General features: G+C 54.4%; 1 protein-coding gene across 1 annotated transcript; it reads right to left on the reverse strand.

Moving 5' to 3' along the window:
- Positions 1-7,990: 7,990 nt before the first annotated feature.
- On the reverse strand, positions 7,991-55,102 carry MN1 (MN1 proto-oncogene, transcriptional regulator). The gene is made up of 3 exons (XM_035017261.1): positions 54,422-55,102; positions 50,257-54,346; positions 7,991-11,008 (listed from the first exon to the last, which is right to left on the reverse strand). The coding sequence occupies exons 2-3, from the start codon at positions 54,032-54,034 to the stop codon at positions 10,827-10,829; spliced, it is 3,960 nt and encodes a 1,319-aa protein (XP_034873152.1). The 5' UTR covers positions 54,035-54,346; positions 54,422-55,102; the 3' UTR covers positions 7,991-10,826.
- Positions 55,103-70,574: the final 15,472 nt, after the last annotated feature.

Here is a 70,574-nt window from a genome sequence, read left to right on the forward strand (position 1 = left end):
CTCGAATCCTAATGAGAGTATTCCAGTGCTTTCTTATATTTGATTGCAGCCCCGCGGAGGTGTCACTGAGCGCAGAGGAGAAATCCTACCTTGCTCACCTTTTTAAGTTCTCCCAAAGTCTAGATTTGCGAAGACAGCTGGCCTCAGGGATTCCAGGCAAGGTGGTGGCCTCGGTATCTCAGTTAACAACATTCAACTCTGTACATTATACACATGGCGGTTACAGGCAATCTCCAGCCACTGCGAACCCTCACGTCCCCCCGTCACCCCATCTCACAGATGGGTAAATGGAGGACCTCAGAAGCAAGTCCTCAGGGTCATACGGGGTGTGTGGGGCAGAAGCAGCCTTGCCTACTCTTGTCAGTTGCTCCTCCCTATACCCTTCCCCTCCCCCTCTGCTTGGCCTTGGCGCCTCAATGAGCCCTTTGTCCTCTTAGGGGCTCAGAACTCCTGAGCGTTCCTCCTTGGGACAAAGGCTAGAGGAGTAGAGGCTGCTTGGGGTGGCTGGCAGGGGTGGGGGGGTGGGCTCCAGAGGCAGGGCCAGGAAGAATGTGCTCCTGCACTGAGAGTCCCATGGGGTCAGGCTCCTCCCACCCTTGAGGAAGGGCTAGAATGGTGGGGACAAAGGTTCCAGCCACGGCGCACACTGTCCGGGAGGTCCCCGCAGCCCCCAAAACCCCCACTCCAGGCTTCATGTCACTGGCCAGACCTGCAGGGCCCTAGCTCCAAGCAAGAGGAGAGGCCAGAGAAGCAGGAGTTCCTACCTCCCACTGGAGGTAGCCCATACCTGCCCTGCCAGGAGGAGGGGGCGCCAAAGTCAGGGGCCTCTTCCTCCCAGTCTCTCCTCCCCACCTCCTTAGTGAACAACAGCCAAAAGGAAGAGAAATTTGGCCAGGTCCCACCCTGGGCAGGCCACAGAGCATTTATCCAGTGATTACTGTATGCAGGACACAGAGTGGGGCAGGAAAAACAAAATGAACCTGCCCCCTTGAACCTGGCAGGCTGTGTGGCCTCAGCCAAGTGGCTTAACCTCTCTGTGCCTCTGTTCTATTCCCTCCTGGGGCCCCACCTTCCCTAGAAAAACAAGGTGGCCACAGGAGGGGAGAGTTTACCGCTGTTGGCTCAAATCTGTATAGAAAGTACAAGTCGAAGAAGGTGACCCCTTGCTAGCCCACAAGCTGGGAGCTCAGATCTTCCCAAATGGGCATCCGGCCCATCACGCACCTCCTGGGTGACCTTGGCCCACAGGTGACACATCCCTGAGCCCTGCTTTCTTCATCTTTAAAGGAGGAAGGATCCTGAGGCCCTCACCTCCCGTGGCTGTCTGAGCACTGAGTGTGTGGGGTGAGCCCCCTGCCAGCATTTGGGGTACAGGAGGTGATCAGTAACCTTTGGCTGGACGGGTTCTGATAACAGGCAAGGGTGTCCCCTCAGAGCCCACAGGAGTTCACCATTTTCAACTTCCCCCTTCTGTCTTTCAGAGAAATCTTGCCTTGGGAGGTATCCGAGGCTGATACTGGTTTAAGCCCATTTTTCCGATGGGGAAACTAAAGCCCAGAGTGGGGACTCTTGGCTGGTTAGTGGGAACTCGGCACTGGCCCCCTCACACCACATGTTCAAGCCCCACCCTGTGCCCAACCCTGGGGCTTCCTGGTGGCCGCAGAGCACAGACTTTTGGATGGGGACTCACGCGGGCAGGGATTCGAATCCCAGAAACTGAGGACAAGAAGCCTGAGCTTACGGTTGGTGCATGGGAAGTCCCTGGGCACATGCAAGGTGAGAGGGAGGCGGTACCAGCAGCAACAGCTATATTTCCAATCTCCTTCCTGCCCCCAGAAAGCTAGAAATGGAGCTGGGAACCCCAAACCACTAAGAGACAAAAGTAGAGCTTCTAACTCCAGTAGGGGAGCATCACGGCTATTCCCCGGTGCCTCCAGGTCTCCCTGCATCCCCAGAGCCTGACACCGTCACCTCCAGCCTGGCAGCCTCTGCACACACAGAGATCCTTGTGTCACCTCCCTCGGCAAAATAAAGTGAGATGAATAACTGATACCCAGGGAGCTTCGGTGGGAGCCAGAGAGGCAGAAACCTGGGAAGACAGGCCAGGCCCAGGGAGCAAGGTAGCAGGTGGATCGGAATAAAAACAGAGAAACTCGGGCGCCTGGGTGGCTCAGTCGTTAAGCGTCTGCCTTCAGCTCGGGTCGTGATCCCAGGGTCCTGGGATCGAGTCCCACATCAGGCTCCCTGCTCGGTGGGGAGTCTGCTTCTCCCTCTCTCTCTGCCTCTGCTTGTGTGCTCTCTCTCTCCTTCTCTGTCAAATAAATAAATAAAATCTTTAAAAAAAAAAAATTTTTTTAAATAAAAAAAATTAAAAAAAAACAAACAAACAGAGAAACTCAAGAAAACACTGTGGGATCCCAGGAGAGAGTCATGAGACAGAGAGGATGCTGGGAGCTTACTTTGGTTTTTGTCTTTAAATGTGTCAGAGTAAGAGGTTCAGAGGATGGGGACTGGATTCTTGAAGCCCCTCGCTGTTGTGCTTCTCTACCAACCCTGGGCCCAGTGCAGGGTTATCACAACCACCTCACTATTCCTCCAACATGCCGAAGATGCCCCTACCACAGGGCCTTTGCACACGCTGTTTCTGCTCTCCATATATCTGCTTGGCTCACTCCCCTACTTTCTCCGTCTCTACTCCAGGCCCTCTTTGATGAAGCATCCCTGGGCAGTCTCTTGTCCCCCTCTATTGCTATTAGTCTTCATACCAAGGTTCACTCGTGACTTGTTGTCTGTTTTGGGAGCACAGCCATCGGCAGCCCCAGGAGTGTACATCAGCCGGAGTCAAAGTCTGAGCAATCAGCTCTCACCCCCAGATACAAGCTTCATCCTCCACCCATTAACCTCAACAGCAGCCGGAGCTAAAGAGCCCATCAAGCAGGAAAGAGGAACCAGCAACAGCCCCTTTTATTCAACCCCTATCTTGTGACGTCCTACTGTGTGCCAGGCCCTGAGCCAGCTGCTGTGGATACAGAACACACCTCCCCCTGACAGGAGCTGCCCTCCCTCCCAGTTACCCTGGAGCCAGATCTCAGGACAAGGGACAATGGGAGATGGCAGGGAGACAGGGCATTTGGTTCTGGCTCCGTTGCTGACTGCTGCATGACCTTGAGCCAGACACTGGATGTTCTGAGCGTCTGTTTCTTCACATGTAAGATGGAGAGATTGAGTAACATTTCTGGGAAGTCAGACATGGTGACATATGAGGTGTGCAGAGGCAGCCTTGAGTAATTCCCAATCTCCCCAGCAATGAAGGCACTTGTTTTCCAACCCCACAAAGCTCTCTACTGCTACAAGGAGAAAGCGTCTGCTCAGCGCTACTAGGTCTTTAACACTTCTCTCAAGCGTGTCAGCCTCGGTTTTCAACAGACGTAAGGTCTTAGACTGGGAGCTTTCATCAGGCAATGGCGACATTGCCATGATTTCAAGGGGTTTATTTCAGGATCAGGGTAGGATAAATCGGTACCTTTCCACTAGACTCCCTCTGTTTTCTTCCATTCTTCGGAGGGAACACAACAAAATTTCCATGTGACCCCAGCTTAAAATGCATCCAAGTGGCAAAAGAGAGTGCAAAACTAGACCCCCACGTGCACAGGCAAATGATTGCCACCAAGGATGTCTAAGCCATCTCCCATCTAACAAAGGAATGGAAAATGTCTTGAACCGATGCTAAGGGACACCTGGACATTCTGGAAACAAGGAACCCTTACCTTCACCTCAAACCTAACCCAAAATGTACCATCGAAAGCTAAACATAAAACCATCAAGCTACGAGGAACAAGCATGACCCTAGGGAGGACGCAGCTCTTGCCATCAAAGAAACTTGATAAAATGGACCATATGAAGCTTGTGAAATTTTAGAACCTTTGCATTTCAAAAGACTGACAAAAAGCCACAGTCTGGGAGAAAATATTTGCAACACACAGAGAAGGGGCTTGTATTAGGCGATGATAAAAAGACACACAACCAAATTTTAAAAAAAAATTGGGCAAAAGATTTTAACAGACACTCCACAAGAGAAGACATACAGAGAGCAAACAAATACATGAAGATACACGCAACATCATTAGGGAAATAAACATGACAACCACAGTGAGATGTCGCTATACCCACTCTAGAACGGCGAGAGTTAAGAAGACAGATAATATCGAGTGTTGGCAAGGATATTAGGAGGAACTAGAACTCCCATACATTGCCACTGGGAATGCAAAGTAGTACAATTTTAAACAAATGGTTTGGGGGTTTCTTTTTTTTTTTTTTTCCTTTTTTTTTAGAGGGAGGGAGAAGGAGAGAGAATCTTAAGCAGGCTCCGCACCCATCACGGAGCCCAATGCAGGGCTCCATCTCACAGCCCTGAGATCATGACCTGAGCCGACATCAAGAGTCAGACGCTTAATTTGACTGAGCCACCCAGGTGCCCTGGTTTGGCAGTTTCTTAAGAAGGGAAACGTGCACCTGCTATACAACCCAGCCATTCCAAAAAATGAAAGCCTACGTCCACACAAAAGTTTGTACACAGATGTTCATGGTACTTTTATTCCTAGTAACCAAAACTGGAAATTAATGCATATCAACAGGTAAATGATTAAACAGACTGTGGTATGTCCACAGGAGGAAATGCTATTCAGCAATACAGAGGGAGGGACTCCTGACTCACACTTCATTTATAGGACATCAAGATGCAAGAACGGGCAAAGCTAATCAATGGTAAGAGAAGTCCGATGGGTTGTTCTTTGAGGAATGGGCTGTTGACTGGAAAGGGCAGGAGGGAACCTTCTGGGAAGTTTGTCCTGTTGTATAATCTTGCTTTGGGTTACACAGGTGCAGACGTATGTGAAAATGCACCACACTGAACACTTAAGATCCATGGGTTTCACTGTGTCTAGATCATGCCTCAGTTTTTTAAATGTGATAAAGCGGAGTGGGGAACAATGGGTTAAATAAACAAACGAAAATCCCTTTCCAAGATGTAAAATGGTACAGCTGCTCGGGAAACAGTCTCGTGGTCCCTCAAAAAGTTAAACATTGGGTTACCATACGACCGGGTGATTCTGCTCCCAGGTATACACCCAAGAGATTTGAAAACATGTTCACAGAGAAACGTGCCCCTGAATGTTCATAGCAATATTATGTATAATAGCCCAAAAATGTGAACAGCCCTAATGTCCATCAACCGGCAACTAGATAAAAATGTGGTATATTCATAGAGCAGAATAGTATTTAGTCATTAAAAAGGAACAAACCCCAAAACTTCAGGCTAAGTGGAAGAAGCCAGCCATAAAAGACCACATATTGTACGATTCCATTTATATGAAATGTCCAGAATAGGCGAAGCCAAAGAGACAGCAAGTAAATTAGTGGTTGTCAGGGGCTGGAAGGAGGGGGTAATTGGAATTTAATGATCATGAGTACAGGATTTCTTTTTTGGGTGATAAGAATGTTCTAGAAATGGATAGCAAGGATGGTCGCACAACATTGTAAATACACCAAAAGCCACTGGATTCTACACTTTAAAATCATTTAAATGGTGAGTTTTATGTGAGGTAAATTGTATCTCAATAAAAAACTTTTTTCCAAGGTTCCTGGGGCACCTGGTTAGACCACGGGATATTTGCAGAATTTGGTACTCATCCGCAATCACGTCCCCCTCAGGCCAGCCCAGTCCGGGGGCCAAAGCTTGGCACCTCCCACACCCTCTATGTCTGCTACAACTCAATTGCAGTGCTCTGGGTGGGGTGCTTCCTGCCTATCCCCTTGTCAGTGAAGGAAATCCATGGTTCTCTCTGCTCTTGGAATCTTTTTCTAATTTTTTTTTAAAGGGAAAGGGGGATGGGACGTCCTTCTTTGCACTTCCTCCTAGCTCTGGAAGAGCAGAGGGTCCACCCAACTCCTCCACCATCCCCTCGTCAGAGCAGGGTGAAGGAGGTATGTGCTGGAACATTCAGGTAAGATGACGCTTCTCCGTCAATTCGGAAAGGTCAACCTGCAACCTGTACCCTACCCTAGAGCCCTAACCGGGGCCCTCCCTGAGGCCAACATGCACCCTCATGTTGCAGCACCCAAGTCACAAGTCCCCACCTACCCCCAACGACGTGCCAGTCCATGGCTCTCTGGTTCTTGGGCCCTCCTTGACACTCCCTCATTCATTTCACACCGACCTGAAGTCTCCCAAATGCCTGCACCCAGTGCTCATCATTCTGTCATTTCTCTTCCCTTCCCTGGGTACTGAAAGGGATCATATACCACTGTCACTTTGAGCAGGAGACCTTTAAAGGTTAGAGAGATTTTTAAGCTTCTCCAAATTAAAGTGGATATACAGGCCTTGTCCTTAAAACTTTATACTCTGACAAATATGCGTTTGCATATATAAAGAAACCCTTAAATGCTGAAGGAAAGAAACACAACAAAATTTCTGTCAAATCAGGGTCAATTTATATGCTGGGACAAATAAGATGAACTTCTACTCATCCTTCAAAACCCTAGTGGACATAACCTGCTGAAGGAAACCTGCCCTAAGCCCCCTACATGGGATTCATGAATCTCACAGAGTGACATTCATCCTCTGTACTGGCCATGGGTTATGGGGCATAGTCTCCCTCACTTTTAACTGTCAATTTACTTGTCTATCTCTTCACCCTCAAACCCCCTTTTGTAAATTAATGTCTTGCATGACCTTGAGTCTGAGGCTGCAGGTACTAGAACGAAGCTGATGCCAAAGGGTGGCAGAGTTTTATAGGGTCTGGAACAGGGTTGGTGCTCATAGTAACCTATAAGCTAGATGTTATTTGCTCCATTTAAAAAAAAAATTTATTTATTGGGCAGGGGGAAGGGCAGAGAAAGAATCACAAGCAGACTCCCCACTGAGCGGGGAGCCCCATGCAGAGCTAGATCCCACGACCCTGAGATCCTGGCCTGAGCTGAAGTCAAGAGTCTGACGCTTAACCAACTGAGCCACCCAGGTGCCCCTATTTGCTCCATTTTTGAGACAAGAAAATGGAGACCAGGTTTTTCTCTTTTTTTTTTTTTTAAGATTTTATTTATTTGCGAGACAGAGAGAATGAGAGACAGAGAGTGTGAGAGGGAGGAGGGTCAGAGGGAGAAGCAGACTCCCTGCTGAGCAGGGAGCCCGATGTGGGACTCCATCCTGGGACTCTAGGATCATGACCTGAGCCGAAGGCAGTCGCTTAACCAACTGAGCCACCCAGGTGCCCCCTGGAGACCAGGTTTAAACCACTTGCCCAGAGCGCATGGTTGTAAGCAGAGGAAGCAGCACCCAACCCAGAACAGCCCGACCCCAAAACACTGTCAGCTGTGCCATGCTCAGAGAATGACACCCTGCTAGCAATTTATGCACGTGGAGCCCTCCTACCTGCTGGGTCCACCCGCGTTGCCTCCTGTAACTTCACAAGTTCGACCCATTTCACAGATGAGGGAAAGGAGGAAGGGAGAGGCTACACACATTAACTTGCTGGAGGTTACAAAGCTTACTGGGATCTGAACTCAGCGCTGGGATCCAAAAGCAGCACCATAGTATGGCCACCTGGGTGGTCTCTCCTTGCCCCCTCCCTCCCACACCAATCAGATACCAGTGGTTCTCAGTCCCAGGAGGGTCATGCCTCCCAGGGGATAGAGGGAAAGGAGAGGTGCCCCTGGCATCTAGTGGGTAGAGGCCAGGGATGCTGCTCAACATCCTACAGGACAGGGTCAGACCCCTCCACAACGAATTATCCAGCCCAAATGTCAATAGTGCCCAGGTTGAGAAACGGATGACCCAACTTAGAACAGCATGGAAGCATGCAGGCGCACGCACACACATGCGCACTGCAGCGTCCAGACCTGCACTCCCATCCCCCATGGGATTCTGAACAGACCTACCGGAAAAGAGGGGATGGGGAAAAAAATAAAGCAAGCCCCACCCACAAATGTACCACAGTCACCATTAACGTCATATTTATTGTTATTTAGCTGCTCAGGAAAACATATACAGGTATATACAATATGCATGAATACAGAAGACTGCACTTTACATATTTTTTTAAAAAAAGAAAGAAAAAAATAACACTCAATTTCATGAGCTATTGTCACAGTCTTCCAACCAAGCATTTCAGAAATGAATTTCTTTTAAGAGTCAAAAAAGATTACAGGATTGCCTAACACACAGCAGAGTTAAGATTTTATATTTTACATGTGCAATAACGTTTTCGTTTTCTTTCCCAAAAAAAGTTTGCTATGCAGTACCGATTACCAGTGTTTGGAGTCTCGTGGGTTGGGTGTGTTTTTATTTTGCTTTTATTCTTTCCATTAAACCAAATTTAATGAAATAACATCCTTTTGCTTAAGGCTATTTTTAAAGCTGTTCCATTCTGGGGTCGTGGGGAGCGAGAAAGTTTAAAACTTCAGGGGCTTCCGACGTTGCTAGGACCACGAGCTGATGGCCAGGTGCTAATGAACTCAACGCAGGGAAAGTCAAAAGAAGTCAAGACGCTTGGCTCCCCGGCCTTAAGCAATGAAGGAGAAATCATTCCTGTTTAAAAAATAAAGTGATAAAGCTCTCAAACAGCTGTACATTGCAGAATCGGAGGGGGCGTGGAGTTTTGCTCAGACTATGGCTGATTTCTCCTGCGGCCCCTGGCAGGAGGGACATTCTCTTTCTCTTTCCTCTGGTGGCAGAACTCAGGGACTGAGTCAGTTCACACCTTCCCACTGCTGATCAGTTCACACCACCTGCTCTTCTGCCTGCCTTCTGCGGGCCCCCGGGGGGCTGGGCCCCCTGTCCGATGGCCCCAGCAAGGACCATCCAGACGCGGACCTGAGCCAAAAGGGCCCCCGCGGGAAAGAAGAGGGAGGGGAAAGAGCGAGATTTTTCTGGACTCTTACCCCTTCGCTGAAAAGTTCTTTGAAATAAACAATGTGGGTGTTGTATGGTGAACCCAAAGTCACTTGCTTAAAAAAAAATCAAAAAAGCCAGAAACTCTGGGTACCTGGGGACAGAGGGGAGGGGACGCCAGGCTCAAAATAGAGCATTTAGTAAGACTTGCTCTTTAACAAAAATAGAAGGAAAATGGGGGAGTTACTGATTTGGGTGAAGGGCTATCAGTCACTTCTTATCTGACCCATCCTGGAATCTGTGTGCCCCTCACGAACCCCCTGAGTCATATGAGCCTTTTGTAGGCATGCACAGCACCCAAAGGTGCCCGCCCCGCCAACACTGGTCCTCTGACACCTGCCACTCTGGGTCCTCGACGGGGCTCCAGGTGCCCTGCTCGCTGCTGCCTATTCACCTGGCTGCCCCCCATCTCTGCTCAAAGAGATTATTCCTTGGTGAGGCGCATGACACATGGCTCTAGTTTTGCAAGAGGGTGAGATTAAATCAAAAGTGGGGGGGGTGTTCTGGGGTTAAAGAAAAAGGCCCAAGCATCAAAGTCAATGATTATGTTCCTTGTTTCCTTCCCATAGCCCCCAGGAGCCTGCCAACCTCTGCAGAGAAATACACCCAGGTGCAGCGAAGGGGAGCTTGGCAGGCTGAGCCTGGGGGCTCCTTCCCTGAGCCCCTGGAAAAGTGCTTGGCAAAAGCCTCGTCCCTCCCAGGGATGGGGGGTTGCCCAGGTTGGAGGGGGAGAATAGATGGGCAGCGGGGACAGAATGGGAGTGGTCGGGAAGATGCCCACAGTTCCACCTCCTTCCTCCCGCAAGGCCTGGCTGGGACCGGCTGTGGGCAAAGGTCAAGGGCTGAGAACCAGATCCTCCCCCAACTTGGGCACCCAAGACCCAGCCAGCCCGGCCGCAGCAGGGTGGGAGCCAGGAGCCCCCAGAGACTGCAAGCTGGAAGGGCACCATCCCCCATGCACACCAGGGCTGTTTAGCATAGCGTGAAAATTCAGAGCCTGGGCGCTTGCACAGAGGCCCAGAAAAGGAGAGAAAACACCACTGTCGAACATTCCGACTCCTTCCCACTGAGCAGGCTGGACACGTCATCGCCTCCATTGCAGAGAGAACAGCTTCCAGCAGAAGACAGAACGGAGCTGAAGGCTGAGCGTGTGTTTGTAGGAACGAAAATATATATCTGTCTATTTTCTTAGGAAACAGACAAAACAAAATCCCAGGCGGAATACCTAAGGGGGGTATTAATTGTTTGGCTCCTGCCTGACTGATGACAGTTGGGTATCAATATATAATATCGTGATGACAATTTGACTTTTGCCCGGCAATATTCCAGAACTACTATTCTCCAGGATTTCCATTTTAATAAGCAGTGAACAAAGCAAAAAGGAAAAAAAAAAAAAAAAAAAAGGCTGGGGGGGGGAGGGGGGAGAGGAATGAGAATAAAAGAGAATAAAAAAGAAAGTAACTCTTGTCTTATTACGAAATAACAATGCTTGGACATACAGCAGCATGAAAATAAAACAAGGAAAGAGGTCATCTAAAAAAACGTATGCCAAGATTACAGAAAAACGGGAATTCTCTAGCAGGAAAAAGGCTGAAGCAAAAGTTTGCTAACTGCAGAAGGGTTAACACTGGTAACATACTGTGGCAGACGAGTTTTCTTTTTTAAAAAAATTTTTTGAGGTTTTTTTTCTTCCCCTTTAAATTAACCCTTTCCGGTCCATATGCCACTAAGCAGGTACCAACCTAGAAAAAAAAATCATCCACTCAGCAATAGTGGCCCTTTCAAATTAAGGGTGGGGGAGGAGGAGGAGGGGTTTGGGAGCACGGGGTAGGGGGTGGGGGAGAAAGAAGGGCCTGATGGGGGAGGGGCATTTCTTGTCAATTCAAGTTAGGGCGGCCACGAATGTCCCAAATCTGTTGGAAATGTCGGAGTGCAGGGACCGCCAGGTGGGTACGGAGGCTCGGGCCTTGGCATCGCCCACGTCATCTGTGCAGTGGACGGACAGGCACTGCAAGTGGCTCCCCGGCTGGGTTGCTGAGGCCTTATTTGCAGGGAGGTCGTGGGCTGCGGAGAAAAAAAGGAAGAAATGTTAGCGGCAGGCTCAGCTCTGCAGGAGGCCCTAAGAGGGGGCAGAGTGAGAGAGGTAAGGAAAGAGAGGCACCGTCCACTCCCTGTTTTCATGGCTGAAGACGATGTGAGGAGATCGAGAGATGATTGGTTCAAATGCCCCTGCTGCTACTCTGATGTGGCTGTGAGACCTCAGCCAAGGGTAGGACTCGATGTCAGATTCTCCCCACTCAGGAATGGGAGAATTGGGCAGGGTTGGCCCATCTCTGATGGACTAGAGTTCCCAAAAGATTGACTGGACATGAAATAAGTTGGGAAGGCTTCCTGGAGGAGGGGCATCTAAATTGGGCTTTGAGGCATATGTAGGAGTTTGCCAGAAGCAGTTAAAGGTAGAGGGGAGGATTGTCTGGATCTAGAACACAGCCCTTTCTCTTGTCATGCTCTGGACATTTGCTAGAGGCCTACTGTGTGCTGGGGACTTCCTGAAACAGTACCACACTGCTCAGACCAGTAATGATGAAGAGTCCAGACCCCCCAACCAGACCAGTGCCCTTTGTCCATCCCCAGCTGCTTTATGATGGGACTTACAGTGATGGGGGTGAGGGAGTCTATTCCTCCCCTGCACCCTCAATGAAAATCCCTTCCATTTCCTTCTCACACAGTCACACAGGCCCAGAAGCACCACAGATCACAGTGATGCCTGAGTTAGACAGACTTGCGGGGAAAGAAAGTCTGACAACGACTCACACCTTGGCATGAACTACACTCAAAGAGGAAGAGCTGGGAGTTCTGAGGCAGGGAAGGAACAGAACAGTCATTTTGGGGGGCTGCTAGTTTACTGCTGCCAAGTGACCAATAGGTCTGTTCTCAGACCTACTATATATCCATGAGTATTCTTATCATTCAGTGAGATGAGACTGATGCTTGACTCAGAGAGGAGAGGCAACCTGCCCAAGGTCACACAGCCAAGAAGGGGCAGAGTTGGGCTTGAACATGGGTAAATTTCTGACTCCAAAGAAGTGAGAAAAGCTGGAACTGGGGGTGGGGGCCCAGCTCCAGCTGAGGGAGCACACCCAGATACTGAACTCCATGACTGGCCCGCCCTCATCAGCAGGGCCCGGTGCCAGGCAGGAGCTACCCCGCCCATCCCGCCCTCTGGGATTAGGGGGGAGGCCTCCCCTGGGAGCTGAGCCACAGCCTGCAGAGAAAATCCTCCCAGAGGATGGGCCAGGCCATGACTAACCGGGCTCCCACCCTGGAGCCCCAGAGACACCCAGCTTAGGACCTGCATGCCAGGAGCAGCTGGGGCCGGGGCGGGGGGCGGGGGGGCGGGTGGAGATTCTCTCCCTTGCTCCTTCCCTCATTCATCCAATTAATAAGACCTTACTGAGTCCCTACTATGTGCCAGGCGTGGCTCTAGCCTTCAGATCCGGCCAGAAATAAGGCAGACGCCATCTTCACCCTCCTCTGGGAGCTGACAGTGAAGCCAGAAGAGAGCATCATGGTAGTCATTTGGAGTCACAGATGCCATACGACTTGAATCCCAATCCCAGCCCCACCACTGTGTGGCACGGGGTCTGCCAGCCTCCCTCTCTCCGAGCCTTAGTTCCTCATTGCTGAAGTGGGGGGAACGTCCTCTCCCTCAGGCCTTGTAACGGCCTGGCAGACAGAGAAATCCCCCGACAGGGCTGCCTAGCATAGTCTCTGGGGAGGTCAGGAGGTGAGGGGTCCTTGCAGCCATCTAGAGGTCCCCAAGCCTCATCCCCTCCTTGGGACTGGCCAGGTGGGCACATTCCTGACCATGAGACTGGAGTCTATGCTCCCATTTTGCAGAAGGGAAAGCTGAGGCCCTGAGCTCCAGGTTTCAAAGCTGGTTAGCAGCGGTGGTGCTACCCAGGGCCTCAGAATTCAGCCCAGGGGTACCTGAGAAGGTACCCCAGGAAGCTAGGGGTCTCAGATTCAGCCCCCACATCTCTGCTCTTGAGCCCAGTCTTGCCTTGCTCCCAGTGACGCCCTACTCCCTAATCCCGCCAGAAGGAATCCTGTTCCAAGCATTGTGAGATCTGGATTGGGGGAGGGGAGCATCTGCCACCGAGAGAGAGAGAGAGAGAGAGAGAGAGAGAGAGAGAGAGAGAATTCTGAAAAGGGTTCCTTACTTCACTTTACACCCATTATCTCAAGGAGCTGACTCAGCAAATGCTTGTGCCCATTTTACAGATAGGAAACCGAGGCCCCTTGCCAAAGTCTACACAGCTAAAGAAAGACAAGACCCAGGCCCAAGCTCCTGACAGCTGGCTCCCTTGCTCTATGACCGCAGCGCCAGGAAGGCGAAGGAAAGTCAGCATTTCCCGAGTTCTGTGCGCAGACGGAGGAGGCCTGTGGTCCCTTCTGGGAGCTGCGTTTGCTGAGGGATGTTTCCACACTGACCCAAATGGCCACATGTCCTCAAGATGCCGTATTCCCAAGTTATAGACGACTCCGAAGCATGCCGTGTGCCAACCCTACACGCAGCTGCTTTCCTTACTTGGGGAGGATTTAATGAGGGTGTGCCAGGCACACAGCTGAACATGTCCATGTGTTATCGCATTCCATCCCCCCGCAAGCCCAGCAGCTGGGTGCCCCTTCTCCCCACCTTAGAAGGGGCACCTGGGGCTCAGAGAGGGTGAGCGGCTTGCCCAACATCACAGAGCATGGGCGCAGGATTCCCCAGCCTCTGCCTGGGACGAACAAGAGAGTCTGGTATCCACAGGGAATATTTTTAAGAGAGAATATTATTCTTCAGTTCTTGACAACCCAAGCATGACCAAACTCATCCTCCCGCCAGATTCATTCCAGCCGGAGGTGGGGGGACCCAACATGCCCTAGGACCGCAGCTTCCACATACATTCAACCCCTCCCCCCCGCCGCTGCCGCTGAGTGGCTACGAATAAATCAGTCCCACAGAAGCCCGCCTCAAGTCAGGGCCTGCCGCTCCTCGAGAGAAGCCCTCAGTCCCTGCTCCTCGGCGGTGGCAGGCATGCCGGCCCCCCACCCCAGGACCCAGAGATAAAACCACCCATTGCCGAGCTCCCAGGACTGGGGGGAGACCCTGGAGTTACTCAGTGCGCCACGGACACTGATGCAGACTGTCACATTTTCCACTCGTTAGCGACCAGTCTCCCCCATCGGACTGTGGTGTCACAGCACTCCACACACGGGAGGGGCTCAGCTGGGGCCTGTGGGCTGTGGAGTGACCCTCATCCCTATTTGACAGATGGGAAGACTGAGGCCCTGGGGGGCGCAGGGAACTGCCCAGGGGTCACCCAGGGCCAGGCCAGCAGCTTGGACCGGCCCTCTCCTTTGAATCCGGGATTCCCCGCGCACTGGGCTGAGGTGGGATCTCGAACCCCCCATCCCTGGGCAGCTGGCCCCACCTGCAACTCGGGGATGGTGATTCCTGGCAGGCCCATCTCCGAGCAGCTTGGGGGGACCATGTAAGAGAAAGAGCGGATGACACTGTGCATGTGGGGGGATCAGTCCTCGAGGCAGGGGTGTCATCAACTCAAAACTTATCACCCCAAATGGGCCTCACCCTGTGCAGAGAGCACAGCGGACGAGGTGAGGGCCTTCCGGTTCCTGGGATCTGATGTCACGCCCACCCAGCAAGGAAGGGCTGTGGGGACAGTTTTTAAAGGACAGTCCCCTCCAGGCCAGAACAGACCGCCTCAGTCCCCACGTGCAAGGGCAGGGCCTGGAGCGGGGAAGCCCGGTTCTTCCTCCCCATCCTTCACGTGCACAGACAAGTCCTAGCTGATCTCTCCAGCCCTTCCCCAGCACCCCCTCCCTTCACAGCACAGCACCCGAGCCACGAGGTCATTTCTGCCACCAACTTGGTACCACGGCATGGAGGTGCCGGCTGCCTCCTGCTTTCCCCGCGGTGACCCTGAGACCGCGTCGGATCGATCCCCAACAGGGACGGTAGGTGCCATGAAGGGAAGGAGAGGACCTCAAGCCGATGCCAAGCACGACTAACAAGCGGGCTGCCATTTCTCCTCCTGGGCTCAACCACGATAGCGCCTACCCTTTGCGGAGCACGGGGCTTTTGCAAACATCACTTCGGCTCCCAGAACCTCAGCCCTAGAAAACGGGGAAAATAATAGGACTGGCCGTCATGGAGGCAGCGATGAGGATTAAATGAAATGATCCATGTAAAAGGCTTAGCGTGCTGCCCAGCCCAGAGCAGACTCCCACCCGACGGCGCCGGGTGCGCCCCGCGTGCTCGCTGACCCGCCTGCAGGCGCGGGGACCCGCGGGGCCGGCCAGCATGGCCCAGCCACCCTTTTGCCAGCCACGACCGAGCGGGGTGAAGGGAGAAGGGGGCAGACATGCGTCTGTTGACCTGGGGACACCTCGTGGTTCATTTTACTTCTGGAGATGCCACCCACGGAGGGGGCCGAGTGTTCTTTCTTTTTTGAAGTCAGCAAAACAGACCTTGTCACCACCTTGCTCTGCACTCAGTATCCCCAGGATTGGGTTCCAATTTGGGTGAGTCAGGAGTCATGAGCTTGGTGGGGGCAGTCGCCACCCCCTCCCCCCCAAGGCAGGGCTTGGTGGGACTGGCAAGACCACACGGCTCTGTCTTTAAACCTTCAGAATCAGGACTTCTGTCCACCTCCTGTCCACACCTCCCACCTACCCCCCGCCACCGCCCACCATAGGGAAGACCAGAGAGAGGGGGCTGTGGGGGTCAGGGTGGCCTCCACCTAGGGCCCAGATCAAGGGCTCCTTGGCTGCTCATAGCAGGGTGTGACCTGGGCAAGGTGTTAACCCGTACTGCAAAATGGGAACCAAGTTCACAGACTTTAGCACATGATGCGCCCCCCAAAAAGGTGAGCTGCTCTTCGGGTTATTACGCTCATTGGACTTCAAGAGCCCAGGGCCTTGGAGGCAGTCAGAGCTAATACTGCCGCATGCCAGTCGGGGACCCCGGCCACAGGATAGTCTCTTCCTCTCCATGGGGGCCTGCCCCACCCCCTGCCCCCCAAGGTGGGGTGGAGGGGGACCAGGGTGCGATCCCAGGCAAAGCAGGCAAATTAGAATTCCGGGCGTATTTTTAACTCCAAGCTTATGTAAGGAGCAGTGTGGGCCCCAGAACACAATAGCGAATGACTCTCGCCCGACTCACCCTCTCTGGATTCCGACAAAGGGAAATGTATTTTGGTTTTTCCTTTATTTGGACCTGGCAGGGGGAGACGCTCGAGTCTGACAGCTGCCATTGAGCCTGGAAGCAGAAGCAGGCCTGGGAGCCTCAGGGTTGGGCCGGGTCCTATCAGCGCCCAGGAGGCCCGGAGGCCCGCAGACACATCCATGGCTCTCCTAGCTCCTGGTCCCCATCGCCAAGAAAGGCTGGGCCATTGCACCCAGGCTAGCTTGGGCATTGAACATCGCTCTTCTCTCCTGCCCCACTGTCTCCTTTCTAATTCCACACTGGCCCCCAAGGCCATTTCCCCCTGTGAGTCAGGTGACTTTCCTAAAGCATGAGCAGCCCCCTCTCCTGCTTAAACCTTCCATGGCTCCCCAGTGCTCCCAAGGTCAAGTTCCCAGCTTCGCATAACCCAGCCTGCTCTCCTCATGGGCCTCCAGCCTCACCTCTCCATGAGCCAGCTACACAGTCTCTCCATAAAGCCCTGATCCTTCCCGCCTCCACACCCCTGCTCCTGCCGTGTCTTCTGCCTAGAACACCCTCCCCTCCTCACCCCTGCTGACTCCCACCATCTACCTGGCTGTCAGCCTTGTGGCAAAGCTTTTCCGACGCCCCTACTCTGAGGTGGGTAACCCCTCTCCCTGCTCACAGATGACATCCCTGCCCCCAGCCAGCATAAGGGCAATGAAGCACCAGTTACCTCCGAGCCGCTGCGGGGATGTTGGGGGGGGGTCCTGAGTTCAGGGCCCTCGACAACAAGCTGCCAAGGATGAAAAACATCATGGGGAGGGGGGGCTTTGGAGTCAGACGACCAGGGACTGAGACGACTGCATCTCAGTCCCTGGCGCTCCCTCAGTGGGTTGACCTTGGGCAAATCACTGTCCCTCTCTGAGCCTCAACTTCCTTCCCCGTGAAATGGGACAAGGATAGCACCAAGGTCCTTGCCGAGTTACACCAGGTTGTACGGCGCCTGGCGCACGGCAGGTGCTCACGCAATGGCCACCAGCTGTCACAGCAGACAAAAGTCACAGGAGAAGAGAGCTTGCCCAGCGGTAAGCAAAGTCACAAGGATTTTTAAGGTAGCACGAAGGCCCATCTCCAAGAACCCACCACTGGGGATGTGGGGGACCCAACCCCAGCGGAACTGACGCCCACCACCCAACTGGAACCCTTCTGCAGGACCCCACAACCTCAAAGCAGAACCCCTCCTCAGCTGCCTGTCCATATTGGGTCCCTGGCCCGTGTCCCCTCCTCCAGGGAGGTAAACAGGGTCCAGGGGACTCGCCTACTTTGGGCTCAGGGTGCGAACAGCAAATCTAAGCCAGATTGTGGGCTGCACACAGAGGGTCTGCAGAGCCACCAACGAAGCAGGAAAACGGCATGCTCAAACCCCCACTCCACTCCTCCCCCATGCTCGGCAGCTTCGGGGGAGCCCCAGCTCTGTGTGCTCAGAAGCCTGGATTCAAGTCCCACCCCGGTCTAAATCTCACCAGCTCCATGACCTTGGGCAAGCTCAACTTGCCTATTCCCCCATCTGCAGGGGGGCTAGCCACACCTCCTGTGACCAACCCCCCTCAGAGGAGCCTGGCCTGGGGACCCTGAGGGTAGACACAGCCATGAGGATCCCAGCTGTCTCTCTGGTCCCTGGCACACAGTAGGCAGCTAAAAAGGATTTGTTAAATATTTTACTTATTTTGTTTAAAGATTTTATTTTTAAGTCATCTCTACGCCCAACGTGGAGCTCAAACTTACAACCCTGAGATCAAGAGTCACATGCTCCACCGACTGAGCCAGCCAGGCGCCCCAGGATTTGTTAAATATTTGAAAGAATGATTCACATTCTCATCCCAGCTCTTCACCTGCTTGCTGTGTGACCTTGGGCAAGTCCCTCTCCCTCTCTGGGCCTCTTTGGTCCTCTCTGAAATGAATGGTGGTGGGTAGATAGACAACCTCCCTGACTCTTTTCATTCCTTCGAGGAAATCAGATTTTACATTCAATGTAGGCAGGAAGCTGGGGCAGAAGCCTACGGCAAGCAAGGGACATTAAGATACCTTAGCCTAAGTAAGCCCCAGGAGCACAACCCTAGAGGGCGGGCGGCTGGCAGCCTGAGTGACACTCCATCCAGGCATTTCACTGAGGTCAAGGGACCAGCCCCTTCTCAGCCCAGCCCTCTGCCTGCATCCCCACCCTTTCTCTGCCCTCCCTCGAGGACAACTTCTAGCAGGGGTATCATTGTGACAAATGAGGAAAGGAAAAAGGAAAAGTGACCCCATCCGTACTCCTGTCAGCTCCAGGGCTGATAAGAGTGAGCACTAATCTCGGGCTCCCTACGGGCCGGGCCTCGGCCTATCTCATTGGATGACCCCAACACCTGGGGAGAGAGGGTCCAACACTCCAGCCCATTTCACAGGGGGAGAAACTGAGGCTCAGAAAGGGGACGTCACTGACCCACAGTCATGCAGCTAACCAGTGGAGGACCCGGGGTCACTCCCAAGTCTGCCTGATGCCAAAGTGTGTGGGTTCATCAAAGTCACATGAAAAAGTAAAATGTCCCAGCCAAAGTGATGGGTGCTCCCTCTCCCCTAGCCCCATTCTCGCTCTCTCACAACGCCCCCCCAGTTCTTTCTCAATCTCTCTGTTCTCTCCCCCTGCCCCCACACTTCCCTGTCTTTCCCCAAAATCAACACTCACTTTTTGGGGAAGGGCCCTGATAGCCCTGCTGCTCACAGATGGGATGAGAATGACCCTGTGGTGACAGAGAAGCCAAGGACAAAAATATGAGGCCCCCCATTCAGCGCTCTCTCTCCATGGACCCTGCCTGAGAGTTTCCCCATCAGCCCCATCTGATGGGGGCGATCCAAAGCTTGCACAGGGGCTCCTGGGAGGCAGAAAGGGCCCCCCCCACCAATGATCAGGAGGGACCTCGTGCGGCAGCCCCCTCCCCGGCCCCACGAGGGTGAAGAAGGGGACTCGCGCGAGCCCGAGTCTGGTGCGAGCCTCAGCCAGGGCCCTGGAAGCCTTCGGAAATTAATTGGAGTTGACTCGGCTGAAGGCAGCTGTCATTTAGATTGAGAACTGGCTCAGGGCTCCACTGAGGCGAAGCAGCGAGGGCATCGTGGGGACCCGTCGGCCGAGCGCTGGGGATGGGGGCGGGGCTGGATGCCAGGACCTTCCCGGGGCCCTGAAGGAGGAGCCGGGTGGCGGAGGAGGGCCCGAGCCCACAGGATGCACACCGCAGGCCCCTCATCCGGCCCTGAGCCTCTGATTGGGCTCCTTCCCCTGGCGCCTTGGGCCACACGGCCAGTGACCTGTGACAGATGCAGCCCTGCGCACCCCCCGGGCCACTCCTGGCTTGTGGGCTGCCGAGATGTGACAGGTTGGGGGTGGGGGGGCGCAGGCCGACCCCTCAGCCTGCCCCTTCCTTCTGACAGGGCCCACAGTGGTGCAGCAAGGCACCTGCCCTGGGAGTCTAAATGGGGATGGGGGTGGCATCATTCTTCCGGAACCATGGGAAGGGCCCAGCGGTACTGTGAGCAGAGCACTCAGCCCCCTGCCAGGCACCAAAGATGAGCCAACAAACAGTAGCTGCTATTCAGCATTGTTAGCAGGATTATTATACCTGAGATCCCCTCCACCCCTGTCTCCATTCTAGCCCATCCCCCCACCCCTCTATCCCCATTTTCTCGCCTATTCGCTCACAGTGCATGCCCCCATGGCATTGGACCCAGTGCTGGGTGGCCCTGGACAGCACACCGCCCCTCTCTGAGCCCCAGCATCCTCACCTCTCTCCTGGGGCAACCTAGCACCAAGGCAGACACCTCACTAGGCTCCCGGCAAGCTGCCTGGGGGCGATCAGCCGTTCAACAGTTATTTTATAAAATAAGACAGACGGACAGACAGACACATGTTTCTGCTGAAGTAGAACCTCGTTGCTTTCAGCCCACTGAAGGAAAAGACCCGATTTGGCAATAACTCAGAATTTTACAAAGTAAGTTTTCAAAGCGCTGATGCTTTGGGTGGGGGTTCTTGGGGACATGTGTCCTGCTCCCCTCCCCCCGAGGGTCTGTGGGAGTTTTGTGACCTTCCTACACGGGCTCGGTGGGGCTGCAGGTGGCCTGTTCACCCAGACAAGTTCCCGTAGCGTTTCTGCAACCCCGAGGAAGGGCTCTGCATGGGGGTCCGTCGTGGGATAGTCGTGTGCTTTGCAGCTAGACTCTTGGGGTCAAATCCTAACCCTGTCCCACCAGGCTGTGGGACCCTGCTTCAGCTACTCTGACCCCCTGAGTCTCCATTTCCTCACCTGAAAAATGTCTTCGGTCATTCCTGCCTGGCAGAGAGGGGCAATGGGCTAGTACCCAGGGACCTGGTACCCAGGTGCCCCTCCATATCCTGTTCTCTTCTCCAAACCTGAGCCTTCCTGGGGCCAGGCTGTAAGAGGGGGCCCTCGAGGGGCGCCTGGGTGGCTCAGTCGGTTAAGCAGCCGACTCTTGACTTCAGCGCAGGTCATGATCTCATCAGGGTGGTGAGATTGAGCCCCACATCCAGCTCTGAGATGGGCGTGAAGCCTGCTTAAGATTCTCTCTCCCTCTCCCTCGGCGCCTCCCACCCCCACTCTCTCTTTCCCTTTCTCTCCTTCTCTTAAAAAAAAAAAAAAAGAGGGGGCCCTTAAGACAGCAATAACAGCAGGGCGATGAGCCAAAGCATCCTGACCAAACAGGTGCTCCCAGCTGTATGCTGGACGCGGGACTCAGAGATGGGATCCCAACACAGAGCCCCCAGCCTGCCTGCCGCCCCTCCCCCACCCCCGAGTTCTCAGCCTGGCAGAGAGATATTCAGTAAACACTTAAGAGTAAAACAGAGCCGTCACTGCCACAGCACAAGGCTGCCCTGTGTCGCAGACCCAGGGGACAGGTGGGGATCCAGGGCAGAATTTGCAGAGGAGAGGACATACAAGGGGGAGCAGGGTGCTTAAGGATGACTACAAAGCTTTGCAGCGAGAGAAGCAAGAGGTGAGCTCCGCCTCTACCGTGACCGGGAAGAACCAGGGGCCCTGATTTGAGGCCCGGGGGAGAGCGAGGAAAAGGAGGCTGCAAAGTTGAAATGAAGTCAGTCACGGAGGCCCCTGGAGGCCCCAGGAAGTGTTTGGCTTTGTTCCTGAGAGCAGAAGGGAGCCAAGGAAGACTGCTGAGCAAGGGAGGGGCATCGGGAATCTGTCAACATGAATAAGAAGCTTGCACCTCATCCATTCCAGCCTTGGCATGGTAAACCTGACTCAGAAACACATTCCATTGGGGACAAGGTCCTTTGTGTTCCACAACTCTAAACAAGTGGGGGGATGTGATCCCACCCCCAAGAGAATGGTACTCTGAGAGAGCTCTGATCTAACTGGGCGGGCCATTCCTCCCCAGCAGCTTCTGAGTCAGATGCCTATAACCCGGGTCCCCAAGAAACCCAGCTCAGGCTGGCCATGCGTCAGCCGATGGCCCTTGCAAGGGACTCCGCCTCTCTACACCTCCACCTCCCCTCCACACAACGAATGTGAACACCGGGCCCTGTGCATTTCCATCAACAGATCCTCGCTGAGGATATAGGTGGGGAAACCAAGGCACAAAAAGACGCATCCCGGGTTATCCAACAGTGAGCAGAAGGGCTGAGGGAAACTTCCTTATCTCTCTACATCTGAGGTTCCCCATGTGTGAAATGAGACCATACACCTACTGGGCAGGGCTGCCAGGAGAATGAATATGATAATATTAACAATAACAGACAATAATTATAGCGTTAATACCTGTCATGCATTCATTCTTTTAAACTAATTCCTCACCGTAATCCCGGAGGGCAGCTTCTATTCACTCAGCGCCATTTCACAGGTGAAGGACCTGCCAGGGTCAGCAACCTATAGCCCATAGGCCAAATCCGACCCACCATCTGTTTTTGTCAATAAAGTTTTATTGGTACATAGTCACGCCTGTACATTTACATTTAGTCTATGGCTGTTTTATGCTATAATGGCAGAGTTGAGTAGTTGTGACAGAGACTGTATAAGCCACAAGCCTAAAATATTTACTATCAGGCCCTTTACAGTGAAAGTTTGCTGACCCTTGAACCTAAGGCTCAGAGGGGTGATGTCACTTGTCTAAGTTCACACAAGTAGGAAGGAGCCACCAGGCACCCAGTAGGTGCCCAATACACGTTCCCTAGGAAAATGTTTATGTGTAAACAACACTGCTGATCTGTGAAGACTTGCACAGTGACCCTTAGGGAGTCAGAAATGTCCCTCCCATTCACTGTGTCCCTGGTCTTCCTTCTCAGGCTACTTTGGAAACCTCCCTGCCTTCCTATTTAAAAATCAATAAAACGGGGCACCTGGGTGGCTCAGTTGGTTAAGCATCTGCCTTCGGCTCAGGTCATGATCCCAGGATCCTGAGATCGAGCCCTGCCTCGGGTTCCCTGCTCAGCGAGGAGACTGCTTCTCCCTCACCCTCTGCTCCTCCCCCCAGCTCATTCTCTCTCTCTCTTTCAAATAAATTAATAAAATCTCTTAAAAAAATCAATAAAACATTAAAATGTTGGTTGAGGGGGTGGGAGGATAGGGGTTGTTATTTAAAAACACCGTTCCAAAATGTGTCTACAGTGCAACAAAAAGAGAAAGGTGGGCTCTCCGAGGCAGAACAAGTTAGCCCCATCAGGCCAGGGCTCACTCCTGCACGGCCTCTGAGCACCCTGTCACAGTTCAGTCTCCACTTGCGGAAGGACAGAGCAATGGGCAAAGAGGATAGAGACAGGCAGGACAAGCAGGCCTAGGTGGACCCTGGGGGGCAGAGCATCAGCCCTGGGGCAGGCCCCAGGGCCTCCTCACTGGCTGATCTCATTTATGCCCTCAGCCATCCTAGCAGGGCCAAGGTCACACCACGAGAAAGTGGAGAGTTGGAACTCGAACACAGGTCCGCAGGAGTCCAGAGCCTGCATGGTCTTAACCATCTGCCCCACCTCGGGAGAGAGACAGGTGGAACAGTGGAAGCTGGTCTGGGCCTAGAAGGAGCCGGTTGGTCACTCCCATCCAAACAACAGGGAACAGAGCCCCTGGATTGCCCGGTGGCTGGCCCACCCATCCTCAGCTCCCATCTTCCACAGGTTCTGGAAGGTCCAGCCTAGGCTTCTGAGGGGAGGTGTCTCTGCCACAAACAACCCCCAATTTGCTTTCCCTCCAGGTGGTGCTCTCCCTCCCCCACTGCAGGAAGCCAGGACCCAGTTGTGCCAGAAGCTGGCTGTGTGCCTCCAGGGATATCACTCACCCTCTCTGGGCTGCCGTCCCCTCTGTAATTGGCAGGAGTCCCTACTGCCAGGCCTGTGACTCAGTGACCTAAAGAGGCCATCCAGGTAGGTATTGCCCACCCCAAATTATGCTGTGGATTTACAGGAACTGTTGGCTAAGCTGTACCTTGAGGATGGGAGTGGGGATTTGGCTCTGCCGTCTGTGTCCCCACTGGGGCCCATGATGCCCAGAGTGAGTCTCTGGGGTTGACTTGGGAAGGCAGGGGCCACTGCACTCCTTCCATGGCAGAGGTCACACCCTCTTGTCCCTGTGGTTTTTTGAGGAAGGCAGAACTGGACCCTAGGAAGACTGGGCTGGCCAGTACTGTAAATTGGGGAAACTGAGACCAGAGAGGAGTAAGTCAGGGGCAGAACTGTAAATAAATCAGAGAATTCTTGCCTGCTTGCCTAAGCCAGCACTCAGTCCTCTCCTCATTCAGAAGGTTTGACAATGGAGTTTGCAGTATGCTGTCACCAAGTGGTGGCAACACTACTCCTGCTTGAGCTCCCCTCTTTCTGGACCACTACTGTCACTTCGCCCTTCACCTAAGTAACTTGTCTGTCTCCTCCTTCCTCAAGTAGGTTTTTCCAAGCCCCTCCGTGGACTCCAATGTGCACTGTATTATTACACCCAGTGCTAACCCCGACCTCTCCTAATTGTCCTACTCTCTACCACAGCCCCTAGGATATGAGTTCCATGACATCGGAGCCTCAATTCTCCTATTCACTACTGTGGCCCTGGCACCTGGCACACGGTAGGCCCTCGACCAGTTTATGCTGACTCTATCGATTCCTACAAGCAGGAACAGACCCTAAAGAATCACTAAAATAAGGAAGATCAAACCACATCACCTGGACCTCCAGACAGACCTGAATAGGAACTCTTCAAGGCTTCCTGGTACCAGTGAAACAAGACTTCACTCGGAGGCTTGCCCACTGACCCCTACCCAAAATTTACTGAAAGGGACCACACCCCCTCACAGACTATTATCCAGCAGTGGAGGAATGATATCCACTTACTTCCACAACCCCAATCCAGCCAACACCCTTCCTTCCAAGTTTGGGCACTAGAATTCTCCCAATTTATTTTAGACCCTGCTGGTGTGTGACGAAGCCACAAAATGCAGGTGCCATTTTCATGGAAAGAAAAACTTGGGGGAGGCGGAGACCAGCTGACAAATGCCAGAAATTTCCTCCCACCTGAGAATGACTATGCAGGAAGGCCCCTTTCCCAACCAATACCCCCATCCAGCCCACCCCTCCCGCCTACCAGCCCTGAGCCCCCGAACCCACTCAGACAACCCGGGAGGTGAGTTTTAAGTTGACACCAAGCATGGGAGTCAGTTAAATAACCCTCCAACACTCTCACACCATCTCTGTTTTTCCTTCTTCAGGGAAGGGGACCACATCCCAGACACTGTTCTAAAAGGTCCATGTATATCATTGCATCAGGACCTCCCAGCAACCTACACTGGGAGGGGTTATTACTCCTTTTTAAAGGAGGCAAAAACAGGCTCAGAGCAGTGGGGTGACTCATGCAACACCACACAGCTGGGGAGCAATCGAGGCAGGATGAGGTCAAGTCTGTTTCCAAAGGCTCTTCTACTTTTGCTGCATGCCAGAAACAGAGAGAAGAAGAGGGAGAGAGGAGAGAAGGAAGGAAAGAAAAAAAAAGATTCCCCTCTCTCCTAAAGGGCTGGCACCCTGCCTTCCCTCCAGGTGCACTCACTCTGCGTCTGGAAGCACCTGCCAGTTTCTCGGGGAAGCTAGCCTACATGCCATCTGATGGGGGCAGCTGATCCAGGCCAGGCCTCACCCCCTTGCAGGGTCTGAGCCCTGGGGAATCAGGCCCCCCAGGAGGGGAGCGGGACAAGTAAAGGGAAAAGCCTTTACTCTCAGGTACGAGCAGCTCACCCACCTAAGCAAAACTCTTGCAGGGGTGGTTTCCGGCTGCCTGGGGCAGGGCTCTACTGAGTGTCTGTTGCTAAGCAACAGGCTTGCACCTGATGACCTACCCAGAGTTCACGACCGGCCTGGGGTATAACAAGTCCATAATCTTGGAGGCCCCGATAACGCAGAGCTCTGTGAGGCTAGACCTGGGCTGTCCAGCATGGCAGCCCCCAGTCACACGTGGCTTTTTAAATTTAAAAATCAATTCTTCATTCACAACTAACCGCATTACAAGGGTTCAACAACCATCCGCAGCCGGTAGTCATTATATACTGGACAGTGCAGACCTAGGACATCTCCATCATTGTAGAAAGTTCTATCGGACAGCACCGGTCTAGAATTATAATCCAGGAAGTACCCATCTGTGTCAGCAGCTGCCATGTCAACTGCTTTGCTTACAAAAGGCAAACGCCATCATTTTTCAAACGGAAGGCTCCATAGATGGAGGTAAACTGGGGGCTGGGAAGGAGCCACGGGGGTCATCTTTTCCAGGATTATCAACCACCAGGGACTCCCACCAAAACGCATTTCCTCATGAGCCCACAGCAGAGCACTGCTCAATGACTGCCCAAAGCACTGGCCTCACGAAGCCCAGACTCAGCCTCAGAGTCTTTCTCAACACAATGTTCAAGGCCGCCAGAACGAAATCAATCCGGATTCGCAGCTGACACTGAAGCTCTGCAATCACAGAGATAAAGAAACTGAGGCCCAGGGCAATAAAGCGGCTTGCCCAAGGTCAGGCGGCAGATCCAGGCCAGGCCAGGAGGAAAGCTCCCATCTTCTTCCTCCTACTCTCCCCAGAGCATCTTCCCCACTAAATCTCTGGAGAGCAGAAGTTCACCATCCTCAAAAAGTGCCTGGAAATGCAGTGCCCGCAGACAACAATGACCTTGCTCTATCCTAACAGCAACACGGCTAACAGGGAGGCCTCTGTCTTGATCCCCTGCTACGTGGTCGGCCCCATGGGTCCCTTTACCCCAGCCCCTCCTTTATTGTCACGACAACCTGCGATGTAGGATTATCTCCACTTTCCAGATGATGGGTACGGGGAGACGGAGAGACCCAAGGGGACCCGCCCAAGGTCACCCATTCACTAGAGGGTGAGCACAATCTGATACCGACAACTGGCATCTGGAGCCCTCCCAGGCGGGCCCTGGGCCAGGCGGAGAACCAGGTGTGTGCTCAGATCCCGCCTCTGCCTTCTCCCTGCTGTGTGACCTTGGACAAGGCACTTTCCCTCTCTGGGCTTAGTCCCCTGGAACAGGGGTAATAGGTCCTCCTCCGGTCAAAGAACTAAAAAAAATGCATAGACGCTGTGTGAACAGTAAAAAGGGAGACTCTTAAATCTACCATAAAAGGTATTTCGAGCCCAGTAAATAGTAAGAGTAACTGGTTCCATGTACTGGGCGATTCCTCTGTGCTACACACCGTAGCTGCTTCCGCACGACGAGAGCAAAGGTTAGGAAGAAATGACGCAGACCGAATAGCCAGCGCGGCCCAAAATATTTAGCAGCATCTGATCCTTTACAGAAAAGGTCTGCTGACCCCTCCACACTCAATCCACTTGCAAAAATGCCCCCATTTTACAAATGAGAAAAATCGAGGCTCGGGGAAGGGAGGTGATTTGTCCCAAGTGCCACCGCCGGGCAGAAGCTACGAACGTCTAGATTCCATTTCCGGAGATCGACTGCAGGGATCTTCCGGAAAGGGTGAGGGACAAGACGCGCGTCAGGCCAACCTGCCTACTCGCTGAGGCTCCTCCTGGCCATGGGGCATCTGCGGCATCCACGGGCAGCTCCCACCTAGCCGCCAACAGGCCCAGCGCCTGGCCCAGTGGGCACCAACTCAGCCTGTTTTTATCCCACTGCTTCAGTAGTGAAATTGCCCAAGACTAATTGCAAGTAGTATTTAATTTTATCAAGGACAATTACATGAAATTAATTCAGCTTCTACCTGGAAGCACTTTGTTACCATTTGCTTTCCCAGGTTGCTGGGGTGAAAAAGGAGGCAGGCAAGCAGGCAGGCAGGCAGGAGAAGGGAGAGGGCCCTGAGATATGCCCCGAACAGGAAACGGGCAAAGTAATAATCAGGTGATGACGACGGAAGTGAGCACCAACTGTATGTGCATGGGAAATCCTCCATGGGCGTGACGGTCCTGTAACCTCAGGATAGCCCAGCAGGTGGGCATGTCAGACCACACCCCCCACCACCGCCACTTTACAGAAGAGGCCACTGGGTCCCAAAGGATCATGGGCAGGCATCTGTGCGCCATCCAGGAGAAAGCCGGGCCCTGGATGGATTCCTGCTTGGCCACTTCCTAGCAGCATGATCTTGGACAAGCCAGCTCACCTCTCGGGCCTCAGTGTCCTCATCTGTCAAACGGGAATAAGGAGACTAAACTGGCACAGTGGCTTTGGGGAGTCCATAAGATAACACAGACAACATGCCGAGCACTATGTTTGGCATTCAGCAAGTGCTCAATGGGTACAACCGTGACGATCGATCATCAGCATCAAGCGGTGCAGCTTTGCAGGCTGGGACCTCCTGCCTCCACTGGACCCAGTTTGAGCCGGGGTGGGGGAGGATCAGAAGAAGAATCTGGGGAAGGCCTGGCTTTCTCAGCCTCCCCAAGGAGGCCCCCCACACAGAACCTCCGAGCCAAGAAGTACAAACGAGGCCCCAAACAGGCCGAGAAACCCAGGCTGCCCCTCCCCAGGCTCCAGCTCCCCACCCGGCCCTCCAGGAGCCCCATTTGGGGGCACAGGCTCCCCCGGGGCACCAAGAAGAAAAGGGGGCCCCTCTCCCACAGCTGCTGTGGTTGCCAGCCTCCCAGAGTTCTGGGGGGGGGTCTGGAGCCGCTCTGAAAGGCCGCGGGCGCCGGGGGTTCATTCAGCTGTTTTCGGGTGGCTCCAGTGAGTTCATTTTACCCCAGCAGAATATTAAACAGCTCCTGGGGAAGCAGATGCTGGGCTTCGGTTTCAGAGGGAGGGAGGAAGGGAGGCCACAGGCCGGCAAGGGGAGAATTCAAGTTCCGCTTCAGGCAGCTCCGAAGACCTTTCTAGGCTCAGCTCAGCCTGAGCCGTTGTCACGGTGACCGGTGACCAGTGACCAAATGCATGGCATCCGTGGGAGCCCAGGCTGGCATCGCTTCACTTAGTCCTCACGTCCACCCTATTAGGCGGGAACTCTGCCGTGCCCATTTTATAGATGAGAAAGCTGAGGCACACAGTAGCAACAGGACTCACTCAAGGCCACACAGCAAAAGGACTCCTTTTCTCTCTCCCTCCCCCCACGGCACCCTCTGGGAGGCAGATGCCGAGCAAAGGTCCTGGGGCAGACCTGGAGCTTCCAAGTGCTGTGCTTGATTTCCCTCTGTGCTCAGATTTCCCTCCACTCGGCAGAGAAACGATCCCACTTTGTCATTCTAATAATAATCTCTGATGTCTGAACAGCTTCCTTGGAGGCTACAGAACGCATCTGGGCATAGCGCTTCCTCTAAGCTTCACCACGATTTACACATTCCAGACAGGGAAACTGAGGCCTGGCCAGCAGAGTGGATCCCAGAGCCACCGGCCAGTTAAGGGCAAAGCCTTGAAGCAAATCCTCCTCTACTCCCACTGCAGATTCAAGGTCTAGACTCATGCCACCGCTGACAGAGGGCGCTGGCATTCCCTCCCAGCTCCAGAGCACAGAGAGGTGAGGTGACTTGTCCAGGGCCACACAGCCCAGGTTCTGAGGTCAGCCCCGGGCACAGTCCCCCTGGCTCTCAGCTCTCACTGGCTCCCACTGGGAGCCCTCACACTCCTGGCTATCCACACAGGTATCATCACAACATGGGGTGCTGTTCTTTGGGACCCTGTGGCCACCTACATTCCCCCCGCCATGATTAGGAATAAATAACAACATGGTAATTATACTGAAGCTTGCCAGGTGTGAGCCATCTGATCACAAGGCTTTACGTGCTCGAACGAAGGCAGTTCCCAAAGAACCCCCTGACGTGGACACTGCTGTCATCCCCTCTTCCCAAATGAGGAAACTGAGGCATAAAATTTGTGACCATTACCACATGGGCCCCACGTGCTGGGGGCAGCTCTGCCAGGTGCTGACCTAAGCCCCTGACAAACTACACCCCGTATCACCTTGACAACACCCCAGCCACCCGTGCATTGAGCCCCAGTTTGTAGACCATGCATCCCCCCCCCATCACCCCTGGAAAACCCCACAGGTGATGGAGACCTTTGGTCACAAGGCGTGAGCTCTGTACTGCCTCTCCCGTTTCCGTGGACTGGTAGTGTCCCCATGCCGAGGGGCAGCTTGGCCCAGTGGGCAGAAAGATGGGGGTGCGGACTGGGCTTTAGCTCCTGCTAGCCACACCCACCTCTGCACCTCACTCACGTCATCTGTAAAATGGGTCCACAGAAGTAGCTGCTTCACAGGGCTGTGAGGATGCCATGGGTGGCTCAGGGAAGGTGCTGACTCATGCTGGGCTCTTAAGGAGTCCAAATGCCGTCCTTGAGACAGGCCTGTCCTCCCCTACTGGACCCCGGGGAGCTCTGGAATCAAGGGTTCAGGATACAGACCCCAGCCCCATCCCTGCCTGTTACCAACTGGGAGACTCAGCACATCACCACGCCCCCCCCAGGCCTCGGTTTCCCCATCTGTAAAGGGGGGGCATCTCCTGGGATGCTGACAGGGTTAAAGCAGTGAATGTGGCCAAGCCTGCCCACCAGCCCCATCCAAATGGATGGCAAATGGAGCCCGGTCCCCAGCATAGAGGACAGGTGCTCAGTACCATAAATCCAACCTGACATTCTCCTAAGGGCTGCTGCTGGGATGGTCCCTGGCCCACCCCTCGCCCCCTCCACCAGCCCCGCCCCCACGCCTAAAACCCTAGAACATGGAGTCCCGGTGACACAGTCCCCTGACGCCAGTGAAGAAAGTCTGGAAGCACCCAAGCCCCCCAGGCCGGGGCTGGGCTCCAAAGGGTTAAGCTCAGCTCTGATTTCTCCCAAATGGCAAAGACAGAAGCTGAGACTGCCCGGCCCTGCTCCCTGCTGCCTGAAGCCTGACCCCTGACATTTCCACTCCCAGCCGCACTTGCATTTAAAAAAGGGAAGGAAGAAAATTTAACCATCCACACAGACAAACAGGTTGGGGAGAAGTGGGGGGGAAGGGAGTGGCAAGGAAAGAGGGGGGCTGCAGATTTCCTTTTGTAGAGTCCACTTCACCCCCTCTCAAAAAAAAAATTTTTTTTTTAAAGAAAGACCTAGAAGGGAGGCAGAAGGGGGGAACAGGAGAATGAAAAGGTGGCAGACAAATTCTCCGGAATCACCGGGCACCACTAAATTTTCTGATTAATTAACCCTGAAAGGGGCCTCTCTCCCAGCCCTTCCTGGGGGAGGTTCTGGCTGGCAGAGCCCCGGATCGAGCAGGCAGCCCCTTTGGGGGGGATTCACTCAGAGGTCCCGGCGGGGGTGGGGGGGTGCGCAATCCCCTCTTGAGACCTCGCTGTAGTTAAAGCCGAAGATGATAAGGAATTTATCAAACGAGATTTACACAGGGAAACCCTAATTAAGAGGTTAGTCTCCAGTTTAATTGCCTTCAAACCTAGGCAGGCAGGCCCAGACAGATGGATTTTCAGTCTGACCTCATTAAAAAATAATCATAACCAAATAGAATACAGAGCAGAATCTGAGGTCCACAACGTGGCTAACAAGTGGGGGGAGCGGTGGGGGGGGGCAGTGTGAAGGGCCAGGGCCTGGCCTGACCCACAATCCCCTCACCCGCGTCCCCCCCACCCCCCCGGGGCTGGCCTCAGACCCCTGAGCCAGCCGGCCCTTCCCTCACCCTCTCTCTCCTCTCTCGAAATCTGGGCGATTCTGGACTCCTTGCTCCTTGAGGCCTTTTCTCTCCTCCGGCTTCTGCTCCCCTTGAAGCTGGAATTCTGGAATATAAATTGGAAGCATGCGTGCCGCCCCCCCACCCCAGGCGGACGCCACATACCAGACAAAACGACTGCAGGCCTGGTCATCTGGGGTTAAGAATGGTTTTTGTTTTTGGCAGGGAATGTGGAGGAGCCCAAAGGAACTGGCCGGAACATTGTTCCAGGAATGAAAGGGAGAAGGGGGGAGACGAGGGGTGGGGGAGACAGAGCGAACACCTGGGGAACCACAGCTGGGGTTATTTTTCTGTCCCCCAGGGACTGGCATGCAAAGACTCTTTGTACCAGTCTTTAAAACGCAAGGGGGACATGGACGGACCCCACTCTGGGCAGAGAGGATTGACCTTCCTGCCCACCCTCTTCTCTGCCCCACTTCTGTTGGCTGAAACCATAAATGAATGTTCGAGGCAGACATCTCCAGCAAACCGCCCCACGGATTTGGGGAGAAACACGAGCAACAAGAAAAGTCCCGCGGGGTATGCATCTGTGCTGTCCCCAGTCGGTGGCCCAGGCCGATGACAAAGTAACAGGTAACAGAAACTGGGGCCTCCTGCCAGCCAGGCATTGTGTTTAACAGCCCGTGGAGAGCCCGTCACTGTTCTAAATACTCTTTACGTTCTCTTAGCACCCTTGCCATGATTTTTAGAGAAGTTTCCTAACATTAGCAAGGGACTGATTTTCTAAACCCTACGCTGATAGGGAGTCTGAGAAATGGGTATGCGGGACCAGGGTATTGAAAGCTCTTAAGGGGGTCCCGAAAAATGCCCGATTTTTACCTCAGATCCGTGTGCTCACGGACTTATGTTCTAAAACCGTCTGGGCAGGTCCTGCCAACCGCTGTGGGCACCGTCTCTACCCTCCACAGCACTTCAGACCACCCTCCCAAACTCTGCAGGCCAATTTCTCACTGCGAGCTGGGGACTGAGTGACCCCGTAAGGTGGCCCCCACTCCCCGCTTCTCCCTGCGGGGTGGGAGGGGGAAGGGACCTGTATTTATGTCAGGGTTTAGTGACCTCTGTGATGAGCCGGATGCTGGGTAAGTTCATTATTTCCTGTAATCCTCACTAAGACCCTGTTTAACCCAAAAAACAGATGAGGAAACGGAGGCGCAGGACAGCGAAGGGCTCAGTCCATGGGGAGGCGGCGCTGTTAAGAGTGCAAGCCCAGACTTCCTGTGCCATCCTCTTCCCCGAGGTCTGGGGCGTAAATACCAGCTCCAATGGCCCCTCCGGGCACCCTCTGACGACCCAGTGGGGTCAGGCGGGGCCCTAGCATCTGGAACAAGCCTCGGCTGGGACAGAGGCTGTGTCCTGGGCCACTAGGGCTCAGGCAAGCAGGACCCATGGGAAGGAGGGGCTGGTGAGGACCCCGGTGTTGGAGATGGAGACAGGAGGCGGGCCAGTGGGCTGGGGATGAGGAATTCTAATGCTAACGTCCAGGGGCCCCCTCCCTTCCCTCCTCACCCCAGCCCCTCTGGAGGGAAAGTCCCATCAGCCCTCCTAGGTCTCAGGACTGTTGGGGTGGCACTCAGCCCCCAGCCCTGGGACCAGGCAGGGATGGACCCTCGCCTCTGGCAAAGCCCCTTCCTGCAGTCATTCAATCCTGGGGCACCTTCTGGCTGCCAAGCCCATGCCAGGTGCTGCAAATGGCTGCCACTTTGTCTTCACTGTGGTCTCGACTCCTATGGCAGAGCCGCCCAGCCCTCCTGGCCAGCAGGCCCACCCCAGACCTTCTCTCCTTCCACTGGCCAGTTTCCTATGGAACATTCACGCAACTGTCCATTATACCCATGCCTCCTGCATAATCCCCACCCCCAACAGGCATAGCGTCTGTTTGGTTCACAGCTACGCTTCCAGCCTGGTGCAGGGCACAGAAAAAGTAGGCGACAGCTACACAGGGAGATGCTCCCTCCCTATGGGGGTCTTAGAAGAGACGAGAATGGACCCATTTGACGGACAGGCAGACTGAGGCTCAGCAAAGTTGCATGGCCTAGTCACACCAGGTCACCTCCCTGCCCCCAGGCCCGGGGCCCTGACCGCTGCGCCTTCACCAGTGAGGAACACGGATGGTAAAGATCTCAATAGCCAATGGTGTGGCTGACATTTGCTAGAAGGGGGCGAGACCAGGAGTCGGTTTTCATTTCGAGCATCTGTTGGTGAGAAATCCGCTTCCAGTCTCGCCCTTAGCTCCTTAGCGGTCCTGAGCAGGGGCTCCCAAGTCAGACAGGCCCAGGCATGAATGTGTGCTCTGCCCCCGCTCCCAGCCAGCTGACCCTGGGCAGGTCGATTTGCCTCTCTGAGCCTCAGCTTTCTCATCTGTAACATGGGGCTTGGCATGACCGGCACTCGATGCCTGTAGCCTGTAACAATTGCTCTGCAGCTCAGACAGTCAGGGAGGAAAGCAAAAGAAAAGCTCCCAGAAGGTGGACGCCAGGCCCGGGTCACCCAGAGGCTCAGCCCTCTGCACCTCCTCGGGCTGGCCCCAGCAGGGCCTGTTGCCTTCCTGTCCCGGTGACCTCTGTCAGGCGTGGAGAACAATGCCTGGGAAAAGAAGGAAACAGAGTCTCCCTGGGCCAGGACATAAATCGTGGCCTGCCCAGATCAGGGAGCGGACGGACATCCCCCACGCCCCCCACCTGTGGCAGGCTGAGCCCTCCCCTTGGGTTCTGAGTGCCTTATTCCTGGGAAGGGGGGTACGACCCTGCCCTCACTCGTGACCCCGATGCTGCCAAACTAGGGGAAGAGTTTCTGCCTCTTCAGAAGGGGCCTGGCATGAAGAAAGAAAAGGGAAACCAACATCTTCTCAGAGACTGGGCTCAGATGCAACCGCTGTTAACTGCGCATCTGCTATGGGCCCTCAGAGGCCATCCCTCCTGTGCTCAACACCCTCCCCGGCTCCCCGTCACACTTGGAATAAAATCCACGCTCCTGACTTGATCGTGATGACAAGCCCTCAGTGGTCCAGCCCCTGCCTGCCTGGACCATCTCTCCCTCCTCACCAGCCCCTCCCTGCTCCTGGCAGATGCCAGCTCAATCCCGCCTCGGGGACCCTGCACTTGCTGTGCCCCCACCTGAAAGCCCTTTCCTGCAGACCTTGATTCGGCTGGCTCCAGGCGGGGTGTAGACTGTTCACCGTTGAGGGATTGTGCAAGCCGGCTGCAAGCCTGAAATCGGGCTATGGTGGGGAGAATTTACACCAGGGGAATCGGCAAATGCTACAAAACAGAAAGCGTCTTTCCTCCTCCCCCAGAGAGCCGGTTGTTGGGGCTAGCAGCACACCACCGGCTGGTCCCTTCTCATCATTCAAGTCTCTTGCTCATCTGTCTCCACCCCGCAGAGGCATCCCCGGTGGCCCAGTCGAGAAACTCCCGTGCAGGCCCCCTTCTCCTAAGGCTCTGTTGCCCGCCCTGCCTGCTCTGTCATTCTTCTTATTTTGCTGCTTGTCTGTGGGTCTGTCCACTCTCCTAGAATATAAACTCTGGGCCAGCAGGGGCTTCTGTCCCCCTGGTTCCTCACCACCGGTGTTTTTGACCTTCTGGACTTGGGAATTCTTTGTTGGGGAGGACTGGGGCAGGGATGGGCCTGGGTATTGTGGGATATTTCCCAGCAGCCTTGGCCTCTGCCCACTAAACGCCAGGAGTGACTTCCCTCTCCACAGCTGTGTCAACCAGAAACATCTCCAAATATCGCCAAGTGCCCGGCCGGTGAGGGTGGGCGAGGGGGGGTGGTTCACATCATCCCCAGGTGAGGACTACGGCCAGGCTCCTGAGGGAGGTGTGTTATTCTCCCCCAGGGTGTAGCAGAAGACACTGAGGCTGGGGAAGGCGCCGTGATTTGGCCAATGTGGGAAGAGAGAAAGACTCCCTTCCAGTTGATTCCAAAGCCCTACCCTGCTGCTCACTGCCCCCAGGGCACAGGGCTCATCGACCCCCATGGCAACCATCCTAAAGGGGACCAAGGGATCTCCCCCGTGTTACAGGTGAGGAAACAGAGGCTCAGAGAGGTGAACCACCAGCCCAAGGTCACACAGCACACCAGTATCAGAGCTGGGATTCGAACCCAGGCCCGGGCAGCTAGCCCCTCCCACCCTCACCGTGGCAGGGATGTTTCCTCCCTCTCGAACGTGCTCACTCGCACTCTCGCTGTTCAGCCTCCGCCTGCCAGGTTCCCGAGTCCCCACCTGAGGTGCCAGACACAGGGGTTTAATATTTTATTGCCAGCTCTCAAACTGTTTATGGCTGGCGCAGGCTCCTGGCAAAGTGCTCAGAGGCGGGGGACCGGCTCATCTCATGAATTCCTTCAATGAGAAGGCTGACCATTACTCACGCATATCAGGGAACTGCGCCTTCAGCGCACAGGGAGAGTTGTCAGAAGAAAAATATCACAGCGCTGCCACCCGGCCGCCAGCAAGCCGTGGCTGGCCGTGGCTGGCCGTGGCTGGCCGCGCCGGGCTGGGGCCGGCCCACCACGGTCCACTGGCTGGGGGCGGGTGGGGGCGGGTCTGGCCACCCCACACAAGGAGAGGGTCAGACAGTGAGGCCGGAGGTGTCTGCAGCAGGAGCCCTGCCCTAGGACACTGTAACATCTACTGTGCAAGAGCCTGGCGCCCGGCCCCGGGCTAAGCGCCTGATGCACTTAGCCTCCCCTCCAGCCTGCACCACTGGATGGCAGAGGACAAGTCACACGGCCTCCCTTGCTGGGACAGACAACAGCAGCAACACCATCCTGCACATCCAAGGGTCACGCGTGTGAAACATCTGGCATACAGCAGGTGGTCAATAAAAGCTGGGCAGGCACAGCGCTTCCTTGGTGAGAGGCAGTCTTCTGAGTACTTGCCCCTGGATGTATGAACTCCCTGAATCCTCCCAGCCCCGTGAGGTAGGAACGATGATCGTCCCCTTTCACCGATGAGGAAAAGGAGGCACAGAGAGGTTAAGCAGCCAACCCAAGGGCACACAGCCAGGAAATGGGAGCTGCTGGAGTTCGAACCCAGCGTGTTTGGCTCCTGAGCCAGTGCTCTTAAGCACATCGTTATAATCACCCCGTTTAGTCCTGTTTAGCTACAATCATCCCATTCAGTCCTCACAATACTTCTAGGAGGGGAAGCACTATTTTTTTTTCCCTTTTTTTCAATGTTATGAGGAAACCAAACTAAGAGCACTGAAGTCGCTATAAGGTCACAGGGCTTAGAAGAGTCGGAGGGCCAGGCCTGAACCCGAGACCACCTGTTGGGCAGGATCCGGAGCCACTGGAGCTTCCCCAAGGTCAGGAACGGTCTCCTAAACATCAGGAATGGGTATCAGGGTGCTTTCTACAGGTGAGGTCTGGAGACTTCCGGTTTAAGAAGTCCCCGGCCCCGGTCCACACAAGGCTTAGCCAGGCAAAATCAGATCCTGACTCGCAGGTAAGGAGGTCAAGAGGTAGTAAAGGAAGGTCGAGGCCAAGGGTCCGCTACCGTGCAATCCTTGTTCTGCAGCCATGCTGTGTGACCGTGGCCCAGTTGCTTGCCCTCTCTGCGCCTTGGATATCTCAGCGGGGCACGGCTGGGGAGAAGGGGCACGAAACCGGGAGAAGTTCTTTCCCAGGCTAGAATGTTACCTAAACTGTCACCTCCGCGCTAGTTCGATAGCGAAAGCTAAGCTACAAGCACGTACTTCAGGACGTTGACCTAGAGCAACACCACAGCTCTGACTTCGGTCCCGTCTGCACATCGAAGTTGCCAACACAAGTCTACACAGTATCTCCACAGATGCACGCCCGGGGAGGGCCGGAAAACCTGGGTCAGCAGACACCAGCCCATGGCAGCCAGAGGAATAAGCTCTCAAAGACTTTCCACAACGATGCTGCCACAAGCTTCTGCTGGAAGGCACGAAGCAGGCCTTCCAAGAAGTTCCCAATTTCCACTCCTCCCAAAATGGCCACAGAGGCCCCGGCAGAGAGCTGGCCCACAGAACCACTCCTCGGTGGATGCGCAGGGGCTAAAAGCATCCTCTTTCGTAGCTGCCCCATAAGGGGGAGCAGGGAGCGGGCACCTGGGCATCAGGGAGCGGGCACGTGGATATCAGAGAGAGAGGATGGTGGGAAACTGCCTGCGGAGGGGAGGGCAGATGAGGGGGTGAGGGGTGCCGAGCACAAACAGCTCTAATTTCAAGACCAGTTTCTGCACCTGTGGAAACCACCAAACAACCCCCAAGCCCACCCCAGGAAGAAGAAAGGAAAAAAAAAAATGTGAGCAAACCCAGCCCCTCTCCCTAGGACAGACTCACCATTTCCATCCAACCTCTGCACGATCTAACTTCAAAAAAATCCTGGGCGCAGGGCAGGGAGGAAAGGGGCCTGCTGAAAACCGGGACACCCATTTTCTTGCAGGCTTAAAAACAGATCAATTTTACTCTAAAGTTTAAAATGAAACATACCCCTGTTTGGGAAAAGAATTTCATTAGGAGGAAAATATAATATAAAAATACCCATTTAGAAAGAACGTGCTATTAATTCTTAGCACTCTATGCAGAAGGGAAAATTGCGTTTTTATCTAAATGGCTTTTCTGCATAAGCCATTTACAATATTCTTTGCCTCTCTATAATAGGCCCTGCTACCATTAGCACTGGGACGACCAGGCTGAGGGCTGAAATCACCCTCAAACACATTTAATACATAACCCCTGAAAGTCTATTCCAACAGGGACCTCAGCAAACAGGCCCAGCATTCCTTTTTTAAGGAAGAAATAAATATTGCTGAGGGAGATGGAGGGGGAGGTTGGGAGTGGGGTACTGGTCGGGGAGAAGGGGGACAAGATGGTTTAAGTTAAAAGCAAATGCTCTGGGTCTCTTTAGCCAGCTGTGAAATTGCAACTGATTTTCGGTTGCACGACTGCAACCATTTGCCTGCCCGTGTTTGTGCAGATAGATGTGTATGCTGGTATCACACGCCCATACTCTCACGGGCTTCCATCAGACAAGCAAACAAGGAAAGGATGAAATTCAGGATATGAAAACAAACTATTTTTAAACGCTAAAGCAAACACACCAAGATAGTAATACTGCTATTTTCCCATTAAACTAAGTTTCTCTCAATTTGAAAAGCGAGAGTAATCTAAACAATACTTCCAAACAAACTGCATGGAGTCTGGGGGTTGTGGCCTCCTCCGTTCCTAACAACGGGGGGGGGGGGGGGGGGGGGGAGTGAAAAACCTTCCGCAGAGAAGCAAAAACACAGCAGGGACGGAGCCAGCCTGCTTCGCCACATTCTGCCACGTCCCACCAAACGTGTCCTCCTCCACAACACCATGCCTGGATGCTCAGGCGTCTCCAACTTCAAAATGCAATACTTTTTCTTTTTTCCAGTTAAAAAAAAGTCTTCTAGTTCTTTCTCTCTCGGATTCCCAAAATAGCTACTTACTTAATACCAAATGTCGGGGAGCTAAATTAATTCATTAAAGAGATGCAGGGACTGTGATGGGCACAGAGCTGTCGGGGGGAAGGGGGGCGCGGGCAGGGAGGTGGCTGGGATTTTGCTGCCAGGAGCCAGAACGCCTCAGGCCGCTCTCTTCCGGCATTGCTGGGTCCATGAATTCTTCCTTTCAAACCAGGAGTCCAGAAATGTCATAATTATAGCCGATAGAGGTAACAGGTGTGCACCCCCTCTGTCTTCCCACCTCCCCCGCCACCGTCTTCCAGATGAGCTTCTGGAAGATTTAGTGGTCTAGCCTGGGGTGTCGTAATTACAGGAAACGACTCTAGTTTTAAGGGTTAGATAAAGACCCTCTCCAAATTTAAGGCCAGACACCAATGTCCATTAGACTTTAACGGGCCCACATAAAAAAAGAAATTGTATCCTCATCTCTCCAAATGCCCCTTTCCTCAGTGACTCAGGTTCATTTCAAGCTGGCTCGGCGCCGAAAATACTCTGTCCTGCCCTCGCTCCGCAAAGGCAAGGCCTCCATGGAAACTAATGTGCGTGGAATGAAGCAAATCGGGGGGTGTTCGGGAAATCATTCTCTCGAAAACCGTGATGGCCAACACCCGTCTTTAAAAAGAAAAAAAGGCCGATCATAATGGAAGTGGAATCTTAACCCATCATCTGGACGCAGAGAGACAGGAAGGCTGTGGGGAGCCCAGGGAGGAAGAGGGGGGTACCCGGAGACGCCGGGGCCGAAGAGCCCGCACCATCAAAATGACATAAGCTCCCCTTTTTGAGACTCCGTGTTCGGAGAGGCCAAAGCTGCGGGCTGTTTGGCTCTGTTTTCCCTTGTCCCAGCTTTCAAGACATACGCATACTTTTTCTTCCTTCTTTGGAAGTCGAGCCATGCGTTTCTCTAGAAGTTCCGCGCGCGCACATCCCAGCACTACCGTTTGTCCGGCAGCGGCGTGGAGGGTGTTCCAAAAAGGTTTACAATTCTTAAGTCTTCTCCATGTCAGTGCTCAGCTCCCAGTCAATTAAGAGGTAGGCTCAAAAACTTTCCAGGGACCAAGGTGCCAGGAGGAAGCCCACGTTCTTTGGCTGTCTCCAAGGCTCTGGGAGGCTGGGTTTGCTGGACAACTGGGCTTTTTCTCCCTCCTTCCCGACAAGTGATGGCTGAAGGGGCCACTTGCCTCTCTCTTCCTGTCCTGGGGAGGTGGTGGGAACTGCAAGTGGGGGTCTTTATTCCACCTCAGGGGAGCTGGGCCCCTTAGCGTTCATGTTCAGCCTCACGGGCCCGCACGCATGCGCCCGCGTGCACACGCACACGCCCCCAACAATTGTAATCCCAGCAAAATGCTTCTCACACTGAGCACAAAATAAATGCTTATTAACTAAACTGACCCCAAAGAGTGAAATGTACAAGTAAATTAATCATGCCTCTCCCGGAGGCCTAACAGGATTACAAATTCGGCAAAAATTGACCACACTGAGATCAATAAGCTTCTACTTAAAACTGAAAGGAGCCAAAACTTTGTATGAGCTTCTTTTGGGGGGGGAAGAAACCCATTTATTTTTTCATTTCTTATGAAGACTTCTCAGGCCTGTGTGTGTGTGTGTGTGTGTGTTCGCGCTCTTAAGTGCGTGTGCATGCACGAGCAGAAACCGGCAAAAGGCATCCAAAGCTTTATGCCTAGACAATTTAGAAATAGTCACGGCATAAGGATCGTGAAATTGCTCTTGTTTAAAAAAGCCAAATTTTGGGCCACAGCCTCCCTTCCCTCAAATACTAAACAACCACCAAAAATTACATTGCAGGGGATGAAAATGGTCAATTTGTTTTGAGCCCATTAGGCCTCCCTACAAAAGCACTCCAGGCTGCTGATGGCTAGACCGGGGGTCTCCCGAAGAGGAAGAGAAAGGAGACCCGAATGTCTGCAGCTCCTTTCCACACTTGGCTTATCTCGAGTCAGGGAAATCTTCCTGTTGCTGAATTCATCACTTACTTTCGTTCCGTTTTTGCCTACCATTCAGAAAAAGGAAAAAAATATACATTGTGTAGGAGGGCGCTGCTTGCGTTTCAAAGCGGTGGGACCTGCCTGCAAGGTCTGTGAAAGGCAAGATTATCCCCAAAGTGGCTGGGTGTTGGGAGGGAAGCCTCAGTGGTCACCTTATGGGGTCACCAGGGGAAAGGTCACTCCTTTCTCCCACCCCCATCACCCCTCTTTAATGGAAAGGTCTGGGCTCATCTGCGAAACTTGGTACATCTGCAACAGGCCACATGGGGCCAACTCCTCCGCAGGAGAAGGTGGCCACAGGCACATTACAAGGCCTTGACCCACCCAGGGCCCATCTGGGTCTTCAACCCCCCCCACCCCCCACACCCCGTGCGTCTGCCTCGGCCACTATCTAAACAAAATTGGGCTCTGATTGTTAACAGACGCACCATTCGGTCCTCAGTCCCATGCTGGGTCTTCCACATCTACATTCTCCCCCAAAAATCTGCGGTCATGGGGAAGCTCAAACCATAACTTTGCGCGCTTTTGCGATGGCCGACGACAGCCCCCAAGCAATTCGCTCACCCCCAGCCTCGCCCAGGAAGTGTGATATAAATGACTTCCACATTTAGAAATTATCTGCCACTCCTGAAACCCCAAGTATTGGTAAATAACATTCTGATTCATATGGACATACTTCTTCCCTGCTCCACCCACCCCTCTACTACCCCTTCCCTCGGCCCCCAGAAAATAAACCGCACCCCAATCTCAGTCTTCCCAACGAGGGGTGTTTTTCTCTCTGCCTTCCAGCTCACAGGAAAAGAGCAGAATATACACGTCAGGCCTCGGGCCCTAACATTCGCAAGGACTTTTCAAACAGCCCATGCGGCCGGGGTAGAGCCCGCTTACTTCTCAGTGAGTTCCCAACCAACCCCTCACTTTCTCTGGAAGGCTGAGCTTTGGAGATTTCAAAGCAGGCTATGTTTTCTTCGGACTCCCCACCCCCTCTCTGATCATTAGATGGTCCCTCAGAACTATTTTATTCCTGGTGGTCATTGCCAATCATTCAACAATACATGTGTTCCAAGATCCAAGGGCATTTGAAAACACTGCTTCACAGTAACTGAAAAAGGATGCTATCTTTTTGACATCCCACCCTGCCCTGGATGACTGGATGAACAGGGAGCAGGGTATTTGTGTGTGTGTGTGTGTGTGTGCGTGCGTGCACACGCATCCATGCGCGTGCAAGTGTGTATGGAGAGGTTCACACATTAACTGTCACCTCCCGTTCCAAGAGCTCCCAAATACAACCAGAACGCTGCACTGAGGCCCTCAACTCTGGGGCAGACGGGTTCCCCCAGGCACGCCACGTAAAGCCAGCTGATCAGAAGGGCCCAAGACCAGGGTTTGCTCCAGTGACATCAGACCCGAGCTTTCAGATCAAATTAAATCTTGGTGCCCAAACACTTTTTAAATCATTATCAGCAACGAGAAAGAAAGCCTAATTTGATATCCTCAGAATCGAACGCATCTAGGAGCCACTTTGTTCTCCCAAGACAGGCTGCTGGAAGAGGGAAATGGGGAACGTGGGGGCGGCCAAGTGCCTCAGCACCAAAGTTAGTCCGCACTTCCTCCAAAGGCATGACAATCGCTGTCTACTGCTGAGTAACCGTGGAGATTAGTTTTTGAGACATGCCGAATAAAAGCAAGACCTGGTTCCCTCTGGGAGGGGGGTTGGGGGGTTCTTCAAAGCCCTCGACTTTCCAAAGACGTCCACAGCCATGGGCCCCAAATACGGCTTTGCCCAAGGGTCTCCCCGTTTCCCTAAAGCACTGTCCAGCACATTTCCTTTGCCCAAACCAAACACTGGCACAGATAAGTCAGCCTGCAGCCCAGAAAACCAGGGGCCACTGGAGGGATCGGAATCCCAGGGACAAACAGTTCACGAGGAGCCCAAGATCTTCTACAGAGAGGTGGAAGGTGGGAAGGAAGACAGAAGCTTTGGGTCATATGGTGGATCCTAGCAGCAATTAGGGAAGTGGGACAGGCAGAGTTTGCTGGACCCCTGAGCTTTAAAGATCGGAACACTCAGGGCACCTGGGTGGCTCCGTCATTAAGCGTCTGCCTTCGGCTCAAGTCATGACCCCAGGGTCCTGGGATCGAGCCCCGCATCAGGCTCCCCGCTCAGCAGGAGGCCTGCTTCTCCCTCTCCCACTCCCCCTGCTTGTGTTCCCTCTCTCGCTGTCTCTCTCTCTGTCAAATAAATAAATAAAATCTTTAAAAATAATAATAATAAAGATCGGAACACTAAAAACCTGCTTTCCTACAAGGTGAGTTTGTGTTAGGATGTTTGCTGAGGGTTTTCCCCTTCATTGGACAAATCTATCCCGTGTCAGATGTTCCTTCTGGGACATGCAGAGAGAGCCAACTGGTTATTGTGAATGCACTCAGACCTCCAAACTGTTCAATTCAATTCCTTTATGTTTAAAGGGGCATTTTGATCCATACGATGATGTGCAAATCGTAGAAGGATACGCACATGATCGCTATAAAGTTCTCTCTCTGATCCAGCTTTGCAAGAAAAGAGTTTTTTCAGCCAGGAGGGAGAACGAGAATTTGGGATGATGCCATAGCTATGACGGACCCCCCACACACTCAGTAGGTACCAGCGGGGCGGGGGGGGGCAGTCCAACGTGATCTCATCGGGCCAGAGCCCAAAGCTATCAAGAACCCCAAAACAGCCCCTCGGATTTCAAGGCGCAAGGAAACCTGTGGCAAGTTTCTCCCCTGCCTCATCTCCGGAGTCCTTCCTGGGCAAACATCATGTTGGAGCAGACCCTTCCTTTGCATCCTAAACCTTGGAGGCCGCTGATTAAAATGCAGGCCAGCAAACAAAGCGAGCCTCGGCGTCCTATCAGAATTACACCCCGTGAGAATGCTGTCCCTCAAACAGCCCTCCCCACTCAAGTCAATGTCACTGCACTCTGCCTTTCCATCCTGGTCACAGAGTAAGTTTGGAATTGTTGTGCCCTGATACACACGCTGTGACACGGAGGCCACCTTCTCCCTCATACTCGTGCCTCTTGTCAAGTCATTGCAAGGCATCAGAAACTGCTCAGGGCCCCCTCCTCGCTGGGCTACCCATCGGGCAAAAGGTGCCAGGGTCCCAGAACCATCATCTCTTCCTTCGGGTCCCCTTCACAGTTTCTCAGGGCCCCGCGTGGCGCTGAGTTGGGGACTGTCACTGAGCTGTTGTGCATCAGGACACAGAGGGTCCCCGAAGGCAAGGCTGTGACTAATTCGAAAGCCCGGCGTCGGCTCCTCCATGTTGGTACCAAAAGATTACAATGAAGGAGAGGAATTTCCATAAATGAGAAGCAGTGTCCGCTTCCCACAACCGGGAGGGGGAGGGGAGGGAGAGGAGGAGGGGGAGGGGGACGGTGGGCACTGATTCAAAGATTCCTCTCCTGGCTGGAGAGTGGTGTCAGCTGAACTCAGCCAGCGAGACACCTCCACGCACGCTCACGCACAAAACCCAGCAAGGGGCGATGCGCGTCTGCTACCAAAATACTCCAGATCAAAGTCACCCACAGCCCAGGAGGCCCGGGAGGCCGAGATTTCATAATTAGGATCTTCAAAATCCTCTGTCTATTTTTAGGACTTGCGCTCATTCAGTCCTTTACAGAATCAGAACCTGTCAGCTAACACCATTAAGACTGAAGGTTTAGCTCCTTTCCCCACTTGCCTTGGGAAAGCAGATTAAGGGTAAAGTGGAGGAGTGGCTGGATGATTTGATGGAAATACACTTGGCCATGCATATGTATATGTGCTTGTGCTGGGGTGGGGCATGGGGAAGGTGGGGGGGGCTCCTTCACACACACTGAATCGCAAAGGGGCCCTGCTTTCCTCTGGTGGGCTACAGGCAGACCCAGGGCCAACACCCACCTTGGCCACACTCTTTCAAGTCGGGCCCCCAGACCACATCCTTTGGCTTCCGTGGGTTCGAGAAGGTGAGGGAGCTTGAAAAATTTCCACCAAATGTCTCTCTTCTCAATCACGCACTCATGTATATACCAACATCTCCGCCACCAGCAATCAAAACCCACACTCAAATCTGTCCACCCAAGTTGGGCCTAAAAATAGACATGGTCCTAAAACAAACACATCGCTCAGCAAGTCAAAATCCCGACTTGAGTCAAAATGATGAAGCTGGTTATTCCAGACCCTCCAGGCCGAATATTTGGGTGGAATAAAAAGGGGGGACAGAGAGGGAAGGACATAAGGTACACCCACTGGGTTATGGGGAGAGGGGCGGACAGACCCAGGTCCCCTCTGACATCAGAAGGTTTGGGGTTTTATACTGCAATTTGCTGGGAGGCCTGGTTGCCCCTGCACCCTTCCTGGACATTCAATCCCATGACATAAAAGCTATAGCTTTTTATTCTCTAAAATTAACCAGAGGTAAATAACAGTATTCCTTACCAGGAGTATTTATCTCCTAAGTGCCTTTGGCAAAGCAGATCACTCCCTGTGCAAAGAACGTGACCCTACGTGATTGTCCCTCAAGTGGAGAGAAAGGTGATTTTGCTCTATCCTCCAGTGGGGAGTGAATTCAGGAGATCCTGTGAAATCCCAAGGATCCACTCAAGTTTGTCCCGCCAGAGTGGGAAGAATTTCCTTCCTCCAATTTCACCTGGTCCTCCCGGACTGTTTATTAAAGATGTATATTTTATATCAGTAGAGAGTATCAGGTAACTTCTTGGCAAGGGCAGGATCTATTTTTCAGGACCTATTAAGATTCTTTGTGGAAATTTAAATACCTCTGTCAGGCAAACAAAATCATATCAGGAACCATAGAATTTCATTGCTAGAAAGAGATATTAGATTAACTAGCCCTCACTCCCTTCCTAGAAACCTCAATAAAACAGAAGTACATTTCAAAAGCCCCTTACTTCCGGTCTGAAGGGCCTCACAAGAAATGTAAATGAATTTATATTAAAGAAAGCCATCCTTGAGGAAAGCCCTTCCATCTACGAAAATTGTACATATTTATATATTTACATATATACATACACATAGGAAAGAATATAGGTCTACATGATGTATCAGAAGGCAGTGGCTTCTTTAAAATCAAAACAGCCAGAAAAATCCAGCGGTGGAAGCCATTAACAAGTTCAACACCGATAAGCTTCAAACCCTTAAAAATCCGTGTCCTTTATTAATATTTAGCAGAAATGTATAATTGCAGATGTGCGCTAGGCTGGGGTTTATGCCGGGAGGCGGGCAAAGGAGACAGGTTTATTACAGCCATGAAATATTAAACAAGCACCAACGAACAGTAATAGTACGTCCCGGACTAGTCAGGGAGCAAGCAGGCTGGGACGTCAGCTGCACAAAGGGGGCTCCTATCTGTTTACATTACCCCTGATTAACACCTGCGAAGTTTTGGGTTACAATCTTCCGGAGGCACGAAAGTCACATGAAGGCATGCAGCCCTCGCTGGGTGATTCTGCAGGGACATGGAAAGGCAAGGCTCCTTGCCCTCCCAAAACAAGTCTGAGTGAGCCGAAAAAATTCTCTCCATGCCGTGGGGAGTGAGGGAAACTACTCAGGAAAGCAGCCCTGGGGCCTCCCTCCTCCCCCAAGCCTGCCCCCACGTCAAAGGAAACTCAGTGTCCAAATCCTGCCTGCCCACTATTTCTCAGCACTGCTTACTGAGTTCCGACCGGCACACTCGGAGAGGCATGAAATTCCAAAAATTTCTCCCGCATCACTGTAAAAATATCATACTTCCAAAAAGGGCAGGATTGCATGCACGCTGTATACGGAGCCCTCTCCTATTTCAATGTGTGTGAAGGAACGTTTCTAGACCACTCCGGATTTCAGGACCGGGAGCAAGCCACGGAATGGAAGTTTGGCAAGGGTCAACTTATTACAGAACACAGTTAATTCAAATTTTGAAAATCGTCAGGGGCAGGAGGGGGGGAACGTACTTTTTCAGACTTAATACCCTCTTATCTACAATGCCCCATTTTTTCTCCTTCTCTGTCAGTTTTGGAATTTCTCCACGGCCACACATCTATTACCAGGATAGGTGGACGGTTTTGCCAACTCCTCTCAAATTCACATCATCCTCACTGATCTAATGGATGTCTGAATAGGGCCAAACTCAAGCTGGTTTTTCTTCCCCCCCCCCGCCCCCACAACCTCACCCTTCCCCGCCCCTGCCCCCAACTTTGTGCAAACAGAACCTCAAGATGAGATGAGGAGTTTCATTATATAAAAGTTGTTGGGTGGGTTAAGAAGTCAGGAGAAGCCTAATTTGGAGAAGACCCGGTTACCTGGTTTAAAAAAAAAAAAAAAAAATCAATCATCACACGTGATTCTGGCCTGGCCTTTGCCAGAACTACAACTTGCCATTTGAGTTCCCTCCCCCCGAAAGGACATCTAAACCCCATAAGACAATCTGGGCACGTCCCACTGACTACATGGCTTGTGCGGGTCTGAAGACTGATCAGTTCTCACCAATCCGAGCACAGATCATTTTGTTAAATACCGACTCGTACTTTGTCATCGGAGCGAAGAATTTCAGAAACGGTGTTAATATTTAATCACATTAGTACTGGCGTGTTTTACGGCGTGACAAAATAAAATATCATTATAAAAACGGGCTTTGCCTGAAAGGGGGTGGGAGAGAAGGTGCTGGCTGGGGGCTGGGACCTCCAGAAGGTATGTTTGAAGCTGCTGGACACCCCGATTCGGGGCCGACAGGCCCACGGGCATGTGTTTAAGGACAAGCAGATCATTGTACTTTAAAATTTTTTTTTGCCTCTATTTTGAAGTGGCACACTTCACTGATTTTCAGCCAGGGGACTGGGGGGCTGTTGAAGGCTCTGCGTACCTATTTATACAACATGTGCAGATGGAACTGCAGGGTGTTATCATAATGAAAAGTTTAATCATCCTAATTTACTACCAGTAAGGGAGCAGGAATCGGATGCAGATACCTTATAAAGTCTTAACTAGCAGCCCCAAGGCTGCAGAAGCTGTGAGTGACCTCAATTCGGGGCTTTATCTAGGAAACTGTCCTTCCCACATCACAGAGTGGAAAACAAAGGAGGTCAAGTGGGTGTCCCTGTGATGCTGCTAAGGAGGCCAGCCCTGCAGCCTGTCCCCGTCCCCGAAGGAAGCCCCTGTCCCCCCCTCCTCCCCTCTGTGCAAGGGAGGGCTGCCTTTAGCTTACAGGGGGAATCAACCCTCAAGTGACTAGCATCTGTTTCCAAAAAAATATTTTCGCTCTTCTGACTGTGATAATGAAACAAACAAAACAAAACGTATCTTTAATGACATCTCTTCATTCATAGCCTGCATCTTTTTTTTTTTTTTCTGGAAAGGAGATTGGGGGACCTGTGACACCTTTAAAAAAATCTTAAAACCACTCAATTCCTCTCTACCTAATCTACGAAGGCCCTTCAGAAGACTCGCAGGCTGAGGGCTACTGGTTTTTCTTTATTAATTCTCAAAATCAGGGGTTTTTAAAAAACTTTTCTCACCCTATTTTGGCCAATATGTTCTTAATTACTGGAATGGGGGAGGGGAGGAGGGGGAGGGGCAGCCAGGCCAAGCCAGGTAGAAGTGACAGGGGCTGGGATTTGTGCTAACCAGCTATCGATCGGGGTAGAATCGAGACGTTGTGTACAAGAAAATAAAAGAGACTAGGGATGGGAGGGGGGGCCCGGGAGCCGGGCAAGCAGGATGCTGTGTCCAACTCCATTTTAAAAAGGATGGGGGGGGGGTTGGTAAAAACTAGGGAGAAGCAGCGGAGGGTCCCAAACTAACCAATTTATGGCCTTGCCTGGGAGAAGCCTGGAGAATGCTGATGCTGGCCGCAGCGTCTGCCGTGCATGCTAAACAGCAGGCTTCAAATGAGAGCAGCGTCCCGGGCTGGGCAGTAGGCGAACAAAGAGAAAAGCAGGGAGGCTGCATTCATGAATTAGAAAAACCTAAGCGGGAACGCTACCCAGGACGGCAGCGGTGAAAGCCCCGAGTTCTGAGCCACCCAACTCCGGGGCCTCCCTTCCCCTCCCCCCTCCTCCTTCCTCCTCCTCCAGCCCATTCTCCTAAAAGCTACCCGCACCTTAAAGCCAGAGGCAGGAGGCCCAGGCCCACGAAGACAGAGGAGAAGAACTCTAAGAGAGAGCAAGAATCAGGGGACGTCTATTTTTTTTAGACAGGGTTCAATCCGCAGCCGCTGGTTCCCTGGTAATATTCAGCCCCCGTGAAACCTAGGGAAGGCCATCTAGGGTTTAAAAGAAAAAGGTAGGAATGGGGGGGGGGGGCCGGGGTGGAGAGGCATGATGTTACCTAATTTTAAGAAGCAATTTTCTGTGAAAAAAAGAAAGGCCCCCGTTAAAATGAAACGGTTATCTACTGCAGTCCAGTTCTCTTTCGGTTCAAAACAAAACTGCTACTACTTTAACTGCAATGGAGGTCCCTTTGCTAACCCCCCACCTCACCCACCTTAAAGGCCTCCAGGCCTGGTGGGGAGGGAGTGCTTAGAATGCAAACAAGAGCTGGGACCAGACATCTGTCACCAAAGCCAGGCGAGATATTGACAAACGCGGTCCTTTGTGTCTTAAGAACATATATCCATATCCCTATACACAAATGATGCCCTGGCTGAGTGGTCCGGTCTCTGCCAAGCAGACCCCACCCCAGCCCCAGCACCCCCCACCCAAATGTCAAGGAGATGCCACCGGGAAAAGCCTGCCTGCCTCCTACAACCAGACAGGTCTCCAGGTTTCCAGTGAAACCCTAATAGCTAAGAAGAGACAAAACAGCTATTCATTAGAAACAACTGTCAAATTAGGCGTTGCCTCTGAGTGCTGCTGTGGTCCCCAGGGCCTGGTAACTTTTTTTGTCTCTCTAAAGATGCTGGCACATGGAAGGGAACTCAGGCTGGAGGTTGGCTGACTAGGAAAAGGTGGGAAGGTTATTAACACAACTTCCCAGGTGTCCTGCCAGGAAAGGGGGGAGGGGGGTGCAGGCACACAACTCCTACAAAGTGGAACCAGCCTGAGTGTTAAGGGTGAGGAGGGGTCTTGGTGTGAAAGGAAAGGGGCCTGCCCTGTCCTCTGAGCACGCGGCAACCCAGCTAAAACTTGGTGAAGGGACTCTGAAATAATCCCCACAGGGCTACCATCTAAGTTCCTACCTCGGTGAGGAACTACAATCCACCTGGCAGCACCTGGGGGTGGGGGGCGGAAGTGGGAGATGGGCCCACAGAGCCCTTGCTGTAACCAAAGGGAGGGTATCCAGCTCTGAGCTGGGCATTAAGAGGGCCTGCGCCCTCCTAACCCCAAGGGATGGTCCCCTCCCATGGAGGACTCCAGGCTAGGCTAAGGCCTGCAGTGAGGGTGGGGACGGGTCTGGGGGAGATGAGAAGGGAACAAGCGCATATACCTTCTTTGCTGTTGGGGTTCTGGGGTTTGGCCTTCTCCCAAGGTGCCAGCGTCTTGTCATCGTCCGCGCCGTCCACCAAGGCCTTGTCGGCGGGCATGTACCAGGTGGCGCTGTGCTCCGCCATCAGCGAGTCCAGGTCGATGGTGCTCATGGCGCTCTTGACGGCTTCGGAGCAGCAGCTGCCCAGCTCGCTGTCGCCATTCTGCGTGCCCGAGGACCCAACGGCACACTCACCCTTCTTGCCACCCTTGAGCCCCAGGGGCTGGTCCTCAGAGATGCTGAACTGCTGCCTCTGCAGCTGGATCTGCGCCTGGAGGATCTCCAGGGGGTGGATCTCATCCGGGGGTGGTGCCCCGCTGCTGCTCGTTGGGGTCCGGACCTGCTCCAGGCCCGGGGTGCCAGGGTGGCCCGTGCCCCCGCCGCCGTAGCTGTCAGGGGTGGAGGTAGAGGTAGACATGATGCCCAGGCCGAGCGGGGGCGGGGGCGCCTTAGGTCCGTGTTCCCCAGCGCCCACCCCACGCGGAGGGAGTTTGGGCGAGCCTGTCACCAGGGGGCTCCTACTCGCTTTGGCCAGGGCTGGGGGGTTGTCGGAGCTGGATGACACCTCGTCCTCGTTGGCGTAGCTGGTGCTCACCTCGTCCGAGGCAAACTCGCCCACGTGTGGGGAACTACCGTCCGACTTGGCCCCTCCGTCCAGGGAAGCCATGAGGTCCGGCTGGTCCCCCAGGAGCAACTCGGCCCCTTTCCCCCACGACGGCGACGTGAGCGCTTTGTCGTGGGGCGTAGGAGCCCCGCGAGCCTCGCTGGTGGGGTTCGCCCCGACGGCTGCGCCTGGCGCCTGCTGCTGCCCGGGGCTCACCCCAGGCGCGCCCCCGCTGTCTGGCGCTGCCGAGTATTTGTCGAAGAAGGTCCCGGGGCTCACGTGACCACTGTCCCTTTTTCTCCGACCGCGTCCCCGACCTCCGCCCCCGGGGACCGGCTTGCCGTCGTTCCCGGCCGTTGACTCCAGGGTGTAGTTTGGGGAGAGGCTGGTGCCATCCCCCTGGGCGGGTGCGTTGGGCGGCCCTGAGGCTTTGGAGCCGCTGGTACTAGTCCCCGACGGGCCTGCAGGCCCTGGGGCCCCAGGGGCAGTCCCTCCGGGGAAGTACTCCGAGCCCGGGTTGCCGGCCGCAGCCGCGCCGTCGGCCTCGTTCTGGCTCAGTTTCCTCTTGCCCTCGGGCGGGGTCTTCTTGTTGAAGGTCACGTTGAGGTTGGGGGCCCCGAGGCTGGCGATCATGTTCTGGCAGGCAGTGGAGAGTGCAGCCAGGCAGCTCTGACCGAACAGGTTGTCCTTGGAGCTGGGCTTGCTGAAGGAGCCCAGCGACAGCGCGCCCAGCTTACTGGCCGAGGCGCGCTGGCTGGGCTGGAAATCAGGCTGCGGCGGATAGGCGCCCCCGCCGCCGCCGCCGCCGCCGCCGCCGCCGCCGCCCGTGCTGCCGCCGCCCCCGCCCGCGCTCGGGGGCGAGCTCACGCCTGGGCCGCTGTGCGGCGTGGCCTGCCGGTTCGCCGCGCTGAACGGGAAGCCGGGCTGGCCCCCGAGCGCCGGTGCCGTGAAATCCGGCGGCGGGGGCCGGCGCTCGGAGGGAGCGCTGGGCAGCCCCACCCCAGACCCGGGCGACTGCAGCTGGCCCAGACCCGCCAGGCTGGCCCCGAACTGCAGGCCGGGGGAGGGCAGCGCGGGCACGTGGCCCTCTCCGGGCATCCTCAGCGGCTCCTGCAGAGGGCCACGGAACAGCACGCCCGAGCCCCCGGGGGGAGGGGGCGGCGCCAGGCCCGGGTCGTGCGGGCCGCAGTCAGCCGGCAGGCCCGAGCCGCCCATCCTGCGGGGCAGCAGGTCCCCCGGCGGCGGGTGCGGCCCTGGGAACCACGCGCTCTCCTGCGCCAAGTGAGGCGCCGGCGGCTCGAAGGTGCCCAGGCGCCCCGCGCCCGCGCTTTCGCGCTCAAAGTTCGGCTGGGCCAAGCCGCCCACCGGGCCGCTGTGTACCAGGCCGCCCTGGCCCACGTCCCCGGGGTGGCCTAGCTGGGCAAGGTTGGGCTGGCGCAGGCGCTGCTGCTGATTCCGCGACGCCATCTGCTTAATCATGAGGGCCGCGTTTGGGCGCTGCTGCTGCTGGGGCTGCTGGTGTTGCGGCTGCGGCTGCAGGGACTGGTGGTCCGGGGCCGGATGCTGCAGGGCTGGCCCTGAGGGGAAGCTGTCGGGCACGGGCGGCGTGAACTCGCCGGGCAGGCCCGAATAGGCGGAGGGCGAGAGGTGGTTGTCCAGCGCGCCGTTGTGCATGCCGCCGTTCCACGAAGCGCAGCGGTCCACTCCCGCGCTGCCCGGGAAGTCAAAGCGCGGCCTCTTGGCCACGTTCATGTAGGGGGGCGCGTCGAAATGCTGCAGCCGCTGGTTGGGCGCCTGCTGCGGAGGGGGGTGCTGCATGTTGAACACGGGCTCCGAATACGGGTGCATGCTCCGGTTCTCCAGCCGGTGGATGGGGTACTCGAACTGGGCGTGCTGGCTGGGCAGCAGGGGGCCCCCGTCCTGCAGGCCGCCGCTGGGCGTGCCCGCCTCGCCCTGCTGCGGCCGCGGGAGCGCAGGCGGGCACGAATTTTGTCGGACCAGAAGCCCGGGCGGCGGCGGCGGCGGCGGCGGCGGCGGCGGCGGCTGCGGCTGCGGCTGGGGCTGGGGCTGCTGCGGCGGCTGCGGGGGCTGCTGCGGAGGGGGCGGCGGGGCCTGCTGGGGAGGCTGCATTAGCGGGTGCCTGGAGCCTACTGCCGGCTCCAGCCCCACGGGCATCTTGCGGGCCCCGCCGAACCTCTCGAAGAACACGCCGTGCTGCTGCGGCGGCGGCTGAGGCTGCGGTTGCTGCGGCGGCGGCGGCTGCTGGGCGTGCATTTTGGACAAGCCCACCATGCCTGCAGCTCTGGGCATGGCCGACGCACCGGGGAACGAGCCCCCGGGAACCTGGCGCCCCGCCGCATAATGAGGCAGCTGCCCCTCAGAATCGGAGGGCGAAAACATGTCGAAATGTCCCGAGGGCGCCTCGCCAGGGTAATTGTATTCCAGCGAGTCGACGGCCCCTTGGTTGGCCACCCTGCGGGGCTCCAGACTGTGGGAATCGGAGCCGCTGGAGGCGGGCAGGCCGTGAAAGGAGGCGGCTCGGTTAGGGCTCTGGTCCAGCGGCAAGCACGGGGCAGGCACCGCATGACCCGAGGCGCCCGAACTGTGGAAGTCCGAGAGGTTCCCGGGTCGCTGCGGGCCGAAGCTCTCCGGCCCCTGGCTCTCCGCCATGTGGTCATAACCCTCCGCGAAGGGCGGCTGGCTGCCCAGGCCGCCGGCGGCGCCGCCGTAGCCAAGTAGGCGACCCCCGTGCAGGCATGAGGCCCCCGGGTCCGGGCCGCCGAAGTTGCCCCCAAAGTGGGGGTGATGTTGGTGGGGGTGGTGGCCTCCCGGGTGGCCGTGGTGCGGCTGCTGGCCTCCAAAGAATCCGTGCACCGGCTGCGCCTGCAGCCCCCCCGCGTGCAACTCCGAGTGGCCACGCGCGTGGAAGCCGTAAGGCTCCATGTTCATGCTCAAGATCGGGGGCTCGCCCAGCGCGCTCATGGCAGGGTCCACCGGGCCAGGGGGTCCCCCCGCGTGGAAAGCCGGGGCCTTAAAGTGGGCATTCATGCTTAGTCCGGCCTCGTTAAAGTTCCTCTCGCCCTGGCCAGCGTTCCTGCTGTTGATCTGGGGCTCGAATTGGTCCAGCCCAAACATACTTGGCAGGGGGCGGGGGGATCAATAGGGCATGACAGCCTGCTCTCCGCTGCGCGCCTCCGGCCAGCTAAACGTTCCGGCCCCGGGTTGGGCGCTCCGGGACGCTCAGCACCGCGGGGGCGCAGTGCGCACCGCCACCTCGCCTGGCGTGTGGAGGCTGGGGGCTATCAGCTCCTCTCCCGAAGCTCTGGCTCTGCCGGACCCGGGCCTCTCACATCTTGCGGTGCCGCGGGGCCTCCGGGAGCCGTGTTGGGGGGCCCATGCTCCGGCGGTTGGCACAGCCGCGGGTGGGTTTGCGCGGAGGGGTCGGAGCTGCGGGCGAGTGGAGACAAAAAGTTAAGTGGGGGGAAGGAGGCGGGAAGGAGGAAGGGAGAGCAGAGCGATCACCTTCTTAAGTCCGATCGGGTCGGGTGGGAAGCCCCAGGACGTCTCCCGATGCCTCCCGGAGTCCGTGGCGGAGCTGCTAAGGGGCCGAGCAAGGAGACCCTTCAAAGCTGTGGCTGGCGCCCGGGCATGGACAGAGCGGTCCCTCCCCCCTCCCCCCCGAAGTCCCCGCGCTCCGCAGCCCGAGCCTCCGCCGAGCACGATCCGCTCGCACAGTCTCCGTCGGCCCCGAGCAAGCGGCTACTGCTTCTTCAGCGGGTCGGAAGGCGGGAGGCTCCGCTCGGCATCACGGGTGCGGGCCCTGAGCCGAGGGTGCAGCGGGGCTGGGGAGGCGGCAGGCGCCGGGGGTTGGAGCCGAGGTTTGAGGGAAGGCGCGGTTCTCCTGCTCCGGGGCGGGTGCGCTGCACCCCGGCGCGCCGCTTCGCGGCCACGTCCGCCGCCTGCCGCTTCTGTCCTCCTCTGTTCGGTCTCTGAGTTCGCCTGGGTCTCCGCGCCCGGTTCCAGGCGCGGCCGGGCAGCGAGACGAGAGGTTGGGTCGCTCCGAGGCTCGGGTTCCCTGCCTCCGCGCCGAGGTGCTTCGCGAGTCCCCCTCGGACCCGAGGAGGGGGGCGTACGCGGGTTGGTGGGCCTCGCTAGACGAGCGGGCTGAGGCGTTCCGGCTACGCTCTAGGAGCCCGGAATGGGGGCGGGGGGGCGGGGGGCAGTCCTGGGGGGGTCCGCGCACCCCTCTGCTGGCTGGCGGGGGGGCTCTGCGTGGGGCGTTCCGAGGGTCTCGGCTCCCCTCTCGGTGTCTGCCTCTCGCCCAGCGCCGGGAGAAGCAGCAACAAGTTTTGCATTTCAGCAATCAATTTCAGCCATTACATTTGCACCAATCAGCGCAGCTCGAGCTCCGGGCCCGGGGCGGGGCTCGCTCTTAAGGTGGTCCCGGTTGCTGGCTGCTGACGCCCCCGCCATGAACCCGCACTCCGCCAGCTCCGGGGTGCCCCGCGCGGGGTTTGCCTCGGGGTCGGCGCCAGTGCGCTGGGGGGCGCGCCCTGGCCTCCCGGCGCGTCGGGCTGGAAGGGGCGCAGGCGGAGAATGGCGGGAGCTTGGCTTTGTTCACCCCCCTTCCCACTCGCACAGTTCCCAACTCCCCACCCCTAACTGAAGCGAGACCTGCGGGTTGGGCAGGGGGCGGGGAGGTGGGCGGTAAGCGGTGCGGGGCGCTCAGACAATGGGGTCGCCAAGCACAGCTCTTGGACTCGCCAAGGAAAGTCGCAAAGAGTCAACTGCGCTTCAGCCCCGGGGGGAACCCTCGGTTCTCCACCGCTGTCTGTCTACCAGTGGCACCCAAGTTAACCGGCCCTCGGATTTTTCTGGAGGTGGAAGCAGACCGGGAACCCCGAAGTTAGGGTTCCGCTCGAAAGACCCCGGCGCTTGCTCACTCCTCCTCCCTGGGGCGCGCACAATTGTTCCCTATCTGCACACTCTGGGGTTCCCCGTTCTCAGTCGCCGGCTTCCGCCCAGAGGAGCCATGACCACTCGGCTACTTGTGGGGAATAGGGGGTGCACGTCAGATGAACGCAGAGCCGCGAGGCGGCTGGGAGCTTCGAGAAGACCCGCGCGCAGAGGGTGCACCCGCCCGCTGGAGCGCCCTACTCCGGACACCCGGGCCAAGGCCCAGGCCCTCTGCGGGCGCGAGTTTGGCCTCCTTAAGAGATCAATTAAACTGAAGAGGCCAAGGAACGGAATTGGGTTGTGATACTAAAATCAATAGGAGTAATTTAATATCTGCCCTGCTCTTTATGAAATATTTATCCCAATAATCTTAGTTAAAATGTTTAGATCTTCCTGATCCCCACCGAGGCTGAAATCTATCTTACAATTAGAAGTTGGGAGTTAGAGGGGATGAAGAGTAGGGAAGGTGTTTATTCTGTGTGCCTGCGTGTGTGTATTTTCCTCCCTAAAGTGCATGCAAGGGAGGAAGGGGGAGAAGGCCTGTAATTTCTCTTGCCATAAAATAGCACGAGGCGATTTTGCTAGCAGACCAGCATTCTTCAGAGAAGGGGAGGGGGGGCAAAAAGAACTTTCTTTGAAGTGCCCCTGATATCGCTATTAAATCTAAATAAAATTAAGCATGGTGTATAAAAATGCCTTTTCCCCCCACAAAAGAAAGTGTTTATCACCCAAGTCTGTCTAGCGTTTGCTAAATTGCGCATGAAATCTGAAATGAAATAAACGTTATAATAAAACCAACCCCTGAGCCCTTTTTATTTAAAAACCTCAGATTAAGCACTCCACCGTTGCGGGCAGGAGTTAAAAAGTTACCGCGTTGGGCGCACACCAATTCATTGCTCCCCGGAGCTGCTGCTGGGAAAGCAGACTCTGGGTGTTCCTGAACCAAAATGCCAGGAAAATGGGCTCCACTTCGGGGGAGGGGAGGCGGGAAGCAGGGTCTCTTGAGGGACTCCTGAAGAAAATAACACCCCTCCCAAAAAGAATACAAATAAAAACAAGCAATAAAAACTTGCAACTTTGAAACTCAAGAGAGCCGAAGCCAGCTCAGATCCAAGGTCCTTCCTGGGACCTTCCTGTTGTGGATGTCTACAGATATTTTTTCCTTTTGAAATTAAAAATGAAAATTACCCCCACCAAAAATGGGGTCCATAAATAAGCATCGGGAAGAAGTATTTGTACAGGGCGGTGGAGTTTTAAAAGGATTTTTCTGCAGGATCAGGTTGTTGGTCTGTGATTAAATATTGATTTTGTGTAATTAGTTTTCATGTGAACTATCCTCTTGCTGATAGCTTAGAGGTTTCAGAACTAGAAAGAAATGGAATCGGACATGGAAATTATTACTTAGCAAAGTGACAGGGAAGTGAGAGCCGGAAAAGACTGGGGCTTGGCTGATTTAGGCACAAAGAAATAAAGGTACTGGGTAGGCCTCCAGTGACCCCCACCCCCACCCAGGGCCCCAGGCCAGAGATGGGGAGACCCTGAGCCTCCTGGTCAGGAAGGGGACCAGTAGGGGGAATGGTCGCCAGGAGGAGGACCCTGCATGGGCAAAGGCCTATGCAAAGCTCATGACAGCTGGTGGCACGCCTTGTCCAGAACCATCAGTGCTGGGAAAGATGGGTGTCTCCAGAGCCCCATGTAAGGACATTGTGTCTCGTGTGTGTCTGGAGGGAACAGGGGAAGTTGGGACCTGTCTGGAGGCCTGGGTGGGCCAGGGCAGTGGGAAGAATGGCCCACAGACCTGCAGTCTGGGGAGACCCTGGTTGGGGTGTGCTCTCGGCTGAGGCATGACTTCACACGGGGGTGGGGGGGGTCCCCTGAACACCTGGGCAGGTTTCCTGTGGAATAATTCTGTGTGCTCTGGGGGGGGGGGTGCAGGGGGGGGGGGGGAGTATTTTTCTGGGGCTGTTTCCAAGAGTCAGTCTACAAGGTGTGTGAGTGTCTGAAAGCAGGGTGTGTTTGGGTCTGGCTGGGTTTCTGTTCAGGATGTGTCTGGATCACCTTTCCTTCACACAAGAATGTTGTGCGGGTGTGGGGCGGGGGGCCTGCGTTTGTGTCTTCGCCTGTGTGGGGTGCGTGTGCCTTCGAGTACCTCTGGGTGTCTCGCTGAGGGTCCCTGGGGGAGGTGCTGTCGACCCCCCCATGTCTCTCTGTGTGTCCGCCTGTGTCTGTCCCTAGTGCGTGGGCCTGCCTCACCCTCGTGTGCCCGAGTCTCTGCTCGGGTGTGCGTGTTTGCTCTGCGAGTGGGAGAGGGGGTGCCCGCCTGTGGCCATCTGTGCCCGTGGACGCTCCGGCCTGTGTGTGCCTCCGTGGAGTGGGCGCCCCTGCGGGTGCCTGGAGGCGCACTCGGCCTACGGCGGACCGCGGCTTCTTTGGAACAGACACATTGCCCCCTAGCGCTCAGACGACTCAAAGTCCCCGGCCACCGGCACCGAGAGCCGGGAGCTGAGGGAGCCGCAGGGTCCACCCCCAGGCCCTTCCTTCTCCTTCCTGTTAACCTTCCTTTGGCTGGGGCCCTCGAGGGGTGCTGGATGTGCTGGCATTCGGAGGGGGACTCCCGGATGGAGAAAGGGGACAGCTGGACTGGGGGCCCCGAGCTACGGAGGGAATCTCCCAGCTGGTGACAAGCAGGGGGCCGCCCGGAATGGCCCCCCGGGGAGCTACCAGAACTCTCCCTCCTGGGGCTGAGAGCCTGGCATATTCAAACCAGCTGGGGAGCTCCAGTTTAAAAGGGGGCCCCCCAAACAGTGAACACCCCACTCAGCAAAAACACAGAACAACCGACACTCAACATCCTTCACCTAGTAGACACACGGCCCTCACACCTTGCCCCTCAGGTCCCCAACACCAAGACAGGCACCTTCGCCCGCCCACCCAGACATGGACATGTCTGAACTCCCGCTACTGGGTATGGAAGGCTCGGTGTTAATCGCTTTCTATCCGGGGCCCCATTGCATCCTCATAGGAGCCCCATGAGGTTGGGGCTCTGAACCCATTTTACAGATGAGGATGTGTAGCCTCACAGTGGCCAAGTGACTTTCCCAGAGTCCAACTGTGGCAGAGCTGGGATTCCAAACCAACCCACCTGCCCCTGAGACCTGGCTCTTCACCACTGCCTGCTCTCCCTGAATGGGATCGTTCAGGTAAAGCCCTTGGCACAGTACAGGGAACACGGTAAGTGCCAAGAAATGGTAGCTGCCTTTATCGCTACTGCCCCTATTATCACTATTAATATGATGGTGGCTACGATGAGTATTATTAGTCTCTGTGTGTTTCCCTCTCCTACGCAGACATGAGAGAGCAAGGCGCACACGCGCACATACACATACCTATATCCTCGGCCTTTTCTCCCTTAACCCCCATGCCCTTTAGAGCTTGGGAACTCACAGGAACCACAGCAGGCCTGAGTCTCTATGCAGGTGGGCTCCTAGGGGCCCCCGACAGGACCTGCTTCCCCTGATGCCAAGGGTAGAGCGTCCACGCAATGACTCCCTCTCCTGAGTCAGTGGTGGGAAGGGTATGAGTTTTGGCATTATGTAACCAGATTCAAATCTTGTCTTCACCGCTTTTGAGCTGTGCAACCTTGGACAAAATACTTCCGTCCCCCTGGCCTCAGTTTCCCCCATTGCAAAGAGGAATCACAGCCAGTGCGTATGGAGCATAAGGATTGGAGACAATGCTCAAAAAGAGGCCCAGAGCATGACAGATGGCCTCTCTTATGATTATTATTATCATTATTATTTCTTCTGTGTTTGGATGGTGGAGAGCAAAATAATGATCCCAGAGAAATTAGATTGATTTGACAAATCAGAGCCTTGCCTCACCAGCCAGCCTTTGAGAGAAAGGATGATTCTGTTAGGTGGTCACCGCAACCTCCCCGATCTCACACTGTGTTGGTGTAAATGGGTGCAGGCCCACCAGGGCTGAAGCCTCTGGGAGGGCCCAGGTATGGCCAGGGCAGAGGAGAGGGACTCTACGCCTGGTGCCTGATATTTTGGGAGGTCTGTCCTCCATCTGTCCACTGAGCGCCTACTGTGTACCACTGGGCTCAGGCTGGGAACTCGGGAAAGAGAGGAAGCTGCAGTCCCAGCTCTCAAGCCAGATCAAAGAAACCGCCTCGTATTATATACTACATTACATACTATAAGGGGTAAAAAAAACTGCGCTGGGAGAGAGGGGTTCTCAGAGGTGGGTTTTGAAGGTAGAATAAGAGCTTAACAACCAGAAGAGAGTCAAGGGACTTCCCAAGCAGAGAAATCAGGTTAGAGCGTATGGAGAAGGTTTGGGCAGCATTTTGTTTAGAGCTGGATGAGGCAGAGGTAGGTCTAAAGCTCAAAAGGTCAGGAAGACCTGGATTGGGAGGACCACAAGGCAGGTAGGAAAGTTTGGACATGGTTCTGGGGAGCCAGGAAAGGGTTTTAGGCAAAGCCAAGTGACATCGTCGGAGGTGGGTTTTAGAAGATCCTTGGAGACCTGAGGATCTCTGCTTTCTTTGCCTTTCAAGGTGGACCCAAACGCCATTTTCACTGGTTTCCCTGGAAACAGGGCCTCGGATGGGGGAGAGCCCCGGGTTTGTCCCCAGGCGGGCAGCACGGAACAAGGCGGTACCCGCTGGCTTGCCCACCTCAGGGTTGTTTGCAAAGACAAGGACTACAGATGCTGCGCCCTGCTGAGTAGAACTCAGCCCACCTGGCCCTCAGCCAAAGAAGCCCGAGGGACATGTACAAGATGTCCCAGGTTCAAAGCCCAGTTTGCCACCCCCTGACCACATGACCGTGGGCCACACCTGAACTGGAGCTCCAGTTTCCAGCTCTATAATAACACCAGTCTCCAAGGGTGTCAGGGAGACGGAAAGCATGGGAAAGCACCCAGCCCATACAAAATCATACATATCATACATAACATATCATTATATCCTATATTATATTAAATAGCTACCCTGTGAGGTAAGTTCTATCATTTTTCCTATTTTATACAGAAGGAAACTGAGGCACAGAGAGGTGAAAAGATTTGCCACAGGTCATCCAGCGAGTGAGAGGCAGAGCTGGACTCACACCAGGCCTTGCTTGACCCTATGATCAGCCTCCCACCAGTCCACAATCTATGCAGCTTGGGCCTGGTCTGAGCCCCTCCAGGGGAGGAAGGGGGAACTGGCCTCTCCAGAAAAACTCCTCCTTCCTCTGCCCCTGAAGACTCCCAGCAGGGTCCCCCTGCTTCTCTGCTCCTTTCTGCACACCCCCTGTTCCCAGAGGCCTCTGGGGCCTGACCACAGCATTTCAATATGAGAGAGTCAGTGCATTTCCCCTTGAGCCATACTTGGAATAAATAAGACCTGGCCACTTTGCAGCTCACCTGGCTGGGGAGGGCTCCCTGTACAGGAAAGGAGCTCTTGCCACCATAAAGCAGTCCAGCTTCCCAGGGACCCGGACACCCAGGGCCCGAGTCTGTAACCTGCTTCCAGCATCAAGCTGTCCATGAAGCCCAGCCTTCCCTGGGGCACATTCCTCTTTCAAGAGCCTAGCTCATACCCGGTACCCATATGCTTAGGTATGACCCAGGGGACCAGAAGCGGGACCAATGCTTAAACGTAAGAATAGTAACGTTGATAAGAGGTGCCTCTTTTCTGAGTGCAGAAACCCCCCTAGACTTCATTCAATCTTGAAAAAGATCCTAGGAGATAGGTAGGTGCCTCTATCATCCTTGGGAACTTGCTGGAGCCCACGTGCCTTGTCCATGGCCTGGCCTGGTCTCAAACTCCGGGCTGTAGGATCCTCAGGCGTTCGGCCAACCCCTCCATCTACATACGAGGTTTTCTCTTCCCCCGACAGCATCCAGCTCTAAACTTCTATTTTCCATTCTCTAAGCGAAATGTGCTGAACCCAGGCCCCAGTCCCAAAATAACTCAAACCAGCTCCCTGGGCTGGAACCGAAGGCCCAGCGGCTCCGTTGCCTAGTCCCGCCTCCCTCTGAAAAAGTTCTCATTCAGCAAAATAACAGGCGGCACACGTGAAGTATCACGAAGCACACAATGAGTCAGAAAATGCGGAAGTTTGGCGGGGTTCGTAATTATTCAACAAACCTATTTAGCATGATGTCCCAGCCCCCCACCTTTGTTCTGTCCCTGCAGCCATCGGCGATGCGAGCTCATTACCACTGAGAATCTAGCTGGCAAACCAGCTTCATAAACGGAACCGAACACGCATATATGATGGGAAAACTTTGGACCGGCCGGTCGTTAGCCAAAGCCTTTCAAATGGCTTTGTCTGTTGTTCCCTCGTCCCCACCCTCCGCTGCTGGGAGAAGCTGCTGCATGGTGGTGTCTCCAGTGGGGTTGGGAGGGGGGGCCAAGGCAAGGGGAAGGTCACCCAGACTTGGGCCAGCAGCACCTGGGGCCGAGGACTTGTCTGCCAGGGAGGATTCCCATGAGGACCTGGAGTCTGAAGCCTGGCTCTGTCAGGGTCAGTGGCAGGGACAGACCCCCTTAGCTTTCCACTTCGGAGGGAAGGTGTGGGCTGGCAGGGCTCAGAGCGTCCCCCAGATGTGAGACCTATGACCTTGGACATTCCTTTCTCTGTGCCTCAGTCTCCTCATCTGTAAAAGCAGATCCCAGCATACCTACGTCAAAGGATGTTTGGGGGGAGCGGCGCCTGCGTGGTTCAGTCGGTTAACGTCAGCCGTTGGCTCGGGTCATGATCTCAGGGTCCTGGGATCGAGCCCCGGAGCCCCGCATCAGGCTCCCTGCTCATTGGGGTGTCTTCTTCTCCCTCTGCCCCTCCCCCCTGCTCATGCTCTCTCTCAAGTAAATAAATAAAATCTTTTTTTAAAAGGGGGTGTTTGTGCGAATACCATGAAATGATGTCAGTTGAGTGTCACAGTCTCAAACCCCCCCATGAGGTAAGTGGAAGCCAGTGTAGGAAATGGGGGGCGCTGGCAACCCACAATGGGAGGAACATGTTCTCCTCTTCTGAGCACTCACTGCACCGGCCTCCATGCTGAGTCGGCTCCATAGATTATTTCTAACTCCTAAGGCAACAGTACCTGGCGTTATGCATGTACCCATTTTAAAGAAGGGAACTTAGAGGAAGGTACACCGCTTTGGGAAGGAGTGCGGGGAGATTTCCTTCGAAATAAGACCCTTTGCCTATGGCCCAAAAGACCCAGATGGGAAATACACAGAACTGCCCGGGGGAGGCTCGGACTGGGGCACCCCACCCCCGCCGCTCAGCTTGTGGAGCGGATCCGGGGCTGTTGGGCTTTGAGGGCCCTTCCCACTCCAGTGAGGCAACGGAGCCCAGGCCGAGTCAGTAATGTGCTGATTGGAGTCAGATCCTTGGAAAAGTTCACAAATTATCACTGTTTGGCCCATGACAGTACGAACAGCTCTTCCTTGGCGAATTGTTCCGTGAGTAAGCAGAGGGCCAGGACAGTCCCGAGGTAAGTGGGCTCGGCCTCAAATGCGGCCACTCACAGTCACTTTACCTCTCCGAGCCTCGGTGTCCCCATCTGTCAAATGGGAAGAATAATGGTCCCTTGGGTTGCCCGTTGTGGGGGGGGCAGTGGGACCCAGCACAGGGTAGTTAGCACATAGTTAACACCCCATAAACAGCCTGCGGCTACTCCTGCAGGGCAGGCCGGCTCCCACAGGGTGGCCCTGAGGAGGATTGATGAGGTGCCTGTTGCACACTTTTGCTCCCTCTCAGCCCCTGGCGGGGCCGTTCGACGCCCCCAGCTTGTATCCAAGGCCTGGCAAGGCCAAACACCCAGCCGGCTCCGAGGAGGGGCAGCAGGCCGGCGTCCCCAGCCGGGGTTCTCTGGGCCAGGCCCCAGCTGTGCAGGGGGCGGGGGGGGCCTTCCCCTGGCTCCCCCCCACCCCAGCTGAGGCCCAGCCGCCGCTGACATTTGCCACCAGGCCACCTGGTGAGCTCTGGGCAGGCTCTCTGCCCCAGCTGCCCCCACCTCTGGCTCAGATGAGCTCATCTGGGTTTGGTAACTTCCAAAGCAGCCAGGAATGTTTGCTCAAATGTTCCAGGCCCAGGGAGCAGAGAGAGCAAAACGGTGCCCTGCGCCCCGCTTGTGCATGCTGGAAGCAATCTGCTATAACTCAGACAGGCTGGCTTCAGCAGGCCAAGGAGATGGATGCAGCGTTTTGGAATCTATATCACCCAAAAGGGAAAATGCCTCTTAAATCACAGGGAATGGGGAGGAAGGGGGAGCAGGGACCTGATGTCACTCCAAAGGCAGGGCCACGAGGGAGGGGCTGCCTCCAGGCACTGGACCTCCTCCTCCCACCAATGTCAGACCTACTCCTTTGGAGGATCTCAGGTGGAGGAAAGGAAGTCTGGAGGGGCTCACCCAACTTGGACCCGCACCGGGAGATGCGTGCATGGGCACGCGCGTGCACAAACACACACGCATATCCCTAGGTCCTGTCAGAATCTCTCCTGGCCCCTTCCCTTCCCTGGTTCTGGCCACTACCCTCCCCACCCGGACCAGACTCAGGATCTAAATCTGATCAAATCAAATCACATACATCCCTCCCCCTGCCCCACTCCCACCCTACCCACATCCTTAAAATGTACAGTGGAGCCCAGTATTTGGGAAGAAAGATCAAATTCCTTGCCACAGTCTGCCGGCCCTAGAGACCCGGCTATGCCCACCCCTGTCTCTCCCCAGCCACACCTCACAGGCCCTCCCTCCATCCTTCACAGGACTTCACAGGCCCAGTGCCCACAGCTGGGGACTCTTCCCTGCCCATGTCCCCCTCCCCCATGGGGACGCACAGTCATCCCTCAGCTCAGCTACCACATCCTTAGGGAAGTCCTCCCTAGCCAGTCCTACCTGAAAAGCTGACTTCGGGACGTTCTCCTCATCCCGGGACTGGGTAGTGTGGCATTTGTTACTGTGGACATCCAGCCAGCATTATTAGCTCGTGAGATCCTTTAATGAATCTCTGTCCACCCCACTCAGTAGTGAGTGCCAGGCAGGCAGGGACTCTCCCTGCTTCTGGATTCTTCTGGTTTGCTGGCATCGTGTAGGTACTCATTCTACATTTACCAAATGATTGAATGAATGAAGACATTGTGCCATCCAGAGAAAGGGGTAATATTGGGGGTCCAGAACATTTCTAAAACCTAGTAGATTAAGCCCAATGGTTTTGCCAAACAGCAAGGGCCCTTGTAGTTCAGTCTTCCCAGTTCAATCTTCCCTCCCGCTCCAGGGCCCTTCTCTGGGCTCATTGTTACTTGCCTCTCTGGGCCCAGTAAACTCCTATTCATCCTTCAAGGCCCCACTTAGTGCTTTTCAAACTGGAAGTTGTGATCAATAGATTAAAAATCCATTTAAGGGGCGCCTGGGTGGCTCAGTTGGTTAAGCAACTGCCTTCGGCTCAGGTCATGATCCTGGAGTCCCGGGATCGAGTCCCGCATCGGGCTCCCTGCTCAGCGAGGAGCCTGCTTCTCCCTCTGACCCTCTCCCCTCTCATGTACTCTCTCTCATTCTCGCTCTCTCAAATAAATAAATAAAATCTTTAAAAAAAAAATCCATTTAAGGAGTGTGGCATCTCCATACGATGGAATATTAGTCAGCCAGAAAAAGGAATGAAATTCTGATACATGCTACAACATGGGAAGACCCTGAAAACATCATGCTAAGTGAACTAAGCCAGATGGAAAAGAACAAGTATTGTAGGATTCCACCTACATGAGGTGACTAGAAGACGTAGTCATAGACAGAAAGCGGGATGGAGATCACCAGGGGCTGGGGTAAGGGGCAGTGGGGAGTTATCATTTAATGGGTACAGAGTTTCCATTTGGGGTGATGAAAAAGTTCTAGAAATGACCCGTGGCGATGGTTGCCCAACACGTGAATATACTTAATGTTGTTGAACCATACACTTGAAAACTGTTAACATCATAAATGTACGTTATGCATATTTATAATAAACAATAATAAAAGCCTTCAACTATCTGGGTAAGTATCTAAGTAAGAATTATCTAGTGAAACTTTTGTTTCATGTGTGCTTTTGTTAGGGTGTTTGTGTAAAGTATATTTCTGACTTAGGGTCAAGGTAAAGTAATTTTGAAAAACACTGCCCTCTGGAGTCACGGATGCTTAGAAGCCTGCCCTGACCTCGGGGAGAGTGAGGTGTTCCCCGACCTCTGTTCTCAGGCCCCTTCCTGCAGATGCTCAGTGCTCAGCAAGGGTCCCCTGTGGTCTAACCTCACGTTTATCTGTCGGTCACCAGAATCGGACCACAAGCTCATGAGGGCCCAGGGCTGTGTCACACTTATCTCCACGCCCTCAAGATGCAAAGCTAGGTGCTGGCCCATGACCAAGATGCAGCTGAGGTCAACAGTCCCAGATCTGGATTCACCCAGATTTCAAGTCCCAGCTCTGCCACCAGTATGCTGTGTGAGCTTGGGCAAGTCACTGCCTCTCTGGGCTTCCATTTCTCATTAATTATAATAACAAAAAAACCACTCTAATTTATATGGAAGGCTAAGAGATTTATAAACATCGACTCGTTCAACAAACGTTTGAGCAACCACCATATGCAGCCCTGGAGATTAAAAGGTGAGCAGGACAAGTGGGTCCTGGATCTTTATCTTTGTGGTTCTTTATCTCATCAAATCTTCCCAGCACCCATTATGCAGACAAGAAGACTGAGGCCAAAAAGTTCTGACTCTGAGCCTGGCCTCTTTCCTGCCTCCCATTGCCCTATGGGGGTCCCATGGCTGCAGAGCCCAGGACTTAAGAGGACTCAAGTTCTTTCTCATCCCACAAAGACTTCAGTAGCCCTACTGTGCACCTGGCTCTGGCCCTGGCTGGAGAGAGAAACACAGGAACAGTCTGTTGAATGCCTGGATGAGGGAAGCTCTAGATCTGCAGGAGCAAAGAGGAGACCCTGGAGGGGGGAGGGAATAAGGCTGGGCCTCCTGGAGGAAGTGACATCTGAGCATGGCAGGAGAAGCAGGGAAGGGCATTCCAGGCCGTGGAACAGCAAGCCAACAGGGAAGGGCCCCAGAGAGTTCCCAGTTTCCTGTTTGGAGGGCTGGCTGGGAAGGCTGGTCCTCTCTACTTGGCATAAAGGAAGGTCGCACGTGCGTGTGTGCGTGAGTGCGTGTGTTCGTGTGTGTCCTGGAGGCACTGGCTGGTAAGGAGGCAGGAAAAGGCAGAGGAGAGACAAGTGGAGGGATGGGGGCAGCAGCATGGGGTTGGGGGGACCCACTGTTGCTACAGGGGAGGCAGGAAGGCGTAAGTCCTCCCTGGCTTCAGGTAACCCAGAATCTGCATTCAAGACACCCACTGTCTGAATGAAAAAGCAGGGAAGGCCCCTTCCATGCCGTGACTTCTTCCCCTTGAGAGCACCAGGTACAGCCCTAACTACACATTGAGACCACTGCCCCCAAGCCAGACATGGCGTGGCTTCCCAGGCACCGTGCAAACTGGGCGGTAGTGGGCCCTGCACTTAAGGAAAACTGAGGCAATAGAGGGGAGGCGACGAGATTAGGACTCCTACAAAAGACAGTACACTTCAACAGACTTTAAGTGAGCACCTACTGTGTGCTGCATGCCAGGATTGTGATGATGAGTTAAAACAGATGCAGTCCCAGCCTTCAAGGGCGCCACAGTCCAGAGGGAGATGGCGTATGAACGCAACAGTGACAGGAACTGCACAGGATTCCAAAGAGATCAGGGCCCCAAAGGCTCTGAAGGGGAAGAAGACAATAGGGGCCACACAGCAATGGACTCTGAGTGAACTGGGGCACAGGGAGAACAGATGGGAGCTAACTAAGTAAGAGAGAGAGGGAGAGAGAGAAAAGTTGCCCCAGGCAGACAGAATGGCAGAGACAAAGGCCCTGAGGCAGGAAGCACCACAGGAAGTTCAAGAAATGAGACAGACCAGGGGCGCCTGGGTGGCTCAGTCGTTAAGCGTCTGCCTTCGGCTCAGGTCATGATCACAGGGTCCTGGGATCGAGCCCCGCATCGGGCTCCCTGCTCCGCGGGAAGCCTGCTTCTCCCTCTCCAACTCCCCCTGCTTGTGTTCCCTCTCTCGCTGTGTCTCTCTCTGTCAAATAAATAAATAAAATCTTAAAAAAAAAAAAAAAAAGAAAGAAAGAAATGAGACAGACCAGAGAAACCAGAGGGGGTGACAGGGGCTAGGCTGGCAAGACTCTGACCAGAGGAAGCCTTTGAAGAGTAAGGGGCAGTGAAATTCATTCATTCATTCATTCATTCAGTTAATCAGTGCGCATTTAGCATCTACTGTGGGCCTGTCTTTGCACCGCTCTGTTCTAGGCTCTGGAGAAACAATACTGAGTAAGACTGACGAGGTCCCACCCCTCACGGAGCCGACCCTCTTGAGATCTGACTTGTCATATTTCATAAGCCATCCCCTCCCTCCCTCCCTCCCTCCTATCCATCCCTTCCCACCTCCTAAATTAAGCCGTTCCTCCCCAAGACTCTCAATGCTCATCCTTGTGTCATGTTCCCAGCTGGAGAAAACGCATCTTTAAGTAGCTGAAGTGAGATGGGTAGTGACCCCACGTATTAGCGTCCTAGGGCTCCCACAACAAAGCCCCGCAAACTGGGCAACTTCAAGCAACGGGAATGTACTCTCTCACAGTCCTGGAGGGTAGAAGTCCAAAATCAAGGTCTTGGAAGCCTGCACCCCCTCCGAAGGCTCTAGGGTGGGGGTGGGGGTCCTTCCTGGCCTTCTCCAGCTTCTGTAGCCTCCAGCCATGCTTGGGCTTCCCAGGCTCGTGGACACATCCCTCCAGTCTCTGCCTCCATCCCTGTGTGGCCTCCTACTGTGTGTCTCTATATTCAAATCTCCTTTTCCTTACAAGGACCCGGGTCATGCTGAAAGGAGGGCCCACCCTAACCCAGTGCAGCCACATTGTAACTTGATGACATCTGCAAATAAGAAAGACCCTCTCTCCCAATAAGGTCACATCTGCAAGTTCTGGGTGGACCTGAATTTTGGGGGTAGGCTACTCAACTCAGTACACTCTGGTTCTTTTAAGTCAACTAGAACGTTTCCCAGGGACTTTTCCAAGATACACTGGATAAAACCCATGGATAAGAATTGTCCAGATTCAGGGACACCTGGGTGGCTCAGTCAGTTAAGCGTCTGCCTTCAGCTCAGGTCATGATCCCAGGGTCCTGGGATCGAGCCCTGCATTGGGCTCCCTGCTTGGTGGGAAGGTGGGAAGCCTGCGTCTCCCACTCCCCCTGCTTGTGTTCCCTCTCTCGCTGTGTCTCTCACTGTGTCAAATAAATAAATAAAATCTTAAAAAAAAAAAAAAGAATTGTCCAGATTCAGCAGGTGGGACTCAATTAGGTGCTAAAATATATTTTATCGGGTAATATCACAAAGCATTCCATTCCAATGACAGTCAATCTGAAGTTCATCTCACACAACATTTCATAGATTCAACCAATAATTAACAACAACAACAAAAAATTTTTAAAGGACCTAACTGCAGACCAATTAGGCGTGAGCAACATATACATTATCTTTCACTCAAAGCAGAGGAAAAGTTTGATTGTGATTCACCTCATTATGGGATACATTCCAGTGAACAGTTAATAATAATTATGTCATAAACTAGAGTTATTTTATAATTATATTATGATGACAAATATTTTATATAATATTTACATTATTATAAGAAATATTTTATAATTTTATAAAAAGGGGTAATCTGAGGGGGCCTGGGTGGCTCAGCGGTTAAGTGTCCGCCTTTGGCTCAGGTCATGATCCTGGGGTCCTGGGATCGAGCCCCACATCGGAGTCTCTGCTCAGCGGGGAGTCTGCTTCTCCCTCACCCTCTGCCTGCCGCTCTGCCTACTTGTGATCTCTCTCTGTGTCAAATAAATAAAATCTTTTTTTTTAAAGTATAATCTATTTCTGTTACTTCGATCAACTGTATGCCTATGATAACTATAATGATAACTCAAGCCAGAAAAAAAATACTGTAATCCTTAGAGCTTTATAGCCACAGAAAGCAAGACAAATATTTAAAAATTTAAAAAAATATATGTGTGCAATAATTTGGCCTAAAGATGAGGACTGAGTCTGGGTGGTGAGAATAATACTTCTTTTTAAAGATTTATGTATTTATTTTAGAGAGAGAGAGCACAAGTGGGAAGGGCAGAGGGAAAGGGAGAGAGAATCCTCAAGCTGACTCAGTGCCAAGCGCAGAGCCCAACCCAGGGCTCAATCTCACGACCCTGAGATCACAACCTGAGCTGAAACCAAGAGTAGGGTGATTTGACTGGGCCACCCAGGCGCCCCTGAGAATAATATTTCTATAGCACAGGGCATGGGCTTAAAGAACTCACTGGGGAGGGGGCGCCTGGGTGGCTCAGTTGGTTAAGCAACTGCCTTCGGCTCAGGTCGTGATCCCAGGCTCCTGGGATCGAGGCCCGCATCGGGCTCCCTGCTCAGCAGAGAGCCTGCTTTTCCCTTTCCCTCTGCCTGCCGCTCTGCCTACTTGTGCTATCTCTCTGTCAAATAAATAAATTAAAAAAAAAAAAAAAAGAACTCACTGGGCTCCTACTCATGTTTCTGGATCCTTCTCATGCTCCTGCAAGACAAGGCACAGTGAGGAAGATGCAGTCCAGGGGACCTCCGGAGACCACCCAGCAAGTCAGAAAC

This window comes from Mirounga leonina, unplaced genomic scaffold (assembly GCF_011800145.1).
Source record: "Mirounga leonina isolate KUSES-001 unplaced genomic scaffold, KU_Mleo_1.0 Mir_171, whole genome shotgun sequence".
Taxonomy (NCBI): Eukaryota; Metazoa; Chordata; class Mammalia; order Carnivora; family Phocidae; genus Mirounga; species Mirounga leonina.

Excerpts from the sequence above, each read along its gene's own strand:
- MN1 (XM_035017261.1), bottom strand. The coding sequence starts at position 54,034 with ATGTTTGGGCTGGACCAATTCGAGCCCCAGATCAACAGCAGGAACGCT. Across the intron at positions 11,009-50,256 it reads GAACCCCAACAGCAAAGAAG|CCCACGACCTCCCTGCAAAT; the intron begins GTATATGCGCTT and ends TTTTCTCCGCAG.